At 41.1% G+C, this 72,089-nt stretch overlaps 2 protein-coding genes across 3 annotated transcripts in view; one reads left to right on the forward strand and one right to left on the reverse strand.

Annotated features, from left to right (window-relative positions):
- Positions 1-3,012: 3,012 nt before the first annotated feature.
- On the reverse strand, positions 3,013-35,715 carry TESPA1 (thymocyte expressed, positive selection associated 1). Of its 2 annotated transcripts, XM_081060257.1 has the most exons (12): positions 35,554-35,714; positions 25,939-26,146; positions 24,993-25,035; positions 19,300-19,349; positions 18,655-18,708; positions 17,883-17,919; positions 17,522-17,620; positions 15,609-15,817; positions 13,239-14,053; positions 12,042-12,135; positions 11,795-11,863; positions 3,082-4,253 (listed from the first exon to the last, which is right to left on the reverse strand). In XM_081060257.1, the coding sequence occupies exons 2-11, from the start codon at positions 26,099-26,101 to the stop codon at positions 11,832-11,834; spliced, it is 1,596 nt and encodes a 531-aa protein (XP_080916383.1). In that variant the 5' UTR covers positions 26,102-26,146; positions 35,554-35,714; the 3' UTR covers positions 3,082-4,253; positions 11,795-11,831. The 2 variants fall into 2 exon arrangements, with proteins under 2 accessions (XP_080916384.1, XP_080916383.1); XM_081060258.1 differs by lacking the exon at positions 11,795-11,863 and having other exon boundaries at positions 3,013-4,253; positions 35,554-35,715.
- Positions 35,716-68,458: 32,743 nt separating this feature from the next.
- The window catches only part of NEUROD4 (neuronal differentiation 4), a gene marked incomplete at its 3' end in the record, with an annotated part of 6,841 nt that continues 3,210 nt past the window's right edge, over positions 68,459-72,089 (forward strand). Inside the window, exon 1 of the mRNA XM_081059935.1 lies at positions 68,459-68,500. The remainder of the gene's footprint in view (positions 68,501-72,089) is intronic.

A 72,089-nucleotide genomic window follows, 5' to 3' on the forward strand; every position in this document is an offset into this window, starting at 1 on the left:
CTTGCCTAAATCACAGAGCTGGCTAGTGAATGATTTAAGTAAATATATTTGTTTCCATGCGGTTTAGGGTTCAATCCTCACTGCACTCCTGAGCTGTGAATCTAATTCAAGCCAAATACCTGGGAAGGCCTAACTCCTACCCGGTCCTTGGATTTTAGCAACTCTGGAAGTTTACGTCCTCTCCAAACCAGCAAAGCACCTGTGATCCCTTCCTCCCTGTTCCAATAGTACCCCCACTCCTCTCTTCCTCCCAGCAGCCTCCAGAGGTCTTTCTTAAGTTCAGAAAAGTCACCTAAAACCTTCTCCACGCACATTACTTTCCTTTGAACCAGCTCCCTGTAAGTGATGTAGGTGATGTTGGATCTGCTAGCAGTTTCTGAGTGCGGGCCGGGATCATGTCTCGTGAAGCCGAAGAATGGAAACACGGACCAGGGAGAGGCAAAAATTTTTAAAAAGAAGATAATTTATTAGAGGCAGGAGAAAAGGTTGCAGCTCCCGAGCAGGAAGGTTCCCGAAAGGGGGTGCCCCATGAGTGAGGCAAAAGCTCTTACTTTTATACCTTACACTGCCTGCTTGGGGAAGGGGAGCTGTTTGAAGAAGGGAACTTGTTTGAAGAAGGGAACTGGCGCTTCCTAATGAAATTCGTCTACCAGGTTTGTTCTGCTTGCCCATCCTAAAGGAATTAGCAAAGTAACCCACTCTTATCTATCAGATCAGCTCCGGGTTTGTCAGGCCAAAAGGAATTTTATGATTAACCTCAAGGCCTTGTTACATTATGTCCTGGAGCGAAGGAGTGATTTCAAAACCTGGAGTTCTAGGATATGGCTGTCTTTGTTTATTCCACCAGAGACCTCCCTGTCTACCTAGGGACATGCTAACTATCCTGTATCATAAGGACTCTGTCTTCCCCCAGCCTCTTAAAATTCACTTAGGAACTCCGATTTGTAAATGGATACTTGTCATTTTGCCCTGTGGGGTCACAAGTGCCGGTGTCCTGTCTCCCAAACTGGCTTCTTTTCCTTACTCAGCGTTTTCCAGAAAATCCAGGATGGCAATGGGGGCAATGGGGTGGAGTAGGTCGGAGCTGTCCTGACAGAGATAAATCAATACTGGAAGGGCATTAGTGAAAGAGGATTGTGTGGAAATGCTTAGACAACAAGATTAACAGATCTAGTAGAAAAAAATCCCCTACTCACTGTGGGAGGACTCCAGCTCTTGCGGTGGCTGTGGACGTGGTTGTGGACCTGTGATCTTGGTCATGTTCATTTCCTTACTCTGGGCCTTCTCCCCTGCCCCTCCCTCAAATCAGACCACTGGGCTAGTCCTTTCAAGCTGTGATATTCTGGGATTCTCAGGCCTCAGTTTTCCCCATGGCGATGGAGGTATTTACCCCTTCCCTGCTGGGCTCACAGGGAACTCGGTTGTCCTTATGGGCGGATGGGGAAGGCTTGTACAGAAGAGTAGAGCAGTGATCTGCGAGCTGAACGAGGACTTCAGTGGCTGCACTTCCCTTAACAGCACTCTGCACTGCCACGTGCCGAATCCATTTTTCCTAAACACTGCCTGCTCTGCCATCCACCCCGCCGGTCTCACCCACGTCCCAGAGAGGCGGGCCCTGTGCACTGACTGGCCTGGGGACTATTAGCTATGGTGCGAGTGCAACCATCTTGGGAGCTCTGTGAGTTTGCCGGCCCCCGCCTGACCCCCACCTCGCTGGGAGGCTGGCAGAGAAGCCTGGCTCTCTTTGGGAGGAGATGGAGCTGAGGCAGATGCTGGAGAAAGAGGAGCAGGGAAACTTTTGTTCCCGGGGATAATAATAGAACCTTCTGCAAATGATTCTGATTCACCGTCTGAGTTCTTCAGCATCTGCCTGGGAGGGGACAGACAGGCAGAATGCATTGCTTCTTTTCCTCCCTTCCTGGTATTGCCTGTGCGGATCCATCAGTTACTCCTCCCGCCTGTGCGGCCTGAGGAAGGGAACAGAGGAGAGTATCCTCCATACCCTGCCTCCAAAATGCTACCCCCACCCTCTGCAAGACACACTCGCTAGAAGATTTCTGTTCATTTCTGTACCTAGCAGTGGCTTCTGGACAAGGTGAATGTAGGGATTGCCTTCTTCTGCAGCCCTAACTCACTTCCTCCAGGAGGAGATGGGGTCAAACGTGCTGTTAGGCTCTTAGGCTCTGTAAATGAAATAATTTCAGGTCCTTCTGTTCTCTCTTGTGATTAAGATGGCCTTAACATTTCCTCAGCTTAACTAAAGAGTGGACAGGTTGATAGAGCATTTGATTTAGAAAATTTTATTGTAAATCCTTTCTCCTTCCCTTTGAGATGTAAATCTTCTCCCAGCCTCATTCCAGGTTTACAACCCAGGAAAGAACCTGAGAACTCTGTCTCTAAAATGTAAACATCAGGGAAGATAGCGCCCTATCTCCCAGTTTCTGTGGAAGGGTAGGGGCCCAACTTCAGCGATGGGGATGGGGAGGCCCTAGCTCCAGGGTGAAAAACTACCTCCTGTCATGAAGATACCAGAAAGTTTACTTTTCTGCTGGGTAAGGCCAATTACCAAACACAGAGTCTAAGATTCCCCCCATCCCAGCTCTTAAAAACTCATAGCCCTTTGTCTACACCTCGCTAGGTCTCCAGATTTCATCTACGCTCCTTGTTCTCTCCCCTATTGCTGGCGATGGTTTTGTAAAATCAACCTCTGTCAACTCATTGTGTCTGGTGTGATATTTGTTACTTTATCACTCATGGTTACAATTTCCTTCGAATCCCTCTCTTCTGGTCTTTGCTATCTTGCAACTTACTAGGCAACCAAGCAATACGTTACTGGAAATATGTGTGTGTGTGTACTCCCTCTACTAAAATTTTCTTGGGGGAGGAATGTGTCTATGATGTCTGAACCACAAACTGCCTAATAGAGCACTGTAGGTGTCCAAGCCCTGTTTGTTGACAAAACGTTTTCCATCCAACCCAAACTATGACTGTTAGTTCTCTAAAAACATGGCAACGTTTTTAAATATTTTTATTTAATTGTTTTCTGCCAGCAGAAAATACTGTGATTTTTTTTTTTTTTTTGCAATGGTCATGAGGAGGGACTCTGAATCCCACTCATCTCTTTTCCTGTGAAGATACAAAATTTGAGATAGAGGGAGAAGCTGTTTTTCTGCTCCCCCCCCCCCCGATTTCTGTCTCCCCCCCCACACACACACACTCCAATTCAAGCCATTTCTCAGTCTAGTTGCGTAGGACACAGCTCCCTGGCCCATGCTGGTAGTATGAGCCTTGTGCCCCTCCTTCCCGGCTCCCCAGGCAGTCAGTCCCCAGTTGTTGGTCCTTGGGCTGCTCATAGCAGCTCACCACAGCTCTTGACAGCTGCCAGCCGCTCACGCTGGCCGCTGGCCGCTCATGGCAGCACATGGTAGCACACAGCAGCCCGCGGCCTTGGCAGCTCATGCAGGCAATCAGGCTGCTCACAGCAGCCCAGCTCCAGGGAGAGCCGTTGTTCACAATCTTAGCTGTAGAGGGCGCAGCTCACTGGCCTATGTGGGAATCAAACCAGCGATCTCGGGGTTAGCACCGTGCTCAAGCCATCGGGCCGGCCCTAGGAAGCTGGTTTTAAAGGGGAAGCTGCAAGTGGATCTCCTAGAATGAGGCCTCAAGAAGAAAAATAGGACTCTGGTGTTGTGGAAGACATTTTGGAATTTAATTGGGAGCACATAGGGCTATCTAGAGGCTCAGAGGGAATCCCACTGTGGGTTGCACCAGGTTTCAGAGCCTGAAAGTGGGAATTTTTCTTCCTCATTTAGCTTGAACCTTTTGAGGTGATTCCAGTAGCAACCTGTGCTCCTCAAACTTCATCATCCTTAAATCCTCTAAAGGCCCTAGGCAGTGTCAAAGCTTGGGAGCAAATTAAGTCTTTGTCCAGGTTACCACTATCCACATCACGATTCCAATAACCTCATGGAGGAGAAACCAACACACACAGAAATGAAGTGAGGTGCCGAAGGTCTTTCTTTGTGCATGCAGTTTATGACGGTAACGGGATGTAGATTCAAAGTCTCTCAGTCTGGTCTTCTTTCCCACTTACCATGCTGTGTTTCTCCTACTGAGTTCAGGAGTTTGTAAGGCCTCAGAGCAGGACCTGGGTGTTGGAGGTAGTACCACCTCCTGCAAGAAGAGGTGGGAATTAGGCTCTTCTATGAAGCCACTGCTGTCAGATCATATGCTACTGCGGTGGTGGAGAAAGTCTGCAATGGGAATTAAAAGGAAACACATCATGCATTTTTGAGATAAGTTTGGGTACTGGGGTTGGTAGACACTTGCACACCCCACCTGTGGAAATGTTTCCTACTGTTATAAGTAATATTTAAAGTTACTAGCAGCAGCAGAAGCATCAAAGAGTCATGTGACAGGCTTTCCGTTCTTCTCATCATGATGTGAGATTTCTAGAAGTTTTCACCTCCTATTTTTTACATTGATAAAAGTATACCTATACTTCCATACTTACTGAGCACTGCTGGAGAAAATTATAAAACCATTGCCAACCGATGTTCTGCACCTTGAGCTCAGCCCTAACATTATTCACTCATTCTGCTGTTAATACATGTTTCTATTAAAATATTTCTCTTATCCTTTTGCCATAGTGCAATTTCATATCTTTACTAGGTACCCTTTTCAAACTCCCTGCTTCACACATTTAGTGCTTCACACAATAGGAAAAAGAAAGAAACCAATAGGTAGAAAACTCTTGACTTGGTTCCAAATGACCTATGTAACTGTATTCATACCTATCATCCTTTTTCCTTTCCTCTAATCTCAAAGTTCTGCACCTCTAATTCTTGGCCAAACCCTCCAAAAGTACTTTGGATCTCAACTCATTCTAATTCTCCAGTGACCTTAGATCATCATTCTCCCTTCCCTCCTGAACCATGGCCTCTCCCACCTTATTGATTCTTTCCCTTCAGCAAATATACCTGCTTAGACCTTGCCCATATATACATGCTTAGACCTGCTGGGAAAAAACAAAACAAAACGCTCCTCAGAGTCTCTTGACTCCTTTGCCTACTTTATTTGCATAATTTCTTATCACTTTCATATTAATATTTTGAAGCCCTGTCACACAAATAAAAGTACTCTTATCAAAGTTCCAAATCATTATCTAGTTGCAAATCCAGTGCTACCTTTGCATTCTCCTTCCTACTGGATATTTTATGACATACATTACTGAAGTCTACACCCTCCTTCCTGAAACAAACTTCACTTGGCTTCTGTTTGAAACTTTCTTTTTTCTTTTTCTTTCTTTCTTTCTTTCTTTCTTTCTTTCTTTCTTTCTTTCTTTCTTTCTTTCTTTCTTTCTTTCTTTCTTTCTTTCTTTCCTTCCTTCCTTCCTTCCTTCCTTCCTTCCTTCCTTCCTTCCTTCCTTCCTTCCTTCCTTCCTTCCTTCCTTTTAAAAAATATTTTATTGGGGAAGGGGAACAGGACTTTATTGGGGAACAGTGTGAACTTCCAGGACTTTTTCCAAGTCAAGTTGTTGTCCTTTCAATCTTAGATGTGGAGGGCGCAGCTCAGCTCCAGGTCCAGTTTCCATTGTTAGTTGCAGGGGGCGCAGCCCACCATCCCTTGGAGGGAGTTGAACCAGCAACCTTGTGGTTGAGAGCCCACTGGCCCATGTGGGAATCGAACCGGCAGCTTTTGGTGTTAGGAGCACAGAGCTCCAACCGCTTGAGCCACCGGGCCGGCCCAAAACTTTCTTTTTCCAACCAATATGGTTTCTCTCTGTCTCTCTCCCTGTCTCTTTGTCTCTCTCTGTCTCTCTCTATCTGTCTCTCTCTCTCTATATATATATATACACATACATATATATATATATATATATATACATACATACATACGTGTGTATATATATGTGTGTATATATATATATCTCCAGTCCTTCGTGGAATCTTTTGATCAACCCGTAAATATTAAGGTTTTTAAGGGTTCCTTTTTCAGTTCAACTCCTGACTATGCATATTTTCAGGGTTAATTATTATTTCTCATGCCTTCACCCATTATAAGTAAGGCTTGAATTCCAAAAACCTCTCCTCAAATTCATATATTCATCTGCCTCATGGACTTCTCTATTTTAGTATTTCAGAAGTACCTCAACTCATCATAGCCACATCCGAACTCATCAAATTGTTCTAAACTTGAAAATAGGCAAACAAGATTACCAGATGTCCTTTCAGTACAGAGTTAGTCTTGAGTTTCTATTTACAGGGCGATTTTACTACTTTGTGGTGGCAGAGAGATTACCTTGAAAATTTGTGCTGAGTAGAGATGTGAATAATTTCAGTGTGACCATATTCCCAGAGATAGGAGTTTATGGCATGGTTGCATATTAACCAGTTGGATAACCAGCTGGGCAATCTCTTAGGGTGTCTGTGTATAATTAGCCTCTCAAATACTCTCTAGACCATATTACTAGTATCAATGAATTGATTATTAATCAATGAATTGAATAAAATCTTTGAACATGTTTATCTTATATTTGGATGAGAGTCATTATTTTGTTCTTTTGAAAATTATACTTTAAAATATTTGTATTCCTGAGGCAGCCAGATGGCTCAGTTGGTTAGAGCATGAGCTCTGAACAACACAGTTGCCAGTTCGATTCCCACATGGACCAGTGAGCTGTGCCCCTTGCAACTAAGATTGAAGACAATGAGCTGCCGCTGAGCTTCCAGAAGGGTGGCCGGATAGCTCAGTTGTTTAGAGCGCGAGCTCTCATCAAAGTTGCCAGTTCAATTCCCGCATGGGATGGTGGGCTGTGCCTTCCACAACTAAAAGACTGAAAATGGCGACTGGACTTGGAGCTGAGCTGCGCCCTCCACAACTAGATTGAAGGACAACGACTTGGAGCTGATGGCCCTGGAGAAACACACTGTTCCCCAGTATTCCACAATTAAAAAAACAAAATATTTGCATTCCAACTTGTTACTTCTACTGCATTCTGTTCTTAATAAAAGGACGTTAATATTTGCTTAGTCATTCAAGAAAAAAACCTGGAAATTTCTCTATATTTCTTTCTTTGCCTTACCCCCCACCTACTAAACACAAGTCTGATTAGTTCTAGGTTTAGCCACTGTATATATTAAATATCTCAAAATCTCACTTTTCTTCCCCTCCATTCCCTGTACTCTTGTCTTATTTCTGATTATCACATTTCTCCTCAATCTTCTGTGGTAGACTCTTGAATGATTTCTCTTCCTCCATTGGCTCCCTATTCTGTCCATTTCTTATACTTCTGCCAGAATGATCTTTCTCAAAGATAAATCTAATCATATCATTCCTTTGTAAAATCTTAAGTGGCTCCCTATCTTCGTAGATCAAATCAAAATACTTAAAACAACATAGAAAACTTTGTTTCAAAATCTGTTTTCTATTTATCTTTCCTAGTCTTAATTTTGGTCTTCTCCCACATATCCCCTTTCTCCCACTAGGCACAAAGTGTAATTTCTGAAGATATTGTGATTTTCTGTTCCTGTCTGCCTTTGAACACATTTTCTCTCTAACTAGGATGTCTATGTCATCATCGTCACTGTGGTCCTCTTCCTCCTCCTTCTTCCGCTCGTTACCCTTTCCCTTTACGCCCCTGTCCAGATTCACCTAGAAATGCAATCCTCTGGGAAATTTATTTTTTTATGTCCCTGTGGTATTTAATGAAATTAAATCAAAGTAATTGTAGATATTCCTGTCATGTCTTTCACTGAACTAGGAGACCTAAACACCCTGTCAGTGATCCTGCTTAATCTGTATAATATTCCTCTTGCCCGTGAGTTTATAAGAAAGCAAGCTATACCAGTGACGAAGGTAGTGAGGGTATTTGGTCCTGAGCTCAAAGGGTTAGGACAGGTCCAAGTACAGGTTGTAAGGCTTGCTCTCACCCACAGCTATAATCTCAACTCCTGCATACTTAGGGCAGTGTGCTTTTATGAAAAGAGCACTGGTTTGGGAGTCAGGAGGCCTGAGCTCTAGTTCTGATACTGATATTAACGAACTAGTTGCATGATCTTGCCAAGTCATTTTCCTTCTCAAATAGCCTGTATAAGACTTGTAGGAGGTCATATCTTGGAAAGAGCTATGTACTCACTTGAGATACTTCCTATCTGAAGGGCTGGGTAAGATAGTGGATGGTGCCGGGGCTTCTGCTCTGCTCACCTGCAGGTGCAGTGCTTACCCTGCAGTCTACATGAATGCTGACCTAACGTTGTGCGGCTTGACAGCCTTGGATGGAGCCTTAGAAATCCTGGGACACATTTGAAATGAATAACTCAGGAAATGAGCATTATGCAATGCTGACAGCTGCCTGCCACAGCTCTAAAGAACAGGGCAGTACAGATAAAGGGAAAGCCAAGGAAAAGAAAATACACAGAGGTGAACCGGTAAATACAAATTAAAAAGCCTCCGTCCTGGAAGAGGTTTCTCCCCACCCTACCTTTTCTTAAAGCACATTTCTTTAGAAAACCTGTAAGTTCTTTATTTATCTCTTTGAAATGTATGTAAATCTTTTGTAAAGGCTAAATACGCCTCTTGCCACCTTTACAACCCAGAAATGTCTTTCTCAAAGGAAGCTATTGCTTTGAAATGTAATCATCAAGGACCATAGCGTCCATATCGCCTGTCTCCACTTAGGTGCCTGGCAACAATTTGCAAAACTACCTTCTGCCATAAAGATGGGAGAAGTTTTATTATTCCTTTGGATAAAGGCAATTTATCCACAGTTATCAGGTGAATCTAGGATGAACTATGTGTGACAAATGGTGTTGTCAACTCTTACTTGAGAACTAGTTATTGTTTCTTTTGACAACATGTATGTAATAGGTCATATAAGAGGTGAGGTTTCTTTCTGTCTTTGCAGTTTTGTTAGTGGATTGCCTGTGAGGTACATTATCTTCTGGTTTAATGCTTATTCAAAAATGAAACTGTTTTCTTTCTCTTATTCCTTTCTGGAGAGGTTTTCTGGGGTGGAAGAAGATTTTGTTTTTAATCATATCTCCCCAACAAGAGCAAAACAATCTTAGTAAGAATTATATATGAGGCAAAAAAATAATTGTCACATTCTCACAATGTCCTGTCTCCCTCCCCTCTCCTTTTCCATCTCTTTCTATGCTTCCTCTGTAATAGTCCTGCTTCAGAATTTATTTTGATATAAAAATAACTGCCCAGTGTCATCATCTATAATATGGGAAATACTCTCACTGCCAAGAGCAGAGTTGACCATAAAATGAAACCTCCTATCTCCATATATGATCACTTCACAAATAGAATATATATTGGCCCATGCTACCTCAGATCTGGTAAAAGAAACAAACAACAATAAAAAATAAAAATAAAAACCTCTTTGGCCTCGCCTTTTATAAATGTAAAAGTCAAATGGTTTAAATTTCCGCAACAGGGCACCAATAAAAGGTCTGTGAATATGAAATTCTTGAACATGGTGCAAATTACAAGGAATGATGAGGATCATCCTTTCCCAGGAACTTAAAGAAAGAGTAAGACTTCTCTGGCAGTGACTAAATGATGGAGTGCGAAGGAAGAAAGCTGATAGCTGAGGATCAGATCCTCTTTTAATAGTAAAGGTGTCCTTGTAATAATTACAGAAAGGCACTCACCTTATGTACATAAATTAGAAAAAAAAAGGGGACTCCCTCTTAGGAGATAAAGACCCTTGAGGTTTTGGGTGGTAAGCTCAGTAGAGCTGAATTTGAACCCCCACTCTTTAAGTGGGTATCTTTGAGCAATGTGAGGACTATACAAAGTAGACACAGCTGCTGGCTGGTTGAGTGCGCTGCCACTTCCTACCCTTGCTCACATTCCTCCTATGCCTGATAACCAGCCCCAACCAGGTGGAACTTGATACAGATTTCCTGGGAGGTGATTCTTCTCTAGGAGATAATTACAAACCCTAGAAAAGGCCGAGAGAGGTTGTTTTTCAAAAGATCTGAAGGACTGTCCCACCTATCTCTGCCTTTGATGGTGGTGAGTGAATTTCCCTCTTCCATATTTCTCACACAGTCTTTAACATTTGCAGTACTGAGCTATTTTCATAGCTATTCCCCCCTTCTTGTGATCTCTTCTTAGAGGATGATAGAAGAGTGGATTGAGAGAGATAGTTCATAGATTTGTGAAAAGTTGATTAAACAAACTCACAGAAAATTGGAAAGACTTGGCAAACACTGTGATACTCATCTCAGCCACAGATTGTCAATGAAGAAGCGATCTCTCATTCTTCTAGAGGCATAAAAGCAAAATTTACAAAATCACTTCCTTATTTACCTGCGAGATTAAGTGCATTTAATTTCCAAAGTTACTGTGTTTCATTGAATCTGATAAGCCATTGTTTGTAAGACTTATAATTATTTTATATTCCACTAAGGATGCAAAAAAAAAAAAAAGTTAAATTGGCTGACGCTAGCTTGTAAGGCCCATTCTGTTTGAGAGATAGTAAAATCTGGGAAAATGTACACCTTAGACTAAGTGAAATAATAGCATCTCTAACCACAATTGCTGTGATGAAATCCCATCAGTGGGTTAGAAAATAGGATCTGGTAGCTTATTTGAATTGTATAATTCCTAGAAATACTTCTTCCCTGGCATAACCGTATAGATTCTGCATGAAGCCTGCTATGCTGAACATCTTGGTATTTTCTTGTGCGAGCCTGACATCTGCTGGACAAATAACACTTGAGCAAAGTTTTGTATAGTAGTACCCCCACAACATCTGCAGTTTGGCTTTCAATGGTTTCAGTTACCTGCCATTAACTGCAGTCCGAAAATATTAAATGGAAAATTCAGAAAATAAACAATTCATAAGTTTTAAATTGTACACTGTTCTGAGTAACATGATGAAATCTCTCCCCATCCCGCTCCATCCCTCTGGGACACAAATCATCCCTTTGTCCAGAGCCTCCACACTGTAAACACTCCCCTCCTGTAGTCACATAATAGTAGCCTTCTCAGTTCTCACATTGACTGTCAGGGTATTGCAGAGCTTGTCTTCAAGTAACCTTTATTTTACTAAATAATGCCATACTTCCATAACTTTGATTACAGTATATTGTTATAATTGTTCTATTTGGTTATTAGTTATTGTTGTCAATCTCTTACTATGCCTAATTTATAAATTACTATGATTAATTTATAAATTAAACTTTTTCATAGGTATGTATTATAAAAAAACAAAACAAAATATGGTATATATAGATTTCAGTACTCTCAGTGGTTTCAGGCATCCACTGGGAGTCTTGGAATGGATCCCCCACAGATAAGAGGGACCACTGTGTGTGTGTGTGTGTTATATATACACACATATACATATGTATATATATATATATAAATATATAAAACTATTATTATTCCCTTATTTGGTAGCACAAAACTAAAGTTAAATGATTTCTGCAAGATCATTGAACTAATATGAAGTATATTATTTGGCTCCATATTTTAAACATTTTAACTACATATTGCTGCCTTCTGATATGTACCTCTTTTGTGAATGACATACTGTATACAGTCTATACACCTGGAGATGAAGGTAATGGGTAAGAGAGAAATAAAAGTGATAAGGCCTGAAACCACAGAGAATTAGAATTAAAAGAGTTAGAATCATAAAGATCTCTGTGATTCTGGACTAGTAACACTGAAATTTTGGAGTATTAACCAAAAATGCTATTGGGCAAGGAAGTGCAGTAAATAGTACTAAAAGATGCAAAATGGATGGAACTCTAAGCAAGATTTATTTACTTACTTCAAGAAAGGTTTCAGTTCCTACTATCTTGGAAAAATCATTGTCCCTGATGCCATCTTCTCTGTGGTCCTAGGGCATAGGTGGTATAAAGTACAGGAGACCAATTTTCACTTAGTTTAAATAACACATCTTAAGCCAAAATGCTCAAAAGTATAAGGATGGCTTCAAAAGAGTTAATACTCAAAATTCACATCAAGAGGAAAGACATTTGAGAGAGAGAGAGAGAGAGAAACTGAGAGACTCTTACTTCTTGAGTCTTTGCCTGCAAAAGTCTGGCACAGGTTGGGGGGTCTGGGCCTGCTGGGCCAGCAGCTCTCCTCATTTTCACTACCGCACTTCACCTGAAACCAAGAACCCAGTAGAACTCAGTTAGAGCCAGTGGTGGAGAAAGGTGCATGATGACAGGCATCTGTAGGGGAAGGAGGCTGAGTGTACATGCGGGACTTGGCCTCTTTTCCTGTGGCAGAAACCTGATAGTGAGGAAGGCAGCAACAGAGGTGTAGCTCTACTTTTAATGAGAGGTAACATACATGCAAATTACATTGCAAGTTATCACTGTTTTCCTTTGTGGCAAAGACTGGAGAACTTTTCCAAGAGACCCTAGCACTTGATGGAAGTACTGTACACTCAGGCAAGACGAGTCCTGAGCTTTTGAGATTCCATGGGGTAGTTGATGGACCCAGGGGATGTGCCCACTTGGACCCTACACTACCCCTTCTAGACCATGCTCTGGTTACCCAGAATCCCAAATATGCTGCTCAAATGGCTCCAAACCAGCTTCAGTGAACTGCACTGGTTTTGCCTCTTGTTTGTTCTCTCAAGGACAGTCCTCTCTCTTAGTGTACGCACTCCTGGGCCTGAGTGATGACCATTGGATGGCAATTTGTGTGGGTAGGGTGGACACATTTGGATATGCAGGCTGGGGTGTTCACTCACATGTGTGAAGTCCCTGATGGTGCAGGGAAAAGCAAGGGACAGGCCAGGGGCTGGGGAGTGGCTCTGCCTACACTGCCACATTCTAGCACAGAAGTCTGAAGAGCCTGAAAAGTCTAGATTTGAACCCAGGCTTTCAGGTCTTTGTGGTTACACATTTGTCAAGATAGAAGAGAAGAGATTTTATTTAATAGTGTTTAGCTTAGTGTATAACTGACCTTTACTCTTGTGTGGTTCCCACAAATGACAGGGCAGGAGTGCTTAATAAGAAACTTCAAGAAGATCAGATCAGATGAGGAATTAGAAAAGCAGTTCTGGAAACCGGGATGTTCTTAAGAAACCAGGCCTGTTTCTTTTTCTCCTTCTATGTTGACTCACTCCCATGGGTTTCTGAATGTAATTCGAGAATTGGTATGTCTGATGAGGACAGGGAGCCTGCATTCCTTTTACCCAAGGACAAGAATCTAGAGCCTTTCTTTGCCAACCTCTCTCTCACCTCTAATCCACTCACCTCCTCAAAGTCAAAATTGTTCCACAACTGCTGGGTTAGAGATTGGCGCAGTTCTGGTCTCTCTTGGCTCTCCTTCCATTTCTGCTGGAAGATGGACAGGTCCAATGATTTAACTTTTCTGTCCATGGGATTCTTCTGAAACAGACTCTTTCTTGCTCTGCTCTTCCTTTCCCAAAAAGTCTCATCCTTGGCTGAATGGGCTTCCTTATTGGTGGCCTGTAGACTCCACAGCTCTCTCTTTACCTGTGCAGGGTCTGTGCTCCACTTTAGATCTGCTCTGGATGGAGAATGTGTGCAACAGGGTGTCTTGGGGTTAGAATGCAGGGTTTGTGATGGTGCTTGCATTGTGGACGTCCCCTGCTGTGTTTCATCTTCAGGGCAGAGGACACATGGGCACATGGAAGAAGAAGTAGGCAGCTTTGGATGGGTAATGGGAGGCACAGGATCTTCCTGTGAGCCTGGCCCAAACTCAGGGTCTTGCTGGAGAACCAGCTTCTCTCCTCTCACTCTGTCCATCACTTCCCACACTACTTGGTCCAAACTGTTCCTTTTGGAGGTATTGTGGGGTGATGATAGCCGATCTCGGGGGCAGGTATAGAGGCACATTTTGGAGATGGCTTTCCGGAGGCGTTCTCTGGGTGAGTGAGGTTCTGGCTCTGGGCCCAGAATCTTGATGGATGGCACCTCAGTTGGGTTGTAATTCCAGAACATGTGGGATGGTGTAAACTTTTGAATAGGTGTCTTAGACACATAGGAGTAGAGACAGAAGAAGGCATCAGCAGTGACAGCCAGTGTTTGCACCTGCTTAAACCTGCCTGGGTACAAGGGTTGAAGATGGTGAGTCTGGGGGGTCATCGGCAAATTATTTATTTAATCTCTCCCTTCAATAGCCTTCCTAAAGCTTAAAATTCAGAAATGAAGTGCCAATTTTCCCACTAGTATTTCTCCCATTTAGATTTCTGACACCCAGAAGCCCCTTTTTTGACTTCCCATCACAAGTAGTCCAAAAATCAATTTTATACAGGCTGAGAAATTTCCATATCTTGATTTAGCATATCCTTTCTGATGTCAGAAAACAATGGCCTCTATCACTGTGTTTGCTTTAGATGACAAACATGATTAAAAAATAGCGAAATCAACATTATTTTCTTAGATAGTAACAAAACTTTAGTGTTACAGAAGACTTCATGATAGACAAATTTGAGGAATAGCAATGACTCACTAGGCAATAGATGGGAGTAGAGAAATTTAGATTGACTCTATCATTTCTACTAGACCTTTGCTTCTCAAAATGTAGTCAGTAAGTAGTCCAATAGCATCAGCATTGCTTGGGAACTTGTTATAAATGCAGAATCTCAGACTGTATCCCAAAGATTTTAACAATATCCTTTGGTAATTCATGTGCACATCCATATTTTAAAAGCACTGTGATAAACTATGTATCCATTAAACTGTAAGCTTCCCGAAGGCAAGAATCCTGTTCCTCTGGTCTAATTGCTGTTCTTACAGAATTTAACACTTAATTATGTGTTAAATTATGTGTTAAATTATGTGGCACATACAACAAATTCAATAAATAATCTTAAAACTTTAGTGTGATTAAGAATCATCTAAAGTGTTTGTGAAAAATATTCCAACTCAGAATCCTTGTTTTAGCAAAATCCTTGTTGGTGCTTGGGACTCTAATTTTACCAAATTTTTAAGTTGACTGATACAAAGACTCTGAAATCACACTGTCAGAAAGACCATCATATTTTGGGTATAGCAGAACATAATTTGAAATATATTCTAACATATAGAATCAAATAGAGTCTTTTATGCCTCATCAAGGTAGAGAAACCCTCTCATATCTTTTCTTAGTATGAAATCCAGACAACATAAATCTTTGTTTCCCAAATGTAGTCTCAGGATTACACATAAGAATCATCTGTGTGGTTATTTAAAATAAATATTCCTGAATCCCTCTTTCTCTGAATATGAATGCTTTATAAACTCCTTGTGCAATTTAACACATTGAACTTTGAGAAGTGCTGCCCTAACTGGAATTGATTTTAATGCCATGGCTATAAATGGGAACATTAGAAATTACAACTGAGAAACAGAAAACGAGAATGAGATTTAGAGACACTTCCAATTTGACTCAGTTAAAGGAGAGAAGAGCTGTAGAAAGCAGTGGTGATATGAGGTCTCTTGAAGATTATTTCAAAAGAAGCCAATGTCAAATTATCTTCGCTGAAGATAACATAAAAACAAGAGACAAAGGATCAAGTGAAGCCAATCAAGGGAAAGCAGGATTTGGAGTTAGTAATCCCTGTTGTGAATGTCTGGAGGCTGCGGGGAAGAAGAGCATGGATCCGTGGTAATACTCACTGGCCAGCATGAGGCAAGGGTCCTCCATCTCGATCCTCCGCACCTGGGCCTTCAGGAAGAGCTGGAAATCAATGCCCCTGGCCTGGGAGGGGGTGGTAAAAAATCGGGCCGGAATCCGAGAAGTGTCTTTGTGGTCCTCTTGGCCAAAGCCCAGACTGAAGAGGACATCTTCTGCATCTTCTTGCACCTTGTCCAGAATCTCAGAGATGCTGAAAAGAGGGAGTTTGGATAAATAGGGGCAACTTTGAGGCACAGGGTAATCCAGAGTTTCTTTGACTTTGAGAAAGGCTTTCATTTCTCTGAACCTAAATTCTCTGTCTGAAACATGGGAATTATCATCTAACTCTGGTTTAAAAATGAAATGAGGTGCTCTCATAGTACTTGGAATAAATGATTACAGGTGAATGAAAATTTACTATGAGAGGATTTGAACAATCACTGGCAGTATAGATGCAAAGAAATCTTATGGTTGTTATTAACCAGGCAGTTCCCACTTGCACGAACATACTACGATGCAGCTGGCTCTGCCGAGTGCTTTGCAGCTTGCCACCTGGTTTGCCCTTAGTGGTTGTGTGGGACAATTAAAGAATGTGTGTATGTAGGGAAAATAAAATTCATTTTATTCTCACTCTGAGGATAAAATGTTTTCAATATGGTATGTTCTCACTTAACATATTCAATAAGTTCTGTGACTTTAAGCAAAGTGATATGTAATGAAACCAAATTTACCATAGGCTGATTGTTATAAACAACAGTTAAGTTCTCATGGCATCTCATCAATGTTATAACAAAACGGCGTTGGACACAACGTTATTTGAGGACCTGCTGTATCGGTTATGTTCAAAACCTGATTTTGAGAGACGGAGCGCTTTGTATCATCGTTTTCAGTACAGAAGCCCCGCATTATAGAAGATCAAGTTCTCTCTCGCGCTCTTTCTCTGACACCAACCGTATCTACATTGGAATTTGTATACCACCAGACTGGGTGACACAAGAGCTCAATAACGATGCATCTCAAACAGTAGTGGGGGTGAGAGGAGCTGTGAATTATTTGAGACTTTGACTAATCACTGTCACTCTTCAGAAAGGATGCTGGGCTTTTTGATCCAAATAGTGACCATCATGTTTAATTAATAGCTGGACAATCAGAATCCCTGGCTCTACTTTTGTGCTCGTCACCTAAGTGCTGATTTTATCTCCATCGTCTCAAATTTCCTTACCTGAACGGTGGGCATAAGTCTGGATCATTGGTTCTCAATCATGGCTGCATATTAGAATCACCTTGGTGGGGCTTTAAAAAATGCAGATATTTGAGTTTTATCTCCAGAGATTTAATAGATTTAATTGAACTGGGGTGTGGCCAGGGCTAGGGCTCAGTGAAGATAAGTTACTGAAGATAGTTACATGGCTAATAAGTCTCAGAACCAGGTCTCAAATTCAAACTTTCACTCCAAATTCCAGACACTTTTTTTATACCACACTAGTTTTCACCACTTTCTATCTTGTTTTAAACTTATTTGTGTGTATATTTTGTTCACCCTATTGGATTGTTGAGCTTCTGGGGAAAATTTTATTGCTTCATTCAATCAACAAATAAATCTATTAATCAGTACATTTATTGATTGTTTATTGAGCACTTACTATAAGACCAGGAACTGTGATGGTACCAATACTCCACCTCCTGGGGTATAAAGTTCCGTGGAGAGACACCTGTTATTTTACACACAGCTCTAAACAGTAGATTCCTCTAAATCCCCCATCATTATTGAAGCAAATATGGTCATACTTCTCAAGTATGTGACGGCATAAAAGCTCCAGTAAGATATCTTAGAAAAAATGGGCAGTGGCTCTCAGTCCCATTCTCTTCTGCCTCTCATCGTCCCCCCTCCCCGCCTGCCAGACGTGGTACCTACCTTGAAGTGGTCTTGTTAGTTCCACCAGTCATGCTGCTGGAAGCCAAACTGCAGCCCAGATTGAGTAACTGGCAGGGTCGGGTAGTCTCCAGGAAACTCCTGCAGGGATCAGAGATGAATCTTGTAAGCAGTCTGCACCCTGGCTCTGCGATGTCCCCTATTGGGCATAGTCACTCCCTGCTGGGTACCTTTGAACTACCTACTGTGAAAACTCAGGGTATGGCCTCATTCCTGATTGGAAAATCTCACTCTATTGTGAATCTTTAGCTCTTTGTTTTTAATCTCTTTGACTCTGACACGTACCCCAGTTCAGCAGCTCTTGAAGGAGACACCATTTAGCCTCGCTGTACCTTACACTTACCTGGAGAAGAGTTTGCCACCGGTGGCCAACAGTGTGGCTGGACAAGGAATAGAAAGGCAGAGAGAAAGTTAGAAGGGAAAATGAAAATCACCTCACCTGCTCTTCTGAACTTAAAACCTAGCCCTCGTTGTTCCCCTCTGCCACAACTATGGCATTGCTTAGCCCCATGAACCCTGCTCTTTATGAGGGTATATAAAGATTATCAAACACAGACCTGGAAGCGAGACAGATATGGCAGAGTACAACTGGAACTTTTGAACCATGAGTGGTGTCAGAGTTCCTCTGTCCTGAGGAGTCATTCAGCCCTTTAGACTAGTGTTCCTGTCCCACCATATGAATTTCTACAGGCGCCAGGAGACACTAGAAGTTTGCTATACCTCCATGTTTTATTTAAGCCCTTATCTTCCTGAGTGCAGTCTCTCTCTCACATGCAGTACTCAGGCTGCTGTGGGCTTCTTACATAAAAAAACTGTTTCAAAGATGTCTAGGCAGCCACTGTTATGGTGATTTTATATGTTACCTTCCCAGGGGCCAAAGGAAAATTCCAATTATGTACCAGTAGACATCCTGATAGGCTGGTGAGGAAGCATGCCTGGGCATGTGACGTTTTCTGAGTTTCAAATTAGATCATATTGTGATTGTTCTTTCTGTACGCATAAGACCCCAGGATGGGCTGCTTCTTTCTGTAGTTCTCCCCCTTCCATTCTATCCTCGATTCATCCAATGTATGGCCTCTTTCCTGATCTTAACTGCAGAGAACTGTGCCACTTACCCTCTGCTCCAAGGGTCAAGTCATCTTCAAAGCTGGTTCCATGGCTGGGGCACCCTGTTAAGTAATAAGGCAAAGGTCACAAAACAATCAGGCTTGAACACACGCACACACACACACACACACACACACACACACCTGTAAATATGAATATCTACAACCTCTCAGTCACATCAGACATCTGCATGTTTGCAAAGCTACCCCAGCTATACATATACAACTTTAGAAATCACATTGATATTCCAATTCAGAAAGCATCACATAAATGCTCACCTGTAATTAACCTGTCCCCTCTATCGCATAGTCATGTACACAGTCCTCTGCCAAATAGTAAGCACCTGGGGGTGTGCACTCACACAGATAAACACACATTTTATAAATCTCTTTTCCTATAGCAGTGATTATTAGCTGAGCGGCCACTAACAGAAGATAACCTTTGAGTGCTGGTGAGCCTGTGTGCTCTGAGCAATGCTTACTCGACCTTCTGGACCTTCTGGACTTCCTTGTGACCAGTAATAGGTGTTTTGCAGACAGTTACAAGATAGTCAACATTCTTATGCATGCATATGATGTGCAGATACACACGCACACGGCCATATCACTATCCAGGTAGAGGAACATAGAAGAAAGAACAGAGCCTGCACTCACCATTGCACGTTGGCTGCCCTGCATCCTCAAAAAACCCTTCTTCAGAGTATCTGAAAACCAAAAATAATCTTATAGATTAAAATCACTACATTTTCCAAGGGGCTTTTCCTCAAATATGTCCCACAAGTTCACATAATTTTCCAACGAGAGTCAGTAGTGTTTAAATTGCTCTTATGTTGAAGAAAACTAAGACAGTGGTTATCTGGCCGACAAACTCATGGACGCCGTCGGGGGAGCTGGGATTGGAACACACTGTATTGTGCTGTTGTTTCCCTGACCACATCATTAAGGTCAGTTTAGCAACAATTCTCCAGGTTATTCCTAGGGAGAATAGGAGAGAAAGAATATAGAAGCAAAGCCAGAGAAATACATTTATAGAAGCAGGGGTTTGGGTGCATAATTCTACATCACAAAAGCAAATATAGAGATTTAAAAAAACTTCTAGGGGATCATCTTATCTACTACACCTTCCTTCTCTTAGTTCTTGATGAATATCGTGTCTTTCAGGAAGCAGCAAAAACTGTATCTTGGTTAGAGATTATATTTTTACATTTTGAGATATGGGCTTATCAAACATTTACCATCTCACAAGAAGAACAGAGGGAAATCAGCATAAATGGTAGTCAGAAACAACTCAGTTTTCTAACAAGTAAGAAATTCTCTGTCTAAAATAGGTGACTGAAGTAGTCTGTGAAAAAGCATTGAACTAGGACCAGAGCACCTGGATTCTAGTCCTGGCTTCTTGCTGTTGCTATGTTCTCAAATGTACATGTGGGGATTTGGATGCCTAGATATTATTGTTATTGAAGTCCACTTGGAGTACTGATGCGGTGTGAGTTTTATAATTTGCTTTCCTAAAAGTTTTAAAATGGAAGTTGCACATGATGCTTTGAATGTAATCTCAAATGGAGGCTGGAGCAGAGATTTGTTAAAGTGAGTTATTGGGAAACTGACTGAAGCACATCCATTGGAGGATCTGAAATGAGCCTTCTCCTTTAGCAGTCTCTAGTGGTCCAGATAACTCTCAGGCTATTGGAGAATCACTTCATGAAATGTTTTATAATGGCAAGGGTTTACTAATTGAGCATCTGTAGATCAGTTGTGTTTCTATTTTACAAAATAAATCCATCCATACACACACACACACACACACACACACTTTCGCTGGTACTTTGCTTTCAATAATTTAAAAAAATCAGCCAAGTTTTCCAAAATCTAAATTTTTATATATTTCAATGAAAAAGACTGTACATCAAGGTACATTATAAAAAGTGAAATGATACCCAAGCTAATTAAGAATGGGTAACTTTAATTAACACAACTCAAACTACAAATATATACTTCTCTTCCTAATATACAATATTATACATAAAATATTATTTTATTATACATATATTATTGCATAAAAGTATATTTTAATATAACACTACAAACAAATGTTAGTATATACAACATTACAAATATTAATATAAGTTAATATTTATTATCACTACTAAAAAACACTATGATAACCAATATAGTCCACTACTAGAATACTGAGATTTACTACTGCATTAATACTTGTGCTGTAGCTACACAATAATGCAGCTAAGCTCCTAAAGCCAACGGTTATTATCACTACAATAAAAACACACTTCTATTGCACTTCTGGGTATGTACTCAATGGAAATGCCAAAATATGTTCACCAAAAGAAATAATAATATTCACAACATTCATAACAACCCACAATTAGAAGACCCAAGTCTCTAATTAGTATACGATGGATAAATTTTATGATAAATATACAATTTAATGCTACACAACAATAAAAAGTATGACCGATTGCTACTTGCAAAACATGGATGAACACCATAAACATAATGCTGAACCAAAGAAAGACACATAACACAGTACATATTGTATGACTATTTACATAAAGTTAAAAAACTGCAAAAGTTGTCTATGACGTTATAGGTTAGGGTACTGGTTATCTTGGTAGGAGGGTAATGAATGGAAGGGGACAGAAAGGGATTTCTGGAATGCTGGTAATGTTCTGCTGCAGGTTTTAGGTGTGTATTGTTTTTTGAGAAATTCCTTGAGCTATATATTAATACTCATTTAATTTTCAGTAAGTATTTTATACTACAATATAGTTCATATTAGTGTTCCTTTGACAGCTTTGAGGTAGATTTATATACAAAGACCTGCATGTAGTTAATGTGTACAGTGTGATGAGTTTAGACATGCACACACCTGTGACGCTGTGGCCAGTCACGGTAACAGACGTATCTATCTAACAGCTCCCAGAGTTTCCTTTTCTTGAAGTAAGAATACTTAACACGAGCTCTACCCTCTTAACCAATTTTGAAGCACACAGTACCATACTGTTAGCTATAGGCACCATGCTGTACAGCCTGTATCTAGAACTTGCTTATCTAGCATGACTGCAACTTACACCCACTGAGTCACACTACCATTCATATTAAAAAGAAAAATACTAGTGATAAGTATGCTATACTTCAATCAAATTTATATTAAAAGATACCACTGATAAAATTCCTTGTTTGTCCAAAGCAAAACTTGCTACTATTCATTTGATACAAGTTTTTGTTAGGTATTCACCCTATATTTCTCTTCTCTAGTTGTGTACTGGCAGGCATGTCCATAGTCTCTATTCGGGGACAAGCCCAGGATGACCCTTGGGACAGTCGGCTTTTCTAGGTGTATGTGGGATCATCACAGAAGTGTAGATCTGGGCCTGGATCTATTGATGCCTTCTTACTAAGCATGTTGATTTGAAACTTCACGGTCATCACTTAAGTCCCAGGACTTTCATGGATTGTTGCTTACGACATAAAATCAATGCTTAGGGACGGGATCCATAGCTGCTCCTCTCTCTCCATGTTTGTATTGAAAGGTCCCTCAGTATCATTTCAAGTCTGAAGTACAAGAGCCAAGGTACTGCTCTCCTGTATACCCAGTTGACAAAGAGTAGGGAGGAGGACTGGATTGTGAGAAGAAACATGTGGCTAATTTTAGCTTCTTCAAACAATTTCCATAGATTTTGCTTGCAGAGATTTAAGTTGAAGTCCACACAGATGATTGTTGGGCTCCCAACGCAAACTCTGATGATTTCTAAGCAACACATTCATGACCTAAAAAATCCCCCAAGAGCTTAAGAGAAGAAAGAAAAAAGAGAGGTGTAGTCTGTAAAGATGTACATGTTGCAAACCTGAAGCAGAACGGTCTGCCATTGGATTCAATTACACCGAGAGACACTGACACTAAATTACCCAGGAAGTTGGTAAATTTTCTTGGAAAACTTGTCAGACACCAAAACCTTCTTGCTATCAGAGGGTGTTTGGCATTGGAAAGAAAATGGAAACTATATGGACTTGAAACAAAATTTGAAAAGGGCCTCCTAGGGCACCTGTAAACAGAGTAGACAGAAAATCAGTGAAAATGGGTTCCTAATCCATTTTCTTTCCTCTGTGGTCTTGACAGCCTAAGAATCAAAGAATATGGTAATTCAGAAGGTCATATTTAGAACGCATTTCCCCGTCTTCTTCATTGCCTATTATCAAGGTCAAGCATTCTCTCACTATCATCAATCATCATCATCCTTTAATTTTTCTGATTCTTCCCATATAATTAAAAATATCACATGCTTACTGGGGAGGATTAGAAAATACAGAAAATTTGAAATATTTTATGAACTAGTCCCCTTCCAGAGACAAATATAAGCATGCTAATAGACTTTCTTATGGCCTTTTTGAAGTTCAAATATTGAAAAACTTTTTAACACACAGAAAAGTAAAGAAAATGTGACAGATATTGTAGTACCTGCCACCCTATTTTCACTCATGTAAATATTTTGTCATATTAGCTTCAGTTCTCTGTTAATAAAAAAGTATTAAAGATATAACTAAAGTCTCCTTTTACTCCCATTTCTTTGTATTTTCTTCCTTCCTAGAGGGAACTACTATCCTGGAGTTGATACGTTTCACTTCTGGACATACTTTTTGGATAAAGAGGTAGACAGAAAGATAGGTAGATAGATAAATGACAGATAGGTAGATAGATAGATAGATAGATAGATAGATAGATAGATAGATAGATAGATAAACAGACTTATTCTGGGACATTTTAAGGTAACATAAAGCCCCTCCTTTATAAACTTTACCACTCATACTACTATAGAGCACAAAGCTTGTACATACTTGTACACATATTATATCATTTAAATCTCAAAAGAAACTTTATTATTTTAGTTCTCCACTGTATAGGTGAGGAGTCAGAGATAGAAAGCATTTCAGTTATTTGCTTACACTTGTTTACACAGATAGTTAGCAAAAGAATTAGGCTCAGATCCTGGAGTCTTTTCACTTACCAGGCTACCTTTTCAACATGTTTTGTTTCAGGGTTTATCTTTGTAGAACATAGGTGGAGAAAGGTGATTTCTGGAGTTTACAATCTTGCATTTCTATGAATTCATTCTTTTCAACTAGTGTGTTTGAAGTCAAGGAGCATATTTTAAACTGCCTTCTAGAGTCTAGACCATTCAGGCAGTTAGTGCTCTTGGAAAGAAAGTTAGTCAGTAGCTATTGATGTGAATTGATAAGACTCAGGAGAAGTTAATGAGATAAAGACATTAACTGAGACAACTGGTTCTGTTGTACAAATCTGATGAAGGATTTTAAATCCTAGGACAGTTCTCACACCAAAACCTGCAGACATACATATTCCCACATTCCTTTACTTCCCTATACTTTGACTAACCTTAATTGACTTTGAAGTCATTGAATTGTGAATTATTAGGATAATAAGGATAACTGTTTTATAAACAATGAAAACACAAAGTAAATCCTTCCTGGTATTACCTTCTGGGACATAGTTGAAATAAACAATCTTGGATTATTCAGTGCTACTTATTTCCTACCAAATAAGCAAGGATGGGTTTATGTTATGTTAATGGATGAGTTTAGATTAAAGCCTATGTTAAGCTTAAAACATTCCTTTAGGGGAAATAAAGAGCAGATAGGAGTTATAAATTCTGAGAATTCATTATCACACAAATGATCAGACTTAAATAGGTCACAGAAGCTTTCCCCTCTGTATCTGGATAGACTGAGCCTAAAATGATACAGGCTGATGGGTTGTGGGGTCTCATATTTTAAACTGTTTCTGAGGAAAGAAATACTACATTTTGCTTTGAAGTGCCTGCTCCAATTCTTCACCGCTTTGAATGACTGAAAAATCCTTAGCCCCTCTTCCTGAGTTCTGCAGTAGAAATAAATAACAATAGTGATGTCTTACTCTGATCATAAGAACTAGTTTTCTAACTCTTTTGCTACACAGCGTTAGACTTCAGTCTGAAGAGAAAAAGCAATGGCATAGGGATCTGGAACTAAACCTAGCCATTTCCCATAGCTACAGATTTCCATCATTCTTGGCTTTAGACTAGATCCAACATGTATTTCCAGACCTCCATTCTAATGTAGTCTCAGACCAGAGTTGTACTTGAGTCACAGCCCCAATGCTCACACTCACCCAAACCCTCATAGTCCACACCCCCACTACCAATTGCAACCTCACTTCTAATCATTAGGTTCAATTCAAACCCATTCCCTGTTTCTCAGTTCCCACGAGTCAGTGCCTGTTAGCATGTCCAACCATCAACGACATTCAACCCCATCGCATCTCTAGCACTTACCCACAATCTTGCAGCCAGTCTTCAATCTTAGTGATTGGATTACCTAGAAAAGTCAGGCATCAGATCAGTGTGAGAAGTGAAGGCAACCAGACTTCTTCCTTGTAACTCACACCATTCTCAAGTTTATTCTTATATATGCCACATCATGAATTTTTTTTTCCTTCATAAAACTTTTCTTTAAGATATGAGAGGACTATACCCATGTATAAAAATACTGGGTATTTCTTCTCTCTCTGCCTCCCTGCCCCCTTCCTCCCAGGAACCTGGAACATGCCCAGGATATCAGGCCCACTGCTCTCTCTTTTCCTAGGTTTAGGAATAGGGGTGGACCTTCTCAAAACAAACAAACAAACAAACAAACAACAACAAAACAAATACAACACACACACAAAACAAAAGAAAAAGCACAATCTTGCATTTATACAAGATCTAAAAACTTTTTTTACTCTCATGGCTATAGTCTCATTTGAACCTCAAAGAAGCTCTGAGAGGCGTGTAGAAAAGGTACTACCTACTACTATTTCAATGAGACAAATATGTCTTCGAGAAGTGAGTGACTTGCCAAAGGTCACACAGCTTGTTAGTGACAGAGTTTTAGCCAGAGTCCTGCATTCAAGTTGAGTGTTACTTTATTATAGACAAAATAAAACATCCTATAACAGTCACATAGAATCCTGACCTTGAATCCTACGGACAGCTTCTCAGGATGATACAAAAATGTGCCTCTTTCTTTTTCCTAGTCTCAGGCCTGTCTCTTTCTCACATTATTCATATCTTGTATTACTTTACCCTCCTCCCCTTAAATTCTTTGAAGCCAGTCAAAATGAGCCTCCCTGAGGGCCTAGCCTAAACAAGGGACCCACTGCCCACACTCTGTAGACCTGGGCCTGATGCCGTGTTTTCCCTGCAAGACAACGTGGACGTGTGATGTCGAACTGCCTCTTACCTTCCTGAAAAACGTCATCCAGGCTGGACGGCTCGGGATCTGGGACATCCTGCAGGGCAGCTGCAGCCTCCTCTTCCAAGACCTGGGTCTGCCAGTGGCGGCTCTGACGGAGCCAGGCCCGTCGCTTCTCCCAGGACGTGGGGCTCAGCACGGAGCCCTCCATGGCCTTGGTTCAGAATTCAGGGCCTCCTGCCACAGTGATGATGTCCTGAGAGTTGAAACACAGTGCTACTCCCTCATCCTCCATTTGGAAACCACCACTTCCTGGATTGCCCCCCACCTCCTTCCTGTCTGTACAGAAGGGAACATGAACCCTCTCTGCCCATTGGGGAGATGGGAGGAGATTCTAGCCCTTCCTCCACCTTCCAAAAAAACAAATGCCTGAAAACTCTAAATGCCAGGGCATGTCTTTCAAATCAGTAAGTCTAGAAACGTCACATGATTTAAGGAACATTGAGAAAGCTCTTCTGACTTAAAGAATAGCTATTTCTCATGATAGCTGAAATATTGTATTGGAAAACCTTTTCTTTAATCTAAGGATTTTGTCTGTCAGAATCTTCCACTAAAATCAAAATATCTTTACAATAGCAATTTATAAAATTTACTTTATTTGATCCTTATAAAGATATATGAAGAACTTTCAGATCTCAAATGCTGAACAGTTTCTCTAAGTTCCCACCACCAGGATGTCATTCTAACTACAGTCATTCGGGATATGATTTGTTTTGTTTCCTGTTTTATATATTAGGGTTCTCATAGGATTTTTCTCTGGGGAAAAAAAAAATCCCACAATAAAAGCAACAAGGAAAGCTTGCCTTGAGCAATTAGCAGTTACCACCTTCAGGATCATCACTTTCTACTTTGTCAGCTTGGGTTTACCCATAGCCATGAGTTAATTCTCTAGTTCATCAATGAATTTATATTTCATTTAGCACTGCCTAATCAACAGCTCTGTATTCTTCCGAAAGGTGAATTCTGATGGCACTAGTCACTTACTCAAAGAGGAAGAAAAAGGGGAGGAATCATTCAATTGTCCAAGTACAGCTTGAAAAAACTGGAGGCTAGTGAACATTCATTAGTTTATATCTGTCCTCTTGCCTCTTTCCCACCTGCCACACTCACGACCCATGACAGTGAGTCAGTGGCAGTGGGACCCTTGCTCTCAGCTGCCTTGTCCCTCTATTTCCTGGAGGTGCCATACACGACTTCGTTGTCAAAGCCACACTTGAAACTCTTGGAGTTTACCCTTACTTACCCTTGGAGGAAGGGAAAATAAAAAGAAAAAAATAAGAAGAGTACCAGTTTCTAGAGACTTCTGTTCCTCAAACTTTAGAAGCAAAATCATTAGTGAGGCATTCAACAATTTAGGCACTGAAGTAGCTATTTTTGAAAAGAACAACCTGAACACAAAACACATTCCTAAGGTAATAAAATTGTTTTGGCTGCCTTGCGATAGATGAAACATAGCCAGTGAAAAACAATACACAATTACTGTTGCTTGTTCTCAATGATTTTACTTCAGGTCCAACCTAAGATACATTTTTCTCCAAGGAGAAAGAGCAGTTTGCACTATAAAACTTGGTTAACCTTGGGCACCTGGCCCTTTGTCCACTGCCTATGCTTTTCAGGAGAAGTTAAATGATTGAATTAAGCTTCTGACATAGGGAAGCCACAAAGAAGGGTAGCAGAGATAACTTGCCATCTGGTCAGAGCCGTTTGAGATGATAAAAAGGGGATGAAACTGCCACTAGAAAGATTTTAGGAGAAGAGTTTAAAAAGCCTTGATTAGAGTTTATTTACCTAGTTCTGGATCTCTAAAATATTTAGATCCAGGTTGGTGTCAGTGAGACCACAGAAGAAAATGTCAAAGGCTGACGTGCCTATTATCTTCAATTCCCAGAGCAAAAGGACTTCACGTAAATCACAAAAACATGTCAGCTCAGAAGAAGAACATTTTTGGTGATTAGGGGTATTTAAAAGTAAGGCAGGAAAGCAGGAAGGCAGGAGGGCAGGAAGAAAGGATGAGAGGAAAAGAGGGAGGGAGAGAGGGAGGAATATTTGACTCCCATACTTTATTCTGCCACTTGCTCATGGTATAACATTGGAAGATTCAATCCCTCTCTCTGGTCTTCGTTTCTTAATGAGGACACTCTAGCCTAGTACAGTGCCAGATTCTCAATAATTGAGATTGCCTTTTTACTTGGGTTTCAGCATCCTCTGTGATATGAATCTATTATACATTCTTCCCACATCTTTGAACATATATTACATTCATATAGGCTAATTTCCCCTCTGCCCACTCCCCAAATGTTTATCTTTCTCTTAACCCTAGGTTTTTCTCATGTTCTTTACCACGTCCCCACCCTCCATCCCCTCAGCCTTCTGCACACTTAACCTGAAAAGATCAGCTCTTAACCGACTTTCTCCATGAAGCCAGGCCTGGCTTCTACAGCCTACAATGGTCACTTTTCACTGAGTTCCTTCCCTGCTTGATTTTCTTCTTCATTGTTTTTATCACTGATGTACTTTATATTTTATTTGTTAATCTAATTTATTATTTACTTTTTTGATTAGAATATAAGCTCCATGAGGACAGAAATTTTTGTCTGGGTTTTTCACTGCTGTGTCCCTAATGTCTAAAACGAAACCTAACTCATCGTAGTTGCTTAATAAATACTTATTCTCTAAATGAATGAATATTTAGTAGGTGACTATTTCCCCTAGGAGCCTAGTGCCTTACAGAGTCATCATAGATATATTTTGGGAGATTAGCTTCAACACTGTAACAATAAACTTATAATTACGTGTTTACAAAGCATGTAAAAATGTTTTGGTTTGGAAGTTGGAAAAAAGATGAATTTGAGAGTTATTCTATAACTTGTTTCTTCTCTAGGTGTTTCTATAATTGTGAACAGAAGTTGTAGTTTCTTAATTATTTCTATTTGCTATTCTGTCCTGTGCACAGAAGTTTTACTTAATGTAAATATCTAAAAAAAAAAAAAAAAAAAAGCCTATGAAAACAGAATCCTCAATGCTTAAGAGTTCCAAAGAAAGGCTTACAGATAAATGGTTATTATAGTAATGACAACAAGAAGGCTAGACAAGTTAAGGACTCTGCCTACTGACAATGACAGCCATTTTCTAAGCAGTGTGGGTGAGAATGGAATATTTTCTTCACTTGAAAAAAGCAACAATGGTCTCAAGTCTGAAATAAAAGAAGCAAGGTATATCTAAGCTAATCTTCTCAATTGTGGCAAAGTGGACATGGGAACAAAGAACTGAATAAGTTAATTTTCAATCTCTGCCACACTTGGGTTGTAGAGATCTGTCCATGGGATGTTATATGGGAACACTATAAGTATAGCAATATTATGAGGCAGGGAGAAATAGAATCATCTGGTTAGTGGTAATAGGAGGAAGTTATGCTGCTGGGAGATAAGACACGGGGTACGCTTTTTGGAAATCTGGAGGAAGCAGCAAGTGATTATCACTCAAGCACATCAGCAGTGAGAGTGTTAGAAAGAATTGAAGGAGGGGTGCATACAGCTGTCAAGATGACACCCTTGAAGGCCTTGGGTCGCCTTGTAATAGTGAGAAGGGCATGGAGATATTTCCTCCAAACAAGTCATACAAGAACATACACCTATATATACAATGAGGTTTGGTGCAGTGAAGAGCACTGACTAGGAATCAGGAGACTTGGCCATTCTTCCAACCTTTGCGTCCAATTAATTGATTCCTGGCAAGTCAGTTAGGTTTTCTGTCCGGGCATTGGTTTATCTTCTAAAACATGAATTGGTGGGACTTGATGTTGTACAAATTTGCCACCACCACCAATGTTTATGAATTTCTTCTATTTGAATAGGAAATATTTGTAGGAATAATACCTATAAAAATGCGTTTGTATCGTTTTCCCCATAAGGATTAAGAAACGGTCCAGTGGCCTCTGGAGTTACTTTCCATTTAGCAAACTCCCTTTCAAATGGATACTGACTTATGGGTTTCCTGGACTTCCAACTTTGACTGACCCCAGAAAATGGTGAGCCTGAGTGAAGGAGGCTAAGAAGGAGCCCAAATGAGTATGATTCAGTCAGGTGTTGCTCACTGACCTCCAGCACTTCTTGAATTTTCTGCTTCTTTGCTTTAGCTTGTACAGTTTCATCCCGCTTCCTCACTACCCAAACAAATTCTATCTACCCTTTGAAGGCCTACGCAAGTCATCTCCTTTCTGTTCCTTACCTCTAGCAACCAGCACACGTGCTTATAACATATTTAACAAAAGATATGTGGCTCTCTTTGCTGTCCATCACTCCTTGTAACCTGTACCCTAAATCCTGTCTCAGGGAACAGCACAGTATCTTGCAACAGAAGGGGCTCAGTAAATGCTGTATCTGCAGAGAAACAAGAATCACACTGGTGCTGAAAAATTATCCTTATCTACTATATATCATAGGACAGGTGCTCCTGACTTTCCACATGGGTCTCAAATCCTAATATATAGGTATATTTTGTATACCTTGTAGTGAAGAGGAAAAAGCTTTGGGGCATAGACATGCCAATCCTTTGTTGATCTAATATAGTGGTTATGTAAGTCTAATTGAATTTATAAGCTTAAACTATCAAATTTTCCTATCTTCAGAAAATATTTCCTAGAGTTTTCCATTCTAAGTTTTCATTCCTTGGTCAAAAGTTCCTTCTGGAATCTGAGTACCACCTTTTTCAATGTGGTTTATATTATAATCTTATATTTAATCTGTCTTCTATGAGGATGGAAATCTAAAGCCTGTGGATGTCTTTTCTCTGACATTCCAACTAACTACTTCCCCAACCCTCCCCCCCAAAAACAACATAAAACTATTGCTACTTGTCTAAATCACTCCAAAGCATTACTTTTTCCTTTTGCTATCATTTCCAGCCCTTTTTCCTTTCCTCTTCCTGACATTTCACTAGAGTTCCACTCCCCAAATATTTCTCCACAATCTTTCAAGTGTTCTGGAATGTGACTACAACCAAATAAAATAGGAGAGAATTATCTCTGTTCTGAGGATGTTATCGTTAAAAATAGAAATTACAACAGATAGGATTGAAGCTAGACAAGAAAAATCACCTCTAGAGTTTTAATATTAGGGAGCTGTCAAGAGCTTTAAAATGAATATCTTTGAACAAAAGTCATCAGCAGAAGCAGTAACTTTAGTGGCAGACCTTTATGGGTATGTTATTATCACTACACTGAGAACATCACATACTTCTTAATCTCTGTTTTCTGAGGAATATAGTCAGAGCTTCACTATATATTAACATAAGCAAGTCAAAGCAATAGGTACTCACAGTAACTCATAATACACCATAAGATGTATTGAGTACCTTATATGTATCCATAAAACCTTCCCGGGAACGACTTCACTTAATCTTGCCAATCACCTTTGAGCTAATTATTGTTATCTGAAGCTCAAAGAGATATGTGACTTGTCCAAGGTCATATATTTACGATCTTGCTGACATTTAAACTCAGGTTGGTTGGGCTTCAGTTGTACAGCCTTTCCACCAATAATAGAATAAGAAAACCCAAGATCACCATCCAGGTGTCAGCCGTAAATGTAATCTGGGATAAAGGAAAGGAGAAGCTATTTTAGTAAATTCTCCTTTTCATATGCTACATAAATTCTCCATTTTACAGTCTAGTATAGAAGAGGCAGCATAAACCAAACGTAATTTATATTTGGCTTTGTGACTAGCTTAGTGAAGGGAAGGTTGCTTTGTTTGGTTATTAGCATGGTTCTCCTTGACTCCAACTAGTGATTATGAAGCAGTGTTGCCTTCCTTAAGCTTACAGAGTGGGTTAGCAGCAAGGGCCCAACTAGGTTTCAGTTGAGAGGAGAAAGTCTGCCCGGAACTTCACATTACCTTTAGATTGTTGTGGCATTCCGAATATTTACCAGCAGTGAGGGGATGGCACAGACCAATCAGAGTTGATGCCAGTCACAACTGTGTAGCTGCGTCCTACAATTGCATGACTAGCGTGGCACTGAGTGTTTGGTGCCAGTCTGGGGAATCTTATGGGAGGGCTGTGATAACAGGCCTGGTCATAGACACTCAGAAGGCTTGGAGCAATAGGTATTGATCATAATTTGGTGTGGACATATTTTAACAACCAGTACGGGCCAACAGAGCTGCTAAATGTCAGCTCTGCTTACAGATATCTCACCATGGGAATATTTTTAAGGGGCTCGGTAAGGGTAACTCTTGAAAAGGAAAACTGTAGAAAGAGCATGAAATAAGAGTAAGCCTTGTTTGGAATCACAGTTCTGTCTACTTACTGTATATGTGTCCTTTGTACAATTACTTATCCCCTCTTAACCTAAGTTTCTTCATACATAAAACAGATAATATAACCAGTTGATGTATATTAAGTCCCTGATGTATAAAGGAGGTGCTTAGTAAATGACAGCTATTATTATTAATCTTCCCCAAGTCTAAACCATTCACTAAAGTTGGATCGTTTTCAGGAGTAAGGAAAGAAGGAAGGAGTGAACAACAGGGTACAGTAGTGTGTGTGAAATCCAGATGGTGAGAGAGGGATGTTGCTGTAAAGTGCAGATGAAAAAGAAGCAATAACTGGGTCCTTCACTGTTACTTAACGTCCAAAGGGATCAGATAGATCATCTAATCCTGGTCACTCATTCTGCAGTTGAGGAAACTGAAAGAGAAAGAAAAAGAGATGAAGATGGAGAGAGAGAGAGAGAGAGAGAGGCTTACCCGAAATCACATAGAACATTAATGGCTATAAATGCGACTCACACTCACAAGTTCTGGGTCCCAGGTGTGTGCTTTCTTCCTCTACATCAGACAGCCTTTCTCCTGCCACTCTTGGTTTCTAAGACCCAGCCCCAGGTTTTTCTTTAACGTTCTTGGCCTCCTCCCAGGAAAATCTATCAGACAGAGACCTCTCTTCTCTTCTGTCTGTATTGTTCCTACACCCCAAGCAGTGCCTGTGAATTGGGACTGAGAGTAAAAACAAGCGTGGGAGGAGAGAAAAAGGAAACGGACTTTCCATGATGGGGCCCATAAGACCTTCCACATCTTGTCCAAACTCACAACCAAGACATACATCCCCACCATTTGTAGAAGGCCATGGGAAACCCCAGGACAGCCAACATTTCTGTTTGTAGATGGGACAAACCCCACCTCAAGCCAGACTGACTGCTCCCCACCCCCATTCTACACACCCCAACTGCAACATCCTTTTACATGGCCTCAGAGATAAGAAATATCTTCCAAATTTTGAAGTTTCTTTTATGTCACTGCAGTTTGTCAGATCTTCAGAACAAAAATTACCCTGAGTATAGCGTTTGAGCATTCTGAGACTTCTATGGTCTAAAGGAGCGTTTCAATCTATTTCAGGGAAAAGGGGGGATGTTAGTTGATCAATAACACCAAAAAAAATGCCACTTCATCAACATAACTTTTTCCCCTTCCTTTTTAATCAACTCTCTCCCAAAATAAGTTTAGCTGAATAAATACTGAAAGAAAACCATCTAAGACCTCTTTTTCTCTCCTTTCATTTCTTCCTTACCTCCACCTCCCTGATGTGGATGAGTTTTATGCAAGACTTGTAAACTACTACAGGAAACATTAAAGTTGTATATTTGGGGAAAAAAAGTCATCCTGTGCTCTCGTTGTCAGGAGACACTACATTTTTTTCATCTGGATGGGCTCTAAAGACATCAAAAATAAGAAACATCAGTTCATCTGACTGGATTACAGATAGCTCAGTCGAAAAATGAGAGAGAATGTGCAGATTTCTTGATCATCAAGTTAGTTCTATGAATTCATATCTTTAATGCTTTATTTCTATTTCTTTGGTAATGAAGATCTTTCTCTCCTGTACTCATTTTCATTCTTCTCTCTTTTTCTTTCACAATATCTGAACCTTCTCTTCTCCCCAAAATCTGTGTTCAAGCCTCTCTGCATTAGGCCTGGATGTAGGCAGGGCACAGAGTACAGTGGGTATCAGAAGACTTACTTTGGTATTGTCCTTTAGGTGGAAAACAGCACAGTTGTCAGTCATCAAGTGGAAGTAAATATCTGATCTTCTTCCCTTACTGTAAACCAGCTTGGACCTTGTGAATCGTGATCTGAGCTGGGCCCATACTTCCTCTCAATTCTCTGTTAGAATATGAATCATAAACCTTGAACTAGAGATGACTGTGTTGGGTCTCTATGGCCACAACATAGTGCTTAGTCACAGGACTTCATCTAACTTTCAGAAGACCAAAGGAGTTATAAGAAAGTGTTCTTAGTAAGGTTGGAAGGAGTTTCTAAATTTCCCGGGGTGCTCGTGGATAAGAAATCATTTGATAGATTTCTTTCTGCCCCCTTTGTTACATATCCAGCTTATCTTTGATAATATGCAGAGACAGATAATAAATCTGGCTTACCCTCTTCTTAATAATAATTCATGTTAGAAGAAAATCACACCAGATCTTTAGCTCTAATCACTCAAGCCTAACAACTGTTAAATCTGAAGCTTGGACACATGAGTTGAAAGCTTCCAACTCCCAACCTCCTATCCTTGGCACTGCCATGTATTGTTTAGAAAGTCCCCTGGTCTCTCTACTGGGCCATTTGTGGTAGATAGAGTCACTAGTACTTCTCTGGGTATCTTTTCCAAATCCTTGTTGTTTTATAAAGCCACTTCTCTGGAGCTCTTTTATCTTGTTCTTGTTCTGCATTGGGGACCTACTTCTTTTCCACCACCCACTGGTGAGCTCAGTAGCCCAGCAGGGGCCTGGGAAAACCCCAGTGGAGTAGATCTTTCCAGTCCTCTACCCTCCCCAAAACTCATGTAGTTGGTGACATGCTCAGCCTGGCTACCACTGCGGCAAGGATGTTGGAGGAGCAAAGAATCCATCCCCCTGCACCCCAGGATTATGTAGGTCATTGAGTGGTCAACATGTCCATCTCTGAGATGTACAGCCTGAAAACCAGCGTTGACAGGTAGTAATCTGTCTTGAGCCTTCCAGTTAATTTGGCCTGAGGTTGTCCAATTGTGTAAATTCTTCATATGTAATCCCAATGTATCTTTCTGTAGTTTATCTCCTCAATGGTTTTGTTCTATGGCTTCTGAAAAAAGAGTTCATACCCACAAAAAGAAAAATTGATTTATGTGAGGTAGTTCCAGTAGTGAGAGTTAAGGACACTAGAACGAGACCTGTAATGACGCTAAGAAACTTTTCTCCTGGAAAACCTTTCAAAGTTAGAATCAGATTGAATTTACAGCAAAAGTCAGTACAGCAGGACAAGAGAGGAGCTTCTCAAGTGAGAAAGGTAAAAAATTTTAAATATTGATTCTGGTCATCAAAGGAACCCATGTTTTGTGACCCCAGAAAGAGTATTTCTCTGGTAATACGAAGGAAATAAGAAAGTAAAGGAACCTCCTTGTTCTGAGAGGCACAATGATGAATTTTTTTAAAGTTGAAGTCAGGGGTGTGGGAGATTTGCTCCTGACTTTTCCCTTTTCTTCACAGCCTGATTTTTCTCTGATCTTTTCCTTTTCTCTCTCAACACTACCCTAAATCAGTATAGCCTTAAAATTGAGGTGGAAGTTGTACTCACCAGTTTGCTGGTAGAGAGCTGAGTTTGAAGTAAAGCAGTTATCAAAGCTGGGCCAGGCCCTTCCCAGGTATCGGGACAGTGAGGACAGTGAGAAAATTTCATATTGCATATTGTACCTTTCTCTCTATCCTCATTAAACTGCTGTTGCAAGCTTGAAAGGGGAAGCGGAAATGAGAAAACACATACACAAATGCATAGTCCCCGCCTCTGACCCCAGCCACATCCTTCACTTTAGCTCAGGAGGCTGAAGAACAAAGTGTCTAAAGTCACGGAGCTCACCACTAGTGAGCCCTTCCCGTCAGAGAGCTGCCTTGGTCTTTCCAAAACAACAGGAGATCTTTTCCTATTAAGGGAAAGGTGCAGCCCATTTAACGATTAGCGATGTACGTATAGGAAAGTCTTCCTTCCATATAACTAGGATCCCACTGCCGCAAATAAAGCTTTCTGTCCCCAGGAAGAGAGGTGTCTAAAACTGATGGTAAAGCTCTCTCTGGAAAATTAACTTACATTTATCCCAGAGAAAATGCTTACAGCCCTATCACACATTTCAGAGGGCTCTAAGCCAAAATGGATCTGTTTTCATAATTCTTTCACACTCCGGTAAATTCCCCAGCAGCTTGTTTTCAAATACTGCATACCATGGTAAGCCACTTTTATTCTGAGTTGACTTTTTAGCACTTCGTTTTATGTTCAAACCTCTTCAAAGGTTTCCTCTTTTTAAAAGCAAATGATTGTTTTCCCAAGGAATTTTTAAACCTGGATTTTTAAAAGTCCATCACACTCCGGAGATGTCTCCAATTTATTGGCTTTCAGTTCCAAGAAGCCTTATTAAACCCCAAAAGGTTTCCCTAATCCTCACTTTTACCCTAACTAGCATTCAGAATAGTTGATCATCCCTCTCCCCACTTCTCCAATATCTGCTAATACTATTTCTTCTTTTTTGGATGTTGCACCATTCCAGCTATCTCCTATCTCTCTTTCCTTAATCTATTCTGTGTCCTTTCCTGTATCATTTATTTACAAATATTTATCACGATATTTTTTGTACAAGATACACCTCTAATATGCTAAATATGACTGCTTTTTATATGTTCATTCTTTTATTTATAGTTTTTTGACTATAATTACAGTTGGATCTCTTTTTACCATGTCCCCAAATTCCATTTCTAGTTGCGAATAGGACTTCATTAGACAGCCATAGTATAGCTACAGTATGGTGGAAAGAAACCTAAACAAAATTCTTGCTCAGCAAATTAAGTTCTCCAAACATTGTTTTCTTCAAGGATAAGATGAGTAAAATCATAATTCTCTTTAATACACACACAAACACAAATATAGCACATTCATTTATATGTACAGATGAAAACGTCCAACATATTTCCAAGTATATAGTATATATATGTGTGTGTGTGTATATGTGTATATATATAATATATATGTGTATATATATGTATATATACACATATGTTTTACATATATATATATTTTTTTTGAGAATTACCTCAAAGTCAATAAGTGAAAAACCAAATCTAGCTCTCCATGGGTCTCTTTATTGCTATTCTTTTCTGTACACATTAACTGCAAAAACTAAGCTAATGGAACACTTAAAATTCTTTTTAACCCTAAGTTTCTGAAATTTAGTACTTTCCTTAACAGCTCTTTTCAATGTGTTGGGGACAGGGAGAGCACCACCTCCAGAGGACGTTTGTACACATGTGAGGACATTTTCATTTTTTTTTTTTTTATTTTTTTTTTTTATTAATTAATTTATTTATTAGTTTCAGGTGTACAAAACAAGGTAATACTTAGACGTTCATCATTTATATCCCTCATACTGTGAACCCCCCTCCCCCCATCCACTATCCCTCCGACCTCACACTGAACCATCACATTATATATATAAAATTATAGTTGGCATTCATTAATGTTTAGCTTCTGATGTACAATGCCATGATCAGGTATCCACAGTATCCCTGAGGTGGTCTCCCAAATAGGACGCATGTCCATCGGATACCCAACAAAATCTTTACAACATTATAGAATACCTTCCCCAAATTAATTTTCAAAAGAAAAACCCTGAGGCCATCTTGTGGTTACCAGCTGCTTCCAAATCCCTTCACCTTTCCCCTTATCCCCAACCCCCTCCCACACACCCATCTAACCACTCTCGGTTTTTTCTCTGCGTCCCCAAAACTGACTCTGATTAGTTCATTCACATAGTCTTTTCTTTAGATTCCATATATAAGTGAGATCATATGGTACTTGTCTTTCTCTTTCTGACTTATTTCACTTAACATAATGTTCTCTAGATCCATCCATGTTGCTGCAAATGATAAGATTTCTTTCTTCTTTATGGCTGCGTAATACTCCATTGTATAAATGTACCACAGCTTCTTAATCCAGTCATCGACCGATGGGCATTTCGGTTGTTTCCATATCTTGGCTATTGTGTAAAGTGCTGCAATAAACATAGGAGTGCATACAGATTTTTGAATTGGAGTTTTGGATTTCTCCGGGTAGATGCCTAGGAGTGGAATTACTGGATCATAGGGTAGTTCCATTTTCAGATTCCTGAGATACCTCCATACTGTTTTCCATAGTGGCTGCGACATTTTCATTTTAGAGCAAGAGAAAGCTGCTGCTGCTACTTAGTGCCTGAGGACCAGAGAAGCTGAATGTGTTTGAAGGCACAGGCCTGTTCAGCATAAGGAATGATTGTCTCAGCCAAAATATCAGCATATTAATGAACACTGGTAGGTTCATTTCTAGGAGCGTAGGTAGGCTTCAGAGTCAGGCTTTGGCACTAGGTGGCTTTGTAGTCCTGGACACATTAATGAACATATCCAGGCCTCAACTTCCTTATCTGAAAAATGGGAATAATCTACCTAAAGGAGGGGTTGAAAGCTATAGAATAAAAGAATGTAGAGTTTTTAGTCCAGGGTATAACTCATGAAAAATGCTCAACACATTATAGCCATTTTTTTAAGGCTCTTTAATACAACGCTTTCAATTTTTTTCCAGCACGCTATATATATCTATATCTATCAAAATGACCTTATTCATTAAAGATGCCATTTCACAAGAAAATTTCTAGAGATTTTTTTGGTTAATTTTAAAAAGTGCTATTTTGATTTATTTTTCAAAAAAAAATGTTTTCTTCTTTATAAGCAGTGCTGAAAGTCAGAGGTGAATGCTATGTGATTCCTAGGAGAAGGAAGTCCAGGGTATTCGTCTCTGTTTGCTTTTTTCCTCAACTTTAGAGTTTCTCTCATTCATTCTCTCTCTCTCCGCCCCTCCCACCCCATACTTCTTCCATCCTTTGAAAACATTAAGTGTCTCTATATCATTGACATTGTGCGGTTCTCTGATCATATATTTCACATGCATCCTGAAAACAACCAACTGCTCTTTTTGTGCAAATGCAATTCAGGATTTCAGAAGGTTTTTATGACATTTTGTTCATTTTTACCCCCTGGTTAAAAATTAAAACCCTTATACTAAATGAGATGATGAGTTAGATCTCTACTGCTTATATGATTCAACAATTTATTGCCTCATCACATGGCCAGTTTGACATTCTAGGGTGCCCTCCCTCAGGCTTTATGGAATTTAGTAAAACACTGACTTGAGAGTGAAAGAACTTTAACATTTACTATATGATAGCTACTTAATTTTACTCAGTATCAGTTTCCTCGTCTGACAAATAGAGAAATATTTTCTGAGATTCTCTTGCCTCTAGAAATCTATAACATGTACACACACTATTTTCCCTTCTCTCATGTGACTGGTTTATTATGGAAAATGAAAATATTAAGTGACAGATCTTTGGTAAGCAATCATTATAAAGGTAATAATGAATGCATTAGAAAAAACTCCTGTCCATGCAAAGCCAAGCAAAAATTGCTTTTGAATGATATTGTCCTTCAGACATGGAACATGATAACACTGATAAGAACATTTTCTGAACATGGGTGTGTCCATCAAACAGATGAGCTGGAGTTGGGCATAAGTTCTGAAGCTGCAGATGTGAGAGCTCAGCTGGCAGGTTGCCCAGCCAAACCTGGGGCAGAGCCAGGACAGCTACCCAGAGTGGCTGTCCCACGACACAGAAGCTGCTGCTCACGGCCTCTGCTCTGGGCCCAGCAGCTGGGCCCCTCTGCTCAGGGCCAGGTGCACGTGATCTGCTTCCATTTCAGTTCTCAGCTTTCTCCTCTCACAGACCCCGGGGTTTGCAAACACCCAGTTTTCACTGAGCCTGTTCCTTCAAATTCTTGATCGGAAAGTTTGAGTGATTTTCCTTTGTGTTCCAAAGGCTCAAAAGTGGGGAGAGAGATTGGATAGAATCCTAGCGGAGAATTCGGTGGTGGTTTAAATAATCAAAGGTTTTCTGAACTTTCTCCAGACAGAAAAGGGGCCTGCAATGACATGTCTTGTTCTTCTCTCCACATCTATGTTCTGAAAATAGAGGATTCCAAGAAGTGGGATTTGCTAACTTTTCTAACCCATTCTCCTGACTCACTCAACTTAATTGTAGGAAAGTTCTGTCTTCTGTTTTGCTATATCTTCCCTATTTGTAAGTCCAGCAGAACTGAAGAGCAGTCTGTCACAGGCCTCTGTAGGGGATACTCCTTTAGAGATCTGAAATTATAATGCTATTCAGGTTGTATTTTATTGTGTATGTTCTAAGTGCCAGAAATAAGGTAGACCCAGGGGATAGACAGAAAAATGCTACCCCTTAGAGGGCTTGCTCTTTAGTGTGACTAAATAGTTTGGGGAAATGCATAGTTAGAAAAAAGACAAACCTGATTCTTTAAGGCACAACTTCTTGAAGCTTTTAGTTAGCTGCTATGAGTTGTGACTCTTTGAGGAGAGAATTTGTATTTCTTAAATTTATTTACTTATTTAGAGAGGCTGACCAAAGAAATTTGTTTTGGGAAAGTTGTCCTCTGCTACAGCCACTTCAGTTCTGTCTTCTCCAGATTAAATAATGATGTTTATGTCTTTCATCATACTCAGATGGTTTGAACACAGTATTGTTTGACTGCCTGGTGAGCCTGCGTTGTATCTTCTGTGAAGCCCGTTTCATTTAGAAGCACAGGACCTCTCTGGGGCCTCACGTGTGATTCACACAGTTAGTGCTCAGTGTTTTATATGACCATCAAGGGGGACAGAGCTGGGGCTCATAGGGTGTACGTATAAGTACGATGGAAGAGAAGAGATCTGGGAATTTAGTAGGATGGGAATCAGCGGCCTTTTGGGGCTAGGACGACATAATGAACTTGATCTAGGACAACCTCATGGACTTGAGAAACAAGAAATGTGGAATACTTCTGAGCGTAGGCTCCTTATCGCTAAGAAAAGAAGCTTCACGTAGGGTTCCTCTTTATACCAGGTACCTGGTACAAAGTAAACTCTCATAGCAATGCTATTAGGTTGGTGTGAAAGTAATTGCGGTTTAAAAGGTTAAAAACAATTGCAAAAAGCTCAATTACTTTTGCACCAACCTAATATGATTGGTGGTGGGAAAAAAAGAGGGAGATGACAGAAGAGTAATAAAAATTTTTGAGTGAAAGAGAATTTAAAGTGGGTTGAATCTTGGAGAAATTATAGAGCAAGTGCCAGAGGATTACTGACTTCATGGATTTGGGGAACATTTAAAATTGGAGTCTTGAGGTCTGGCATTCTACAGCTTTAAAAAGGATAGGCATTAACAGTTACAACAGCAGGTAGAATTTTAAGGTTGCTGTACATTGGAATAAGGGGAAAACGTAGGAGGAGTGTGTAGGGTTTAGAGGCAGAACATGAGAACTTGGGTTACAGTGAGAAAGGGACAGGAGGCAACAGATTAGAGGAAGGGGTGGCTCTTTTCTAAGCCTACTGCCTTCTCCCTTCTCTACAAAAGGGAAGCCCTCAAGCTCTGAGGCCATTTCACCAAAGTTAGACTGCGTCCCCCAGCCACAGTGGAGTAGAGACCCTGGTGGACAGAGTGCACACAGGGGTGGGAGAGGGTGTGGGCCAGAACTCAGGGATGGACTCTAGAACAACAAACCAGGATTTCTGGAAAGACGTTAAAATGTTTCACCAGTGTTGTGTCAGTTCAGAGGAAGTGGGATAACTGTCACCTTCTGATCAGAGGGAGCGCTGCAGGAGGGGGAAATGGTATATGTGTCAAGCCCAGCGTTTGCTATGCATAGGAATCCCAGCTCCAAGGAGAGTTCTCTTTGTTAGGTTTAGAGGAAAAGAAGGAGGACGAGGTAGAGGAGAAGGAAAAAGAGAGACTGAACTAAAGAGAAGCACAGAGAGAGAAGCTGAAAGGAAGTGATTCACATACAAGAGAAAGTGAAACTGAAGCGTAACCACCCAAACTGTGAAAGGCAAATTGGGCCTACCTCAGGGGAGAAAGCATCTCATCTTTTGCAGGCAGCTGCCCTGCCATGACCATCCTCCCCCTTCTTCACCGAGGGAACACCTCCCTCCTCTGGAGTCCCCTCCCGGCCTTACCTACTTGGACTAGCAGCTTGTCAGGCCTACCTTAGAAAGTAAGAGTAAATGAGAGGGTGGATATGAATGAGATCTATGTGTTCTACAATTATATACCATCATTTTTGTTATACTCATGATGAACCTTTTTCCTCTGAACTTCCTTCAGTAAAGGAGTGAGGAGTCAAAAAACCTTTAGGCCTTGCCCCATGTCTTCCCTGGATTTCAGGTTCCTTACCTATAAAATGATGAAATGAAAATAAATGATCTTTAAAGTTCTTCCAGTATAGTATTTTATGTTTCTGATAATACTAGCTACCATTTATTGAGTAAATACCCTGTAAAAACAATTAATATATCTTCACGCTAGTCCTCAAAACAATCTGTGAAGTGAATATTAATATCGTAATCCATAGATGAATGAGACTTTGGGCAGAATCTGTGTGTCCTGACTTTTCCCATTCTGCAAACCGCTACACTCATAGATGCTCTTCAAACGAATGTACTCCTAAAAGCCACCAGGTGGCAGGCTACGCCCATTGTCTGAATTCTGCTTGTTCTCAGGTGGACTCTGAGACTACTCCACAGCTCAGAAGGTTGTCGTAACCCAAACTGATGAGCTAACCCAGGAGATTGGATGCATTTACGGGATAAGTAGGTAAATGAGAGTTTCTTCCTTAGATTGAATAATTTTTATTAAGCATGTCCAGGGTTGAATAGGATTTCAAAAGGTTAAGGAGTGAAAAGGAAACTGCCCTCGCAGGGGAGACCTGAGTGAGCACAAATACCGAGGTGGAAAATAGAGGGTATTTTGGATGTGTGGGAAAAATCAAGTAGCTCAATGTGGCTATAAATGTGAGTTCTGTAATAAAGAATGAGTAGAACATGAGATTGTTAACATAGTTTGACGTTAAATCTAAGAAATTCTTGAATGTCATATTTCAGGGTTTGAACTTTGTTTTATTTTGTAAATTCTTCTTTTGAAATAATTCCAAATTTATGGAAGAATTGTAAGAAGCATCAAGAGAACTCTGTTACACCTGTGTGGGGACAGAGCCAGGAGTGCAGTTTCCAGGCTCTCAGCCTCACGTGGAAAAGTGCTGGCTCAAGTAGTAAATGGCCATCAGCTGTGGCTAGTTGGCCGTCAGCTGTAACCAGTGAGCCATTGGCCCCTTATATAACTGCCGTGGCTACGCTAGCAAAAATGGGGGGCCAGCAAGAAGATGGTGGCTGGCAAGTGCGGAGTGTGGTTTGCGGATCGTGTGGCTCCTGCTTCCTGCGTCTCCAACCCAGCCTCCAGTGAGACTACAGTGGTGTGACTCCCCGACCTATGGCTCCGTGGGTGTTCCTTTTTGGCCTCACCATGTCCTGCGTTCTTATGTGGGAAGCAGGACCAGGGACCTCGCATGACACCCTGCATGACAAATGGTGCAGCGAGCAAGGTCTCCCGCATGACAACCTGTCACTCTGACTTACAATTGTTAATATGTTGATTTCTCACACTGTTGTTTTTTTTTTTGAACCTTTGGGACCAGTTTGCAGATCTTATGCCCCTTTATTTAAAAACAAGGACAAATGATTTTTCACACCGTACAATGATCAAAATCGGCAAATTTAGCGTTGCTGCAGTACTGTTTCATCTATAGACCTGTCACGCAGGGTCTCCTGCGGGGTGTCCGGCGGGGTCTCAGCTCCCGCTCCCCACATAAGAACGCAGGATGTGGTGAGGCCAAAGAACACCCATGGAGCCATAAGTAAGGGAGTCATATCACTATATTCTCACTGGCAGCATCCGCCTCTCTGCGCTTGCTAGCTCAGCCACCATCCTCTTGCTAGCCCCCATTCTCTGCTAGCGCAGCCACAGCAGTTATATTAGTGGCCAATGGTTCACTGGTTACAGCTGAAAGCCAGCTCGTCACAGCTGATGGCCATCCAATCACAGTTGATGGCCATTTACTACCTGAGCCAGTACCTTTCTATGTGAGGCTGAGAGCCTGGGAACTGCTTTCTGGGGCTTTGTCCCCACAAAACCTTATTCAAATTTCATTGTTTTCCCCACAACGTGCAGGATGAGACACTGCACATAGATTTCATGTCTCTTGCCTGCTTTAATCTGGAACTGTTTCTCAGCTTGCCATTGTTTTCATGACACTGATGTTTCTGAAGAGCATAGTCCTTCTGTTCTGTAACATGTCCCTCAATTTGGTTTGTTTGCAGTTCTGTGTGATTAAGTTTGGGTTAGGCGATGTGTCCTTCTCAGTGCATCACACCAAGGAGGACTCGGTGTCAGTTTTCCCATTATTGGTAACACAGTCATCTTCTCCTTTTGTTCTGTGTTGTTTCTTACTGTTATCACTTTCCTTTTTTTTTTTTTTTTAAGATTTTATTGGGGAAGGGGAACAGGACTTTATTTTTTATTGGGGAACAGTGTGTACTTTCAGGCCTTTTTTCCAAGTCAAATTGTTGTCCTTTCAGTCTTAGTTGTGGAGGGCTCAGCTCAGCTCCAGGTTCAGTTGCCGTTTTCTAGTTGCAGGGGGCACAGCCCACCATCCCTTGCGGGAGTCGAATTGGCAACCTTGTGGTTGAAAGGATGCATGTCAACTAACTGAGCCATTCGGGAGCTCATCGGCAGCTCAGCTCAAGGTGCCGTGTTCAATCTTAGTTGCAGGGGGCAGAGCCCAGCATCCCTTGCGGGACTTGAGGAATTGAACCAGCAACCTTGTGGTTGAGAGCCCACTGGCCCATGTGGGAATCGAACTGGCAGCCTTCGGAGTTAGGAGCATGGAGCTCTAACCGCCTGGGCCACCGGGCCAGCCCCTCACTTTCCTTTTTAATTAACAAGTGCTTTTTAAATATTTTGAAAGTATGTACATATTCCACTCCTTATCAAATTTTTAATTTTCCCCTACTAGTTTTAGTATTTTATTTTCTTAATGGTGGAGAGTAAAAAAGATATCAAAACTATATTGAGTAGGGTAGAAAACTATATTTCTAAACAGACATGTCCCGACCGGCAGGACAATGCAACGTGGGACGAGGGGAAGAAACCTGTTGAGGGTGAAAAAAAGGGGAGACAGGAGACGCGAAGAATGGAGGCAAGACAGGGATCTGATCAAGCCTCAAAATTTTATTACGATGGCGGGTTATATATATAGCTATGTCAGATGGGGGTGGGATATGCTATGTCATAGGGTGGCGAGGTACTTGTCGCGGGCTGATAGGCTAGGACAGGGCGATGCCATATGAGGTACAAGGAAATGGGCAGGCTCTGGGTTTGGCGCGCGCGGGCTCTGGGTTTGGCGCGCGCGGGCTTTGGGCTTTGTGACCAGGAAGTTCTGCCTAGGCAAGGCCTGGGGATTTCTATGGCTTCCGACATCTCCTCCCTTTTTGTTTGTTTTAAGGAGGTGGGCCTTGACCGAGTGAGGGAACAGAGGCCTGGTTCCTCCAACGAGCAGAGCTCGTTATTGGATGGTTTTGGGTATCTTTTGTGGAGGAGAGGTAGAGATTTTTTGATACCAACCTCTATGCAAACCAGGTATGTTCTCAGGAAAGTTAAAGGGAGCCGACCGTTGTGAGTCGAGCCCTTTCCTTGCAAATGCTTTGCTTTGCACTCACCTCGGTGCCCATACCCCTCCCCAACTCGTGGGGGGAGTAGACATACCCTTAGTATTATGTCGTCCCCGTGGGGAGGAAGCCAAGATAGCCTTCTTCGAGGCCGTCCCCTGTTGCTAGCCGCTGATAATGGATTTGGATTGGTTTGGCCAAAACAGCATCGATTTGGTTTTTAATGAGGTCAGTAATGCGCCTAAAAGCCCATGGCCCGAAGGCTATTAAGAGAAGGATGCATAGGAGGGGGCCAAGGGTGGGGAGCAGGTAGGGGAGAAGTCCGTTGAGACCCGTCCAGAGTGGGTTTTCGAAGAGTTCTTTGCGTCTTTTTACTAGGTCCTCTTGTAGTTTTTTGATCTTGTCTCGGACGATCCCAGACTTGTTAGCATAGAAGCAGCAGCGTTCCTGTAAAGCTAAGCAGATACCTCCCTGTTCTGCAGTGAGAAGATCTAGGCCTCGACGGTTTTGTAAGACTACTTCAGCTAAAGAGTCAATCTGATCTTGGAGATCATTGATGGTCCCAGAAAGTGTTTGGACATCATCTATCAGCTGGCGTGATAGTTTATTGTAGGACTGGACTGCAACACCTACTCCCGCGGTACCCGAGGCTATTCCAGCAGTAATTCCTAGCCCTACGAGTAAGGGAATGGCTGTAATAGCACGCTTGTGGCGCCCGGTGGCAAATTCTAGGCTGGGGAGAGGGACAGGTGTGTCTCCTGGGATAATAGAGATATCAGGGAGGAGACTAGCTGAGACACAAAGTCCAGTCCAGTTGGTGGGTAACGTGGTGTAAGCGAGGCTGTTCCCACATATGAAAACTTGTCCAGGGCTAGAACACAAGGTTCCGTTAACTTGAATGATGTCAGAACAGTTAGTAAAAGTGACAAACCCTAGATCTACATCAAAAGTGTTGTTTTGAAATCGTCCCTGATAGCAGGGGGAGGTATTAAATCCTACAGGTTGAACTCTAAGAGGAAGGGAGAGACGGGAACAGTTAGAGATTTGTGTGTTTACTGTGATATTGGAGGGGATTGCAGTAGGTATGGGAGTTCCCATAGTCATGCAAAGCCAGCAGTCCTGGGCAAGAGAAGGGTTGGAATGATTTAAGGCCCAGAAGGTGGATTCGAGAATGTTGTTGGTTTGTGTGTCTAAATCCATATCCCGGGATTTTGGGAGAGCCAAGGGGTGGTAAGTTAAAGGGGGGAATAGGTGGTGGAGTATTTTTTGAATGTGCTCAGTAACAAGAGTCTCTTTTAATATGTCATTTGGCCCTCCGCCATCTGAAATGTGGACAGGCATTTTAGTTGGCCAACAGACTTTATTTCCAATTGTACCACTGCAGCCCGCCTGACTATATTTGTTATTGTCAGAGAGGGAGGTGGAGTCCCAATCGCCTCCGAATGTGGCGGACCTACGTCTCAATAACATGGCTGTGAGATAAGTTTGGTTGTCTGAGCCAGTACAAATTTGGGTGGTTGTGTAGCAGGAAGAATGCATTTGATCAAAATAGCTGCATTCGCTGGGGCAGGGCGGTGGTAGCGGAGCCTCTTGGAGGTAGGCGGCGCCACGCCTTGAGACCAGCGTTCTGAATTTGAGCTAACAGCCCCGGGGGAAAAGTTGCCTGGATTTCATTGGTATGATAGGGTTTTTCTCCTAGTAATTTATCCCGAGTCCATGATCTTGTTGTTCTATTTTCACTATTGCGCTGTGCTATCTCTCGGCAGTTTTCTTTAAACTCTGTGTGCCAGAGGACGTGGTCCCCCCCAGAAAGGGTGGCACGAGCTAATTTAAACCAATCATTGGGTGTGAGCCAACGGTCACTGAGACCTTCAAGAATTGCCAAGGTGTAGGGCGCTGTCGGGCCATAAGAGCTTACTGCACCTTTTAAATCTTTAATATGTTTGATGCCTAGCCGGTGATATTTTTGGCCAGTGGGATCATTGGAGTTGGGAGTGTTATCTTCTGGGTCTTCTGTGTCAGAGGCCTCATCGGCCGAGGGGGGATTATGAGAGTCGGGGGGTTCATTGTCAGTCTCTTCCATTGTATCCTCTTGAGAGGGTGGGCCACGGTTTTGGCTGCGGGTAACTGGAAAGGTCATTAGGGTCTTTTTATTAAGTATTGGGCCTTTTTGAGGTTTTTTAGGGTTTTGGTTAGGCATTAAGGTTTTAAGTTCTTTTTCAAGGGCATGCAGCTCCTTTAGGAGTTGCATATGTTCGCGTTTTTGTTGGAGTGTCTCTCTAAGAGAAGAAATTTCTTGGGTTAAAGATATTTTTGCCTGCCTAATGGGATCGGTTAAGGATGGGGTGTTTTGAACTAGGGTGTCTTGAGGGAATAGGGGTGGGTTTGGGTTTAAGACTGGGTTATAGAATGTTGGGAGTTCCTGAGGGGGGACATAAGGGGGAGGGGTATGTATTTTTTGTGAAGGGGCGCGCAAGGTTGGCGCGGCGAGGCCCCAGGGATCTTCTTTTTTATTATAGCGGGCAGCTTGTTCCTCTAAATCTATCTGGTCTCTTGGGGAGAGCTGGTCCTGATTATTAAAGGCCAAAAGGGAAGGGTAGATTTTAGGGGGGTCTTTTAATGGGTGATTCTCTAAGGCAGAGGCTTCCTGATTATCAGCTTGTTTTTTAGGTTCCTCTGGCATGTCTATTGAAACAGATTGGCAGACAGAAGGGGGGCGGGAACTCTCTTTTAGGACTGTTTCCCCTGTCTGTAAGATCTCTCTAACATCTGGGTCTGAGGAATGTATTTTTAGGATATCATTAATCAGATTCCAATATGAGAATGCCGATACAGGGACCTTGTTGGGTCCAAAAACCCGATAGTAATCATTAAAACAGTCTCCAACTCTCTTCCAATATTTTTGATCAATCGTTCCTTCTTGGGGGAACCAGGGGCAGATATCAGAGACAAAACTGAAAAACTCACGTAAATCTTTTTTTCTAGCCTTAACTCTCCGCATCTTGAGAGATTCCTTAATACCCTTAAGGAAGAGTTCATGTGAACTCAACTCCTGTCCCATGTCAATCACCTACTCACCAATCTCTCGTCCTTCGCTGGGCGGCTACTCCAACGTCGGGCAAACTTGGAGTCTTTTCTTACGGGTGAATACCTCGTGAACTCCAAACGAGCCTTTTTACTGCCGAGGGGGCTGTCGAGTCTTGTCCCTTACGGGCTCGAAACAAGCCACACTCGCGCCGGGGAGGCCCTCGAGTCTTGTCCCACGAGTGAAAACTGCGTGGGCTCGAAAGAAGCCAGCCCGTGGAGGCTCAGGGAGGGGGGGGGGCCGCGGCGGTTTCCAGAGTAGGTGTCCTCATAGAATCTTCGTACCTCGGGCCCCACGTTGGGCGCCAAAATGTCCCGACCGGCAGGACAATGCAACGTGGGACGAGGGGAAGAAACCTGTTGAGGGTGAAAAAAAGGGGAGACAGGAGACGCGAAGAATGGAGGCAAGACAGGGATCTGATCAAGCCTCAAAATTTTATTACGATGGCGGGTTATATATATAGCTATGTCAGATGGGGGTGGGATATGCTATGTCATAGGGTGGCGAGGTACTTGTCGCGGGCTGATAGGCTAGGACAGGGCGATGCCATATGAGGTACAAGGAAATGGGCAGGCTCTGGGTTTGGCGCGCGCGGGCTCTGGGTTTGGCGCGCGCGGGCTTTGGGCTTTGTGACCAGGAAGTTCTGCCTAGGCAAGGCCTGGGGATTTCTATGGCTTCCGACACAGACATGTTTAGAAATATCACTCTGGAAAGTGTGTGTGTGTGTGTGTGTGTGTGTGTGTGTGTGTATCTTCTGCCTGGAATTCTGGTACTGGAGTCCTAAATTGCTTTGGGAAATATTTTACCCTTCAGTCTAGCACATAACAATCTTGGTGGATTGGAGGGCAAAAAAGACACCCTTTTCCCAGGCCAATGCAACCTGGTCTCAGAGCACGCACCCTGATTATATTTGCCCCCTTGGGCAGGCACCCTTGTGCAAGGCACAATCAGTGCCACCCCAAATACAGGGACCTACAGCTCTGGATTGGATTTGGGGAACATTAGAATTTGGGAGGGAACAAACATGTATTAAGCTCTCACTACCTACCTACCTACCTCTCTTCTTGGTGTTCTTCGTCTCACTGAAATCTCACAGCAACCCTTCAAGGCAGGTATTAGTATTCCCAATGCACAGATGAGGAAAATGAGATCCAGCAGTCTCAGTAGGAGGCCAAGTTTCCATCCCTAATCTGTCTGTTTCTGAAAACTGTATCATATCTGCTGCTTTATAATTTCAAATTCATTGCGGTGACAATACTCAGAGACATCCTTGTCATTGCCTCAGTAACTGATATAACCAGATTCTTAATATATATTTTCCTCTCATTCTCGCGACAACTTTGTTGGAAATATAAAGCAGACATCATTTGTCTCGTTTTATAGATGAAGATATTGCTCGTACAACTAGTGGCAAAACCAAGCTTTTGGACTTTCCATCAGAAACTCTTTTTAATTAGAGCATGTGTGCTCCTCTAAGGAGGTAGGGGAGGATTTTGGAGAGTGAGGGAGAAGCCATAAGGAATAAGGTGATAAGGATCGAAGAGGGGAGGGGGAAGGGAGGGAGCCTGTGAAATCAAAGCGCTTCTTCTGGGTCCCTGGAAATGGCTGTGGAGCTGCCCAGTGGTGCCCACAGGCTTCAGAATGCAGGGCACATCTCTGCCCTTTTTGGCTCCTTTTGTCAGGGACTCTAGAGAAGCCCCACTCGTGGGTGCAGGGCAGATGCTGAGCAGCTGATCAAGCAGGCGGAGAGGACATCTCCTCCAGCCAACTTGGTTTTCCAGAGGCCCTGTGAGCATAGCCTCCTGCTCTTCCTCCTTTGGGAGGAGAAAGCTGGCTTCCCTCCCCTCTTATTCCCAGTGGCTCTCAAGACCCCAGAAGGAGGTCTTTGCTTGGGCAAAAGAGGGCTGCAGGAGTAACAAAACATCAAAGTACAAAAGAAAAGGAAGAACCAGGCTTCTTCTCTGTGTCTTTCTTGTAAGACAAGAGGCCACTAAGATAGGACGAGAGCAATTTTGCAGGCCCTTGCAGGGAGGGCAAAATTTAAAAGCCACAGGGAACGTTGACTCTGAGAGTAAAGAAAAAGATCCCCAATTAATAGCTACATGTCTTCTCGCTCCCCAAAATAACAGGCTGAAATGTGAGGGGGACTGGTTTAGGCTTGAAATAAAGATTTCTGTGGATCTTTGAAGTCGTATGTCACTCCATGGGGTGGATAAACCTCACAGATCCATCTTGGACAGAGGGAAGGGATACCTAAAGGGACAGTGTGTTTCACAGGGAGATAGTGATTAAGAGATGGGCTGTGGGGATTTTAATCTCTGCTCTGTCATTAAACAGTTATTTGAGTTTGGACAAACTATGTAGCCTTGCAGCCTTAGTCTTCTCACATAACATCTCACATAACACATAACACTAGTGCCCATCTCCTCACAGTGTTACTGTGGGAGAGTAGGTATGTAAAGCTTAGTATGTCACCTAATACATAGTGAGTGAAGAATTTAGCTATTATTATCATGCTTCTTACTTACAATGAAAAGAACATTAAGGTGAGGGTGCGAAAAATGGGTTTTTATTTCTGTTTCTTTCATACCCAGTTCTTATCCTGGTAAATGGTATCTTTTTCTTTCCGCTATATGCTCTCTGTGCAGAAAGGCAATTATTGTGTGAGATCTGAGTTCTATTTCCAGTTGTGATACTAACTCACATTTTGAGCTAATGCATATATGTCACTACTCTGAGCCCCACATGTAGATGGAGAAAGATAATACCTATTTTGGATTGCTGGTTATTAACATAGTGCTTAGAGAGTTTCTGTGAGTGAGTGCAGAGATTGTGAAACCGAAGAATGGAAACACGGACCAAGGAGAGGCAAGGAGTTGTAAAAGTGAATAGTTTATTGAAAGCAAAGGGTCAGAGCTCCCAAGAGGGAGGGGATCCTGAATGGGGTGTCCCCAGACTGAGGCAAAAGCTCTTACTTTTATACCTTCCCTTGTCTGTTTGGGGAAGGGGAGCTGGCGCCTTTTAATGGAATTTGTCTATTAGGTTTGTTCTGTTTGCCCATCCTGAAGGGATTAGCAAAATAACCCATTTCTGTCTATCAGATCTGTTCTGTTTGTCGGGCCAAAAGGGATTTATCAGATAATTTATTAGACAAGGCATTATTACATTTTGTCCTGGAGTGAAGGAGTTATCTCAGAATCTGGAGTTTTAGGATACGGCTGTCTTATGTTTATTTTACCAGGGACCTTCTTGTCTGCCTAACAACATGCTAACTAACCTGTCTCAGAGTCAGATAGGCCTAGATTTGAATTATACTTCCCATATGTACTAGCTGTGTGACTGCAGACATCATATATACCATCTCTGAGCCTCAGTTTCCTCAATTATTAGTTAGGGATTATAATAAGCACATTATTGAGGTATTTATAAGGGTTTTTTAAAACAATGAAGTATAAGCTACTTAACACAGAGTCCAGAACAGAGTAAGCACTCTGGAAGTAAAATTAGTAGCTGGTAGCTTTTTGGTATAAATGAAATCACCTAAGAAGTATCCTTTTAATCACATTTCTTTGCCTATGACAAAAAGGAGACAATGAATGTGCAAATTTAAAAACCTTATTCTGCTTTCCCCATTTAGACAGACGCACTGAAAAAGTATCTAAGAATACTTGTCCAGAATTCAGCCATAACCTGCTCCAACACTCCCTCACCCTTCCCTCCACAGTAACCAACAGGCTCATCCATCAACTCTCAATCTCACCTTTGTCATGCAGAGTGGACTAGCCCCTAGCTACAAAGCCCCCTCTCCCCAAACACACCAACACACACACACCCTGCACAACACACACATAATTTCTCAAAAGCCAAATTAAAGTCACTGTCCATCCACTGACAGAAGCCTCTTTCCTATTCCCTTCTCCCAGGGGAATCCTCACTCTCCATTGACACCAGCCTCCCCCTCCCCCCCCATCCTCCAATACAGGCACAAACCGGTTACCATCCACTTCTCCTCCCCTTCTCCATTGCTCAGTAATTATATTCTCCACCTCCTAGTGTCATGCTAATACAGGCTCCTGGCACAGCTGCCCAGATTAAATTAGAGCCCAAACCAGCAGGCTGACTAATTATATTTTCTGGCCTGGAATTCTCTTCCCCCACCTTTAGGGTACTGGGCCAATGAAGAGTAAATGAGCACGGCCAATATTTGCTGAGGATATTTGACTCTTCTTGCCTGGGTGGTTTTGTCCTCCCCAACCAATCTGCCCCCTTGAATTAGATTAGACCAGAATGAGAGAAGAGAGTTTTACTCAAAGGACCTTCCTAAATCCCATCCGTTCTCCTGCTGCCTAGCTCAGCTGTGACTGGCCACCATCATCAGGCCAAGTAATAAAGAATAGCATGGAGCTCTTTCTTGAGAATGAGATTCTTCTGCTACCGTTATGGGTCCTTTTGCTCTTCCCAACTCCAAAGTCTTTCTTCCAAATATTCATTGCCACTTGTCCTGCAGTGATTGTTGCTGAATTCTCTTACTACTGTCTCATGTGGAAAAGAATACTAGTCCTCTTATGGAATACTGGGTCAGAGCCTATTCTCCCATTTTTGTCTTTCCTTATTTGTGACTGGAACATAATAAATGTTTCAATTTGCCTAGAGACAAAGTTTGCCAGTCCTTTATTTCTTTATTCCCCTAATGTTTATTGTGCACTTAACCATATGCCTCATAGTGAAATGGATGTTAAAGAATGTAAAGGTCTAATTCCTGCTTTCAAGAAGAACAGGGCCTCATGATAGGTCTAAATACGTATAGATGTGCAGATAGGTCTTTCAAAAACTCTGTATGGGATGTAGTGCTGGCACGAGAGGCTTGGGGTAGCACGCAGAATGGGCATTATTGAAGAGGTGTCCCTTGCGTGAAGTTTTGAAAAGTTGTTCAGAAAATGACTAAAGTTAGGACAGGAATTCTGGGAAGAGAGATCAGAGCTATAGAGGCAAGAAAGGCAAAGCAATTTCATGACCTGCAAGCATAAAGGATAAGACAAAAGAAGTAACCAGAGAATGAGTCTTGAGAAATAGAGGAAGATTTTATTTCTGTATATTTCTGGGCCCCAAATTCATGTCTTCTTAGCTCAGGGAGAACAACTCCACTTCTGGAAGACCTGAGCAACCCCAAGTAGGGCTCTTTTCTTTGCTATCAACTTTCCTCATATTTGCTTGCAATAATCCCTCCCACAAATAATTGTCCCATTCTTATATGACTATTTCCTTTGGAGGTATGTTTAAGCAAGAAGCTGAGATTGTTAAAGAATTGAAGGGAAACATTCCGGCAGTAGAACTGCTAAAAAACAAAAACAAAACAAAACAAAACAAAAAAACAGAAACAGAACAAAAACTTCTGACTGGATCTTGAATATTCTTCTATATAGTCACCAATCTCCTTTACCTCTTAATTCATTTATTTGCTAATTCAGCATATTTTTTTCAGGCCCTTTTCTATGTCAAGCACTATTCTAGAGATGACCCAGCATAGACAAATAAGAGTCCTTCCCCTTGAAGAAATCAGTCTAGAAAGGGATAGACTAATACATAGATAATTAAAAAGAGGGTACATAAGGGCACCGAGGAGGTGCATTATATTGGTTTCCTAGGTTAGCTATAACAAAGTACCGAAAACTGAGTGGCTTAACACAACAGAAATTTATTGTCTCACTGTTCTGGAGGCTAGAAATACAAAATTAAGGTGTCAGTTGAGCCATGCTCTCCTGAAGCCAGTAGCGGAATCCTTTCCCTTCTCTTCCCACCTTCCGGTACTTTGCTAGCAATCTTTGGCATTTCTTGGCCTGGGCATGCATCACTCCAATCCTCTGTATTCACATGGCATTTTACCTGTGTGTCTCTGTTTTCACATGAAGGACACCAGTCATATTGGAGAGCGGCCCAGCCCCCTCCAGTATGCTCTCATTTTAACTTAGCGAATTACATCTTCAATGGCCATATTTCCTAATAAGATGACATTCTAAAGCATTAGAGGTTAAGATGTCAATGTATCTTTTTTTGGAGGGAACACAATTCAACTTGCATCAGATACCTAACTCTTCCTAGGTATATCAAGAAATCTCCTAGAGGTTAAGAGTGATTGAACTAATTTTTGATTCCTGAGAATCAAATAAAAATTAGCCAAATGGGTGATTTGTGGTTGATGTTCTTATGGAAGAAATAATATTGGAAGATGCATGAAGGTATAGAAAAGGCGTGTGTGAAGATTTTCCTGCAGCTATAGAATGCAATATTTAGAAATAAAGCAGTGAATGATGGGCATGAGAAGTAAGCTTGGATCAGATAGTGACAGGCATACTTTATCCCGGTATCAACTAGATGCTGTGCCTTACTTATGGACTGTGACTTACTGCTCTGATCACAGAAAAGTGATCAGAGGGGGCTTTAACTGTTATGTGATATGGGAAAAGGGAAGTGGTAGATTGCTCTTCCTGAGTGACTGAAGTGGCCCTCTTAAGGCCCTCCTATCCTCCTAAAGCTGGCATGAGTATCATGTCTGGACTTTTCTGGAATATAAATCCCAAAGGAAAGAGACTGTCTTATTCATCTTCCTATTCCCAGCTCTCTGCACAACAGCTGGGACAAGTGTGCATGCTGAATTTATTTTTATTTTTTTTTAAGATTTTATTGGAGAAGGGGAACAGGACTTTATTGGGGAAGAGTGTGTACTTCCAGGACTTTTTTCCAAGTCAAGTTGTTGTCCTTTCAGTCTCAGTTGTGGAGGGTGCAGCTCAGCTCCAGGTCCAGTTCCCGTTGCTAGTTGCAGGGGGCACAGTCCACCATCCCTTGCAGGAGTCGAACCAGCAACCTTGTGGTTGAGAGGATGCGCTCCAACCAACTGAGCCATCCGGGAGCTCAGTGGCAGCTCAGCTCAAGGTGTCCTGTTCAATCTTAGCTGCAGGGGGCAGAGCCCACCATCCCTTGTGGGACTCAAAGAATCAAACCAGCAACCTTGTGGTTGAGAGCCCACTGGCTCATGAGGGAATTGAACCGGCAGCCTTCGGAGTTAGGAGCACGGAGCTCCAACCGCCTGAGCCAACGGGCCGGCCCCACATTTTTGTTTTGAATATTGTATCAGTCAGGGTTCTCTAGAGAAGCAAAAGCAATAGGCTATCTATCTATCTATCTATCTATCTATCTATCTATCTATCTATCTATCATCTGTCTGTCTGTCTCATCTATCTGTCATAGGAATTGGCACATGCAATTATGGAGGCTGAGAAGTCCCACAGGCTGCTGTCTGCAAGGTGGAGAAACAGGAAAACCAATAGTGTAATTCAGTCCCAGTTTGAAGGCCTAAGAACCAGGGTTGCTGATGGGATAAATCTGAGTTTAAGTCCCAAAGCCCAAGAACCAGGAACACCAATATCTGAGAGCAGGAGAAGATAGATGACCCAGCTCAGGCAGAGAGAGCAAATTCCCTGAGAAGACCTGGGAGACCAGTCAAAAGACTTAGCAATAATCGAGATGAAATCTATAATGACTCAGACCACGGTAATGGCAGAACTTGTGGGATTCTGAATACATTTAGAAAGCACAGCCAAAAGAAATTTGTTGACGGATTGGAAGTTTAAGGGAAAGAGACTACACTAAAATGACCTCAAGTTCTTTGGCCAGAGCATCTGGAAAGAGGGATTTTACCAGTAGTAACTGAGCTGTGAAAGCCTGCGGGAGGAGAAGGTTTGGGGGAAGATGAGGGGCTCAGCTTTAGACATGTTAAGTTTGAAATGTCTCTTAGATCTTGGTGATATCAACTTGGTGTCTGATATATGGTTCTGGAGTCTAGGGGATGGTCTGGACTGAAGATACATATTTAGGCATCGTCACTTTTTGCAAAGATGGCTTTAGAGTATAATCATACAGAGTTAAATGTAGGAGATTAATATTAGTAGAGTTAGTATAGAGCCAGAAAAGTAAATTATAGAAGGAAGATAGAAAGCATTGGGGCTTCAAAGTCTGTTCTCTGAACCACCATGTTGGATATGTTTCAAAATGATTTTATATTCATCTGCCCTAATGGTGTGAATGTATCCCAAGAAAGGGTTTCTTGAGATTATATGGTTGCACTACTAACTTATTTTAAACTGATAAAACATACTTTTTTTTAACCTAAAAATAATAAAGGAAATAAATATCTAGCACAGCCTACTGCCTAAGTGATAACCATTGTTAAAAGTCTGTTGTATCTCCTTCCTGCCTTTTGTCTTTGAATATTTGAAAATGTTGGATTCCTCAAAAATTTTACCCAAATAACCTGTTTATAAGACAAAGCTTAGTTTCTTACTTCCCACAGCAAGGGAAATCACTATCTTTTCAGAGTTGTAAGAGTGTTTTTTATTTTGTTTTTTGGAGGGACTAGGGTCGGGATATTTATAACGTGGCGGTATAGTTTAAGAAGGATCTTTCAATGTGAGTGAAGAGGAATGGATAAAAATAATGATATGATAGTTTAGGATTGGGAAAGAAAGCAAGGCAAGGATTATGAGGTGAATTTTGAAGCGTCTTGGGTAGTAAACAGTCATTTGGTTCTATTATTCAATGTATGTTTAATATTTTCTTTTTTTTAGCAAAACTCCTGAAATAACAGTAAAGTTATTTGAAATATATTTCCTCCTGGGCAAGGGCTTCCTGAGTAGGGAAGCCAGGTTAATGTGGACAGTAAGCTGTATGTGTATAGAAAGTCTTTAGTTCTTAGCATACATTGTAGGACATTGAGATCACATTACATACAAAATTTTGTATATCATATTCTTTTTATTTACTTTATGCCATTTTTCTATGCCTTAGAAATCTGCTGTAAACACAGGTAAAAGCTGCAAAGTTTTATATCAGGAGTTCACCTAAATTGAATTAATTATTCTACTGAGCCCATTTCAGTTATCTCCTTTTTTAACTTATTTAAATAACACTGGGATGAATTTGGCTTTATTTCCTTTAGAAAGATCGTTTGAGGTGAACTTCTATGATCAAAGAATTGCTGTCACATCTTAACACTAAAGTGGCTATAAGTGGTTTTAGGTTGTTTTCAGATAAGCTCTAGTCACGAAACTCAAGCCATCTCAGTGGGTAACCTCATTCAAGTCACTCTCCCTATGGGTATTTTCTTTCTTTCTTTTTTTTTCATGCACAAAATAATTCAGACGTTCTGCCCAACGGAGGAAAAAATAAGGTGGATGTTTAGAGCTCTCTGCAAATATAGGCTTGCTATTATTCTCTATAGCTTCAAACTACCAGAATCTTTAAAGCTAGCACTGTCATGCCACACATTTCCCAGAAAACAAGCTATTGAAATATCAACCACAGTCAAAAATGATAAAATGAATAAATCTGCTGATTTTCCTCAGCACTCACAAACAAAGCAAAGAAACAAAACACCCTAGGGTTTTCACCTTAAACAAATAAACCCTTGTGAGTTCACTTACACATAGTATGTAAAATGGATTACTCTGGAGCTTTAGAGAAAAATGCACATAAATGCCTATTTCCCATTTGGTGCTGCATTAATAGGAATACACTGGAAAGCCACATTTGTTTCAAGGCACAGGTCAAATTCCACCTCCTACTGGAACCATTCATTCCGAATGATGAGACACCTTCCCCTCGAGTCCTGGAGCACATTTTGCACTCATCACCGTCTTCCTGATTAAAGTCATTCATATATGTGAAGAGCCTCCATTAGACTGTGAATCTCTGGGATCCCTGGAGTGCTTCCTATTTTATTATCTTTGTGTCTCCAGCACCTCATAGGATTTGAACAAATAGATATTTTTGGATTATCTACAGTTTGGGATTTTCTGCACCATTGCCCCCTACTGTCAGTGTGCCTAATCCTGAATTTACTGATAACCCAATATACTGTTAGATCAGCAAGTCTTAATCATATAGCATCGGGCATCCCAGTAGGAAGAAGGCACAAAGCAACTTCACTGGATTGTCCATTCTCACTGACTTCTGTGACTTCAAAGGCTTTCCTTGAGGGGGTGGCAGGAATCAAATTGAGTGAGGCTGGGGAAAGCAGGGAAAAGAAAACCCTCATGGGAGAGCTGAGGTGAAAAGAAGAGGGGTAAGGGAAGTTTGCCTAAATCTTTCACAGCTTCCAGAGAAACTGCCCGGAGAAGGGGAAGGGGAGGGGCCATAGCTGGAGGCCAGTAAGGGGATGTTGAAAGGCTGACAGATGGAGTGCTCCCTTTGAGGGCTCTCTAAGGACCAACCGTTGCAAAGCTACACAATGTACAGAAGTAAATCAAATTGAGGAACATGTGCGCTAAAGAAAGGGAAAGATGGGAGGGGAAGAGGGCACACAGTAAGGAGGGGGCCGGGAGAGTGAGATGGAGACCTTCTTAGAGCCCGAAGAACAGAGGACAGAGGGAGTTTGGGAGAGAAAAAAGAAAAGGAAGACATATCATGGGAGGCTGGCATTTTTCTGGAAGTTAGGGAATAAGGGGAATGCTATTGACAGGGAGGGTCAGAGAGTCATAATATCCCAAGCCTCAGGGAACTTGGATAGGCATTTCAATTATTCTCAAATCTAGACAAGACTAAATTCTCAATACCACAGGTAAATACCTGTCTTGGGGGGTGAAGAAAGCAATATCTAGGAAAAGACTTCACCAGAATGCTTAACAATAGGTGGCAACTCTCCCTGCAAATTAGTGTAGAAGGTTCCCAGAGGGTAGTTCAGTGGTTGTAGCCTGGCCTCAGCTGGTAGCCACAGAAAATATTCAGAGCCTTAATTTAGCCTTTAAAGACATTAAGTCCCTTCTAGCCTGGGGGAATAAACAGCTCCCACCCTTAAAGCGGGATTTGGGCTTCCAATGCCTGGATTCAGCTGGGGAAAGGTGAAAGGAGTAGGGGCTGAATACCTGGAGGCTGAGCCTATCTGGGCCACAGGATGGGGTAAAGAGGGGTGTTGTGTTTGTCTCTGTTTTTTAACCTCTCCTTACTCACCTTACCTTTCCCAGTTCTCATTTTAATCATTTTTATTTATAAAGCCCCCACTCTATCTCCACACCCATCCAACTTCCTCCATGATGATCCTTTTCAGACTGGGGTAGGCCTTTTTCCCCTTAATGGTGGAGAAAACTAAGATGAACAAGGAAGAGTGAATATCCCAAAGTCCAGGAATGGGCAAGTTTGGAACTTCAATGTAGAGTGTGGGTAGGGTGACCAAACAATATGCATTAGGGCAGGGATATCTTTAAAAGTGAAAGGGGCTCTAAAAATAATGAACAGGCATTAATTGATGTACAACAGGTACAAACTGGGACTGTATTAAGCAAATCAGAACTTATGGACACCCTGGAAATGAATAAGTGGGCATATAACCTATAGTTGCGTTTTGTCTGTGTGAATGTATGTGTGGGGCACTTGTGTGTTTGGGGGAGGGAAGGGGTTGGCGGAGGACACTGTTCAACTTGCCACAGAGAATCCCTCCATATGGTAACTACATAGGGCTATTACTTACCTTTATCTAACCAATGTGACTTGTTGGAGGCGGCAGGATGTTAATTTGTTTCATTTTCATTCAAATCTAACCTCCTAGTGCTGAAGGATTAAAAGAATAGAATAATAATCCAAATTTAAAAAAAAAAGGGACATGGCCATAAGCAGACTTTCAAAGTACAGCATTCATTTTCTGGCAGTGTGATCTTGGGCAAGTTACTTTTCCTTTCTGTTTTGCTCGCTGATATACCCCCAGTGCCTATTGCACATAGGAAGCAGTTAAATATTTTATTTATTTATTTATTTATTTAAAGTTTATTGGGATGTCAATTGTTAGTAAAGTTACATTGGTTTCAGGTGTACAATTCTGTAATACATCATCTATATATCACATTGTGCGTTCACCACCCAGAGTCAATTCTCTTTCCATCACCATATATTTGATCCCCTTTACCTTCATCTACCACCCCCCTCCCTCCTTACCCTCTGGTAACCACTAAATTATTGTCTGTGTCTGTGAGTTTTTGTTTTTTTCATTTGTTTGTCTTGTTCCTTTGTTGTTTTCAGTTTTATATCCCACGTATCAGTGAAATCATGTGGTTCTCGACTTTTTCTGTCTGGCTTATTTTGCTTAGCATTATAATCTCAAGATCCATCCATGTTGTCACAAATGGCACTATTTCATCTTTTCTTATAGCAGAATATCAATATTTATTGAATGTATGAATTAGTGGACCTCATTCTCCACATCCATTAAAAAAAAGTGATAACACCGTGTTTCCCCAAATATAAGACCTAGCCGGACAGTCAGCTCTAATACATCTTTTGGAGCAAAAATTAATATAAGACCTGGTATTGTGTTATATTATATTATGCTGTTATGTTATATTATATTGTATTGCATTGCATTGGATTGCATTGCATTGCATTACATTACATTACATTACATTACATTACATTATATTATATTATATTATATTATACTATATTATATTATATTATACCTGGTCTTATATTATAGTAAAATAAGACCAGGCATTATATTAATTTTTGCTCCAAAAGATGCATTAGAACTGACTGTCCAGCTAGGTCTTATTTTCGGTAAAACACGGTAATATCACCCATCCCAAAGAGTTGTTGTAGCAATTTAGTAACGTAGGTAAAGCTCTCAATTCCATATAAAAATTCAGAAAAAGCTGGCTGTGTTTCTCAAGTAGATGATATATGCAGACTACTGAGGCGAGCAGTATATGTCCTGCTGCTGTAGCTAGTTCCCACGTGATGTTTCAACATTCTGCTTGGCTCACATCCTAAAAGGTTTCACATTTTATTTTCAGAAGAAGGGTTATTCTTTCTGTTCTGAATTCATCAAGTACTGTCTCAGAGCATGAGATCTGAGGTAGAGTGGGGAGTATCTCTCCTATTAGAGGAGCTTCTGGAGACCAAGATGCTATCATCTCATATTACATTATCAGTTGTAGTGGTAAAAGCCGCTTCTCAAACTGAACCTCAGGCAAGTATGTTATGGACAAAATACGATTCTTTTGAACATATACTGGACAATGGGAAAGCATTTGAGCATACCATGCTGCCAACTGCTTCAGGCTGAGACATCCAAAAGGCCGCTGTCAGTCATTTTACTTTCGGCATCCTTCCTGGAGTGTCTAGGGAATAGATTCTGTATGTATACATAGCTCACTATCAGTTACCTGCTTTAAGAATGTCGCGTAGTGGACATAGACTATTAATATCCAAATTTCAGCTCCATCCTTAGTACACCATCACTTCCTTGTGGCCTTGGGCAAATGACTTAACCTCTCTGTATTCAATTTATCTGTAAAACACAGATAATAATAATAGTAATAATAATAATAGCACCTACCTCATAAGGCTGTTGTGATATAAAATAAATTAATATATGCAAAGCACTTAAAACAGCATTTACATATTGTTACTGTGCAAAACGTCTGGCTGTTCACCGCACAAAAACCAAAACTAAAGAGGTAAGGTTGGTGGAATGAAAAGCAGCTTTTATTCCAAAATGGTAGCATTAATGGAAGACAGTGGTCTCCCTGTCACAAAGACTGCCTTCCCACTCTCAAAATCGCCAAGATGTTTTATAGGTGCGCAAGGAGGGTCCGAACAAAAGGAGAAGTTGGCCAGGCAACTTCAGGAAAAAGCATTTCCTAGAGGCTGTTCTGCCCCAGGGTCAGGAGTGAATCCCATACCGAGGCAAAAAACCCCTCCCAAGTTACCGGGCCAGGTGTGCACACTGGTCCAAAGTGAACAGAACCACTGGAACTGGTATGCAGAGTAAATGCACAGTAAACAGAGTCATCAAGGTTTGGTGGGAAGGGAGGGAAGCAAAGGAAAAAAAACTTTCAAAAAGTCCCAAGCCAAGCCACTGTCAAATCAAATTACTTCAGAGGTTTAAATTTCAAAAATAAGGTCACCGTTACAATATGGTAAGTGTTCTATAAGGATTTACTATAATTATTGCAGTTAGTGATGAGTTTCTTCTTATTGGCTTCTACCTCAGTTAATGAGCATTTAGGAAAGGTGACATGATTGGAGCACAGTCCTCACGGAGCACACCCCTGAATGTTGCCATGGATGGACGCAAGGGGACCGCCTCTGTAAGGGTGTAGTGTCTATTTGGAGGAATTGGACTTTGGCTGTGATCTGAGAGTGCAAAGGCAGTGCTCTGCTTGGTCCTCCCAGAGGACGTGGTTTTATACATCTTTTTATCCTAATTTTCTTTCAGTGGTGTAAATTAAGGCTGGATTTGTAGGAAATTCCCATTGTCCTCTACCAGCTATTTCTCAGGGCCTAAGAATCACATGATTGAAGCTTCTTAAATTCAACCGAAAGTTTGCTCCTAAGACATGGCAAATGCTGCTGGGGCTGAATGTTGAGGGGAGAGTTGGTGGGAGCTGGTGCAGTGATCTTTTCATGGAAGAGTTATATCATCCTATTCCCCAGTCTGTGGGTTAAGGGGGCTATCGGATCCTTCCTGAAAATGAGTTTGGCTATGAGTGGGGAATGAGATTGTTAAAATAGCATATTTTAATATCAATTTCACCTTCATAAGTTGCATATGAATACATTATTAATATATAAAAGAAAATAATTTTTCTTGTACAAAAAGAAAACAACCTCCTTTGATAATTACCCAATCTTAATCTGCTTAATCTCAGTACTGAGGTATCTAGAGAAAAAGATTCACTGTTATCAGCTTGTGTGTGTGTGCGTGAACAATATATCTATTATTTAATGTATACATTTGTAAAATTAAGTATATCATATTGTACCTATAGTTCTACAAATTGTTTTATGTTTCTCTCCACAGCATGTTAATACATAAAATACATTTCTTGTTAGTATATATAGACCAACTCACTGCAAATTAAATAGTTTTTATTATTTAGCTAAACCACTGGTTATGTAATATATTAATACAATGTACTTTTTCACTATTAAAAACAATACTGTGATGAACATCACTGTTTCATACATGGCTCCTCGAGCACACATGTAACTATGTTAGAAAGACAAAGAGAAGTGGAGCTTTTGAATTATATATTTATATAATTTGTTTTTCTGCCTCTGCCACTATACTGAAAGTTGGTTAGAAGTGAGAAATCTCATTCATCTCTGTATTCCCAGAATCTTGTAGTACCTAGGGCAGTATATGTGCATAAAACACATGTTGGATAAATGGATATAGTTTGGTTACTACTGTAAAAAAAGGAATACTTGTATTGAGGCACAGAGACAGGTCATCTATAAGGAAATCCTGATATTAGTTTTTTCTTGATTTCTAAGGGTTGAAAAATCAGATTTAAATGTTTAAGACAAAACACCCATAACTACCATTTGTTGAGCATTTGTTAAGTGCCAGACTTTATACTAGGTACTTTACATACAGTATCTCAAATTTAATGAAATATATACTCCTTAGAGCAAATTCGATATATTCCTCAGAGAAAGTTTATTGGATAAGCATTATTACCTTCAATTTGCTAATGAAGAAACTGAAGCCCAGAGAGATAAATAATTTATCTGAAGCTGCGTGGTTAGTAAATGGCAATGTTACGATTCAATTGAATCCTAGAGGACTTTGCTTTTAGGAACTGGGGATACTAAGTACAGAGAAAGATGCTGGGGGCAGATGGTATAGAGCAGGGGTGTCCAAACTGCGGCCCGCGGGCCAACTGCGGCTCGCAATCCATTGTTAATCGGCCCGCAGCAAATTCCAAAAATATATTTAGTTTACTTAAATAAACCAGATGAGGCAATACGTACTTCACCTCGAGTAAGTGGCCGGCTATTTGCGTATTTTACCGCATATGGCCCTTTGTGAAAACTGTTGAAAAAAGTTTGGACACCCCTGGTATAGAGCTTTCAAAAGTGCAGAAGTTTTCCAACAAATTTTTTACAAATGCAGGTCGTTTTTTTGTAACTGGAATGAATCACTCTGTATGCCCTGTGAATGCCCAAATGCACATACCTTGAATGAATGGGGTGGAAGAAGGTGGAGTCAGGTGTTCTTCCCAAAAGAGACCAGGAATCTGGATGCGGAGAAGACACCCAAGTCTACTGCCTGATTTCTAGACCCACTTTTGTCACTAATCTGGACCTTATTCAAACCCGAGGACTCAAAGACTGCATATGTTTAGATGGGCTAGTGTCACTCAGTCTCAAAGGGGGGATTGTAATCTTTAACTATGTCATCATCACTGAATGTTAGAGCCAGAAGGAACCTAAGAGATCATAATCCGACCTGATCACTGAGTGGGGATGTGAGAGAGCTTAGATCACTTATGGCCACAGAGTCAGGGGCAGGCTAAGGTTTAGAACACAGGTTTCCTTACTCCTAAGCTTTTTTTCACTCCCCTGCATCTCAGAGTTTTGTAGAAGAATGAAAGAGTTCGCAGTTGTAACGGAGGGGGTCATTGAATTACCCAGATGCTAGTCTCCCATCTATTCAGAAACTCAGCTGACACCTTTGTTTTACTTCAGTCTTTATTCAGAGGGGATTCATGTCACAAATCACTTTGTTTCGACCTTTTTCACAATTGATTTGGACCCTGTATCATTTCCCTCCTGGAGCACTGAGCTTCTAGAGGTCAGGAACTGTGCTTCCTTTTTACCTTCTGTCCCCATCCCTATCCCCACCCAAACCTGGTACTAACCCTTGGAGATCAGCTTTAGGATCTGCTGAAGTTTATCCTGAATATGGGCAGGCATATCTTGCTTTTTGGAAGTTCACCGTACTCCTCTCAATAGTCCCTGATTTATGGCTCTGGACTCCATTTGTTGGAGGTATTGGTTTTAATTCAGCAAAAGCTAGCTGTCTCCCGAGGGAAGGTGAGAAGGAGGGACATCTGGGGATCATTAACAGGGTCTGTGGCTTGCAGCTTAGCACCCCAGGGCCTAATGTCAGGCATTGGTCCCAGGTCTTCAGTGTCTGGTCCAAGAAGGCCTGTCTCCTTTGGGGGTTGGGATTACTGGGAATACTAATTAATTCATTAGTGGGATTGATGGATTATCAAGCTGTCTCCTGGCAGAGGGGCCTGGGATGGGGGGCACAGATTGCTGCCCATAAATCTGCCTGTTGCCTCCCTTCTCTCTGCTTCAATGGCTCCTGGGCCCGGCAACTGAGCACTGGTACATTTTCCCCGCCCAGCAGATGGTTCTAACAGGTTAGCTCAGAGCTTTACGAAAAGCTGCAGGAAAAGAAGGAAGGTCTGGGGATTGGCCCTCTGGCGCAAGAACCATGTGGGGGGAAGAGAATGCAAATGACCTGCATTGAGACCCCGCCCCCTTTCCTCTGCTGACTGCACCTTCCTGCTCTGAGTTGAATAGCTACTAGCCATATAATCATCGGGGAGTTGTGATGAGGGTGACTGATGAAATAGATTCCCTCCCTCTCTCTGCAAAAGGCAGTTCTTAAAGAAAATGCAGTGTCCTCCTAAGGCTGCATGCGCAGGCACACACGTACACACAATCGGATGTGTTTTGAGAGTTAATCCTATTGTGTCCAGTCCCTTACATCTGTCAGAGAAAGCAAGGAGCCCCACAGAATGTTCTGTCTCCACCCTTGTCTTTGTCCCAATATGTTCACCTTTCTGCTAATCCACTACTCCTCCCTACCCTCTGAGCATTTCACAGGCAGGATACCAACAACTCCATCATCAACTCTCAAATATCCATGCATGAAAATGGCTTTGAAGATGCAGAGCAGAGGATCAGTCCATTCTATACATGCCCATTGCAGCTCTATCCTCAACACTAATTACTCCATAGATAAATTTCCTCTGGCTGAAGAGTGGCTTCTAATTGGTTTTTCAGAAATCCATCATTTCTAGCATGTGACACTTAATTACTCTGAAAATAAAGTTTATTTTGCTGAGCAGGTATTTCCTGGATAGGGATACACAAAAGATTAGTAAGAGTTAAAAGATTTGCTGAAGTTGAACACCTTCTTATGAAAACTGAAAAAAAAAGTGTTAATTTTTATTTTCTGTGAAGGACAAGATTCATATGACACCTATATCAGAATTTAAAAAAATAACTATTTCAAACCTCAGGTATTTCTTTTCGCTTTATTGGCAGTAAAACTATTTTTTGTTTTAACTGTATCTTTCCATGCACACAAGGCATATTTATAACTCTTCATCTCTATTAGACACATGTCCTAGTTACATTGGTAGAACAAGTGATTTCCAAAAAGTCTGGGCAATTTTCTCCAGTCAATTTCAAACAGAGGCTGAGTTTGGACTCAGAATTCTATCTTACCATTGATAGAGAAAAACTTAAGTGATCAGACCATTATACAGATGTGAAAACTGATGCTGGATGTGAAGTTGAATTATTAGAGATCATTCAGCCAATTGCTTAATCCAAGCATGCTTTCCTTTTCTTCTTTGAAATCACTACATCGTGGAAATCCTTTACATCTGAAAATGAACTCACAATTATCTATTTGATTTTGATCAAGTTTTACATAAGATAGTGTTTGACAATCTGTAAAATGAAGATTCCACACTTCAACTTGGTAGCTTGGTCTACAGTTCTCTGTCAAAGAGCATATCAATGTATTTTCTTTAAGTTTTTCCAGATGCACTTTTCTTTTTGTCTTCTAGCAACTTAGTCTTATTTCATAATACCACAGGAATTTTAGGAATTATGTGACCCTTCTTTAATTTCAAGTTCATTACCACTCAGGTGGACTTTTACTACCTGAATACTTAACAATATATTTTTAAAAAACAATAGTGGACCCCAGTTTGTAATTCAAAGAGCTAAGTGTCCTTAAAGTGAAAGATTTCATTCATTTGCTTTTTGTTTTTATAAATTTCAAACAAACAGAAAAGTTGAAAGAATAAAAACAAATACAGTTATAGCTTTGTCTATATTCAAATTAAATTCACTAATTAAAATTAAAGAGTTTTAAATGGGAATAGTTTGACATGTTGAAAAGAAGGGAGAGGAAGTTATATCCAAAGACACCAATCCACATATGTAACGTAACAGTCAATGTTGTTGTGTCCTGGGCATGTATCTTTCTCAGTTTTTGACTCTTCAGTTGTGGGCCAGCATTTTTATTTGCCCTTCTTAGCTCTCTCTCCCCAAGTCTATTTCCAATTTTCTTCCTCCATTGTGCCCACATTGTTCCACTCCCATTTCTTATCTTTTTAACCACAAACATTTTCAGGGCTCTTTTTCTTTACTCATAACTTCAGCAACTCTCTTTCCATATTCCCCCTCTATAAACCTCTATCCCCACTTGAACAAACAAACAAACAAACAAACAAACAAACAAACGAATGACTAAACTGGACCTGGTCAGAGGAGCCCTTTGAAGTAGGTGTGTCCTTCCGCTTGGGAAGGGGAGGAGTTAGACTGCGGCCAGCATCACCCCTCCCTGGTCAGCTGGGAAAGCAATAAAAACTGCGGCAATTCGGAGGCTGGGGCCAGAGCGCAGGAGCTGCCCAGAGGCTGTGGTCCTGAAAGTGCCACTCCGGGAACTAACCAGGGAGAGGAGGTACTGAAGACCCGGCTAAACAGCTACAACAGGGGCGTTCGCCCGAAGACGTCCTGGGGGAGCAGGCAGAACTCCAAGGAAGGAGTAGCATAAGTAGCAACCAAAGAAACCAGACCCAGTGGCATTCCTAAGAAGCAGTGGCCCGGTTTAACATGGATCGCTAAAAGCACCTCATTCTCCTATGATCTGGATGGTCAGAGAGACTTGGCTTCCTGAGTCTCCTCCAGGACACAGATTCACAGAGTTCACGCCAGGGACTGCCACTGACAGAGGTGAGCCAGAGGATGGGGTGGCACTGGGGCTACTGAAGTTTCTGTGGGAAGTTCCCACAGACCCAGAGGAGCAGTTGGGGTGATGCAAGTCTCTTCTGGGCTCAGTGAGGAGGGAGTAAAACTTGGGAAACTTGAGTAGAGAAGCAGAGAGAGTCAGAACATTTCAGGATAGATATTAAAATTTTAACAATTTCACTAATTCCCATAGCACCTGTCAGCCAAAGTGAAACTCAGATACCCTCAATCATTTTTATAGAGATTATAAGTCTACCCCAACTCCTGTCAAACCCACCCTTTCATTTTATTAATGCAGAAAAAAATGTCCAGAAAGTTGAAGTGCTTTTTCAAGGTGGCTCAGCAAGTAGGTTGGAAGAAATGGACCCAATTCACCACTCTACTCATAGAATTTTAAGGCTATGCAAGGAGTGGTGGGGGGTGGGGAGAGGAAGGGGAATGCAAATAGAATAGGGAATGAGAGAAGACATGAGGATATTCTCACCATTGCTCTCCCATTTGGTCTGCTAACAATCCTTAGATAGTTGGAATAGACTGGGGAAAATTTCCTTTCCCTCAGTTCCTTCAGATGGGAAACCAGAAGAAAAAGATTGTACACCTTTATTTTTGCCTCCTGCTCTCACACATCATTCCTCCAACCAAAAAAATGTATTCAGAAAAATTCTAATAAATGTAAATTGCCTCCTTCATTTTGGGACACGAGGACCAGAAGTGAAATGTTGAAGAACAAGGAAGGAAAACTGAAGGATTGAGTAACCTCTGTTTGCAAAGTTCACCATTAGGATCTAAGGCTATGGAAACTGAAGCAGGACGGAGCTATGCTGCATAAGGTGTGCCTGTGGGTGTGTGTGTGTGTGTGTACAGGTATTAATCAAGAGGGAAAGTGCTGGAGTATAAAAGTTTGCATAGGAAGAGCACAGAACAGCCTACTGGCTGTTTCCAGCCAGTACAACTTGTGATCATCCTGGTCTGCGTTCTGTCTTTTCAGTGCAAAGACTCTGCAACTCGGAACAAGGCATTGAGTCCATCTGGTCCTTAGATTCCCTAGAAACTGGGCTGAATAGTTCCCTTCCTGTTGTATTTAGGATTTAGTCATAGAATCAGGAGGTGAAGAGTACAATCTGCTTTTAAGAGGAAAGACACTGTATAATCATCACAAATAAACATACAAGTGCTCTTTACCCACTTATTCCTCAGTCGAAATGTCTCCACAACAAACGAAAGATTAGTAAAAAGAATGGGACGAATTCCAGGATATTTCCACATGGTAGTAATACCAATGACCTCAGCCCCAACAATGAAAGTATTAGGTAGTTACAATTGCCCAAGCAAAATATTTTTCTAGAACATGTTGAAAACTGAAAAAAAAAGAAAAAGTGGGAGAAAATTTTGAATTTGAGAGAATTAGCTAAAGTTGAAATTTCATGGAAAGATCCTAAAGAAAAGGGAAAATTCTGTTATATTGTGTAAATGCATAAGGAAATCCAAATTCCAAGTTCAAAGGATAAAATGGGCTTTATAGGATTGGAATGTGTTTGAGGGGTCAGAGCCAGTATTTCATTGGTTTTGTCATACTGGAATCTGCTTCATGTATATTTTCAAAGATAAATTTTTTTTCTAGGAGTTGGGGAAACCTAAACATTGTGTATCACAATACTTTGTGAAATAGTGCTATAGACTTTTTCATACCACTTCTAAAAAACTAAAAAATTGCCAACCCTTACATATGCACAATAACTTTACAAAGTACTCATACTTGCATTATCTTTTTGCCTTTCATAAAAGCTTCTAAATGAGATATGAGAGACAAAAATGTTATTTCCATTTTGCCTTAAGGGTAAAAGAATTCAAGTAATTTTTCTGTTCCCATTTAGTAAGTGAATGATAGAAGAGGGTTTCAGTTTCATGCTTCTTTTAATATACCTCTGAACTGGTTTATTAACAGGCTAACCATCGTGGTCGAATTAGGTACCTCTTCAGGAGAGAACCAGCTTGGTTTCCATGATCAAAGCTCAGAACTGCTCCACACATTTTCAGCTCTAAAACCGGTTATTTGTCTTCCCTCTCCCCACTAATCTTTTGATACATTGAAGATATTTAGGTGGAAAAAAATCAAAGGAAAGTTTTTCTTTTCTCTTTATCTCTGAGGAGTCCTGGCTCTTACTTCGATTTGAGAGACACTTGATTTTTCTCCTCAGAGCTCTGGAACTTAATTCTGGTAGAAAAGTCATATCCCCAATATTGTTTAATCAAAGACAAAAAGAAAAATAACCAGTGCCAATGGTTGTCTGTATGCCATTAGAAACTTCGTTAACCTGAATATTCATGTAACTGAGTAGGAGTGTCCAGCCAACTGCTGTCTCCCAATTACAAAACAGAATGAAAGAGGCTAACTTCCCTCTTGAATATGGTGGAAAAGTTTTATTCAATCTAGTAGAGGCATCTGTTTCCTCACCCCTTGCAACATAAAAAAGCTTTGCTATTTAGTTTCACTGGGAGGTTAAAGGAATGGGTTTATTATGGAATTTTTTGAAGTGGAGGTTGAGATGAAGCAGGCTTTTGTTGGCATAAAATCAATGCTTAGATTGTAATTATGCCCATTTTTGTCCATGTGGCCAGAAAAACTCATGGTGAAGTTTAGAAACAATAATACCTAACACTTGATGTCTGGCACTAGTCAAAGTCTTTGAATAGGTTAGCTCATTTTATGCTCACAACAATCCTGTGAGGTAGGACTATTATTATTCCCATTTTGAATAGGAGGAGACTGAGTCTAAGAAAGATTATGAAACTTGGCTAAGGTCACATATCTAGTAAGTAATCTTGCTGAAACTTGAACTCAGGTCATCTGACTCTAGAATCTGCTATCTAGTCACGTTGTGAAAGAGAATGGGCTATTGGGCAGTTGTCATATGACCTTTTGAGCCAATCACAGGAGTTTCCATATAGATAATGAGACACAGTGGTTAATATAATCTACTTTTACTGTTCACCTGTGAGAAAACAATTTTGATTTTTGAATAAGCAAACATGTGTAAATGGATTAGATAAGAAAACCCAAGAATAAACACAAAATAAATAAATATATGGATAATATTTGATAGCATATGAAGTTTACAAAATCCTTTCTCATATTTTATTTGTCTTACAAGAACCGTGTGAAATATAACATATCCCAATTTTATCAAAGAAGAAATGGAAGATCAAAGAGCTTATTAATGTGTTTGATATCAATAACTCCTGATCCCACTGCTTGATAGGGGTGAGGATTGACAGAGCATGGCTAAAATCCAGAGGTAGGAAGGTGAGGATGTTAAAAAAAAAAAAGTCAACTAAGAGGCTAGAATGGGGTCCAGTTTCAGGGGCAATTCAGGACACTCACTCTCCTTTCCTCTCTCGTGTCATCCTTCTCTCCCTTCCTTCTTTCCTCTCCATGCATGTAAGTATGTCCCAGTGATAATGATGATGATGAAGAAGAGATGAGAGAAAGAGAAGGAAGAGAAAAAGGAAGCAGAGTAAGAGAAGGAGCGGGGAGTAAGTGGGTGAAAACAACAAGAAAAAACTTTGGAAGTGG

Source organism: Rhinolophus hipposideros (assembly GCF_964194185.1).
Source record: "Rhinolophus hipposideros genome assembly, chromosome: 9".
Lineage (NCBI taxonomy): Eukaryota > Metazoa > Chordata > Mammalia > Chiroptera > Rhinolophidae > Rhinolophus > Rhinolophus hipposideros.

Bases quoted from the DNA above. Each gene is read 5' to 3' on its own strand.
- TESPA1 (XM_081060257.1), bottom strand. From the start codon at position 26,101: ATGGAGGGCTCCGTGCTGAGCCCCACGTCCTGGGAGAAGCGACGGGCC. The intron at 12,136-13,238 runs GTGAGTGGATTA...TCTTGGTTTCAG, and splicing joins ACAATTTTGACTTTGAGGAG to GTGAAGTGCGGTAGTGAAAA. The intron at 11,864-12,041 runs GTAAGAGTCTCT...CCTATGCCCTAG, and splicing joins TGCAGGCAAAGACTCAAGAA to GACCACAGAGAAGATGGCAT.